Consider the following 72,089-nt stretch of genomic DNA (forward strand, 5'->3'; position numbering starts at 1 on the left):
GCATTGACAGCGAAGTGACAAAATCCTTCGGGGCTGTTTGAGCTGTCGGTGGATTGAGAGAGCGATGGAAAGGGTGTAGTATAACGTCAGCAATATGCATAGCTGAGACAATGCGCAGCGAGAGTAAGAGAGAGAGAGAGAGAGAGAGAGAGAGAGAGAGAGAGGGAGGAAGAGCAAGGGAGACAGGTAAAACGTAGCTGCACGTCCACTGCGTGTGTGTAGTGACGAGCATCGAGGCGTCACAAAGCTACATGTAAAAGCTGTACTTATTTTGTAGGTTTCTCCTAACATTACTGTAGACTTATTATGTTACTTGTCACCATATTATGCACCGACAGAAATAATGACTTTCATAAAACCAACATAGATATGATATTTATAAGAGTTGTTATTTTAGTGTGTGACAGCATTTGATGTGCTTTGTTTAACATGATATTATTTTATAGAAACTCAGGCCATTGCGAAACACACATCGAATATTGTTGCTCAATGCTTAACCATCGTTCAACATAAATATTTCTGAGAAATAATGAGTCATTTCAAAAAGTAAACACAGGGAGTGATCATCATTATTTACTTCATCCCCTTTCTCATTTGTTGCTTCACTTTCTGTTTCGTTTAGTAAACAACCTGTTCTTCAGCGTTTTATTGCTTACCTGTGATAGAGACTGGCACCGTTGATATGGCACTGGACTCTCATTGTGGAATATCCATCCAGGCTTAAGCTTTTCGTGAACACTGTACATCATTTTAAATAATTTCTCCGTACTCTCCCTGAAAAAGTCTTCGACACAATTCCTCCGTCTCCTTTTTTCATTGCGAGGTTATGCTATCACTCTGTTAGCACCATTCTTGAGGACTCGTTAAATCCCAGTATTTCTTGGTTCTCTATTTATCTATAGATTAGAGTTAACGTATTCAAGTGTAAGTGATCAAATAACAAGGACTCTAGAACTTAAACGATCCTAGGTCAATACTGAGGTAGAGATATTTAAGTCATTGTGCAAAAAAAGATAAAAAGTAGCGAAGTTCAGAGAGTAAAACGTCCCGCAAACAGCGCCGTCATGTAATGATGTTGTTGTCTTCAGTCCAGAGACTGGTTTGATGCAGCTCTCAATGCTACTCTAACCTGTGCAAGATTCTTCATCTCCCAATACCAACTGTAACCTACATCCTTCTGAATCTGCTTAGTGTATTCATCACCTTGTCTCCCTCTACGACTTTTACCCTCCACGCCACCCTGCAGTACCAAAATGGTGATCCTTTGATGGGTCAGAACATGTCCTACCAACCGATCGCTTTTTCCAGTCAAGTTTGTCAACAAATTTCTCTTCCCCCTATTCTAATCAATACCTCCTCATTAGTTATGTTGTCTACCATTCTAATCTTCAGCATGCTTCTGTAGCACCACATTTCGAAAGCTTCTTTTCTCTTCTTGTCTAAACTGCTTAACGTCCTTGTTGAACTTCCATACATGGCTACACTCCATACAAATACTTTTAGAAGCGACTTCCTGACATTTAAATCTATACTCTATATTAACAAATTACTCTTCTTCAGAAGCGCTTTCCTTGCCATTGCCTGTCTACATTTTATATCCTCTCTACCTCGAACATCATCAATTATTTTGCTCCCCAAATAGAAAATCTCATTTACTATTTTACGTGTCTCATTTCCTAATCTAATTCCCTCAGCAACACCCAATTTAATTCGACTACATGCCATTATCCTCGTTTCGCTTTCGTTGATGTTCATCTTATATCCTTCTTTCAATACAGTGTCCATTTATAACACTACCGTCTGCTACTGCTGCACCATAACCTTAAAGCAGGTTGTGAAATAAAACAATATTATTAAAGCAATTATGGTATAACGCAACAGAGCAGTGTTACCCTCTGGGAGGAATTTTGTTGTGTTGGCCGTGTTGTACCTAACGGAGGTGGCTTATCGGAAATGAAAGTCAGAATTACGGATATATTTGAACAGTAACAAACAAAATTTTGCCTATCTGCACTGCTTAACAGGTAAAGAAAACGGTCGCCAGTCTAACTAGGCAAGAGAATGATTAACATTCTCGTTGAAGAAAATAGCTATTAGTAGCTTGAATGGATAAACACAACCTATACTTTGTCACACGCGAGTGCAACGAACTCTTGACACATACATATGTGTACGATAAGATTGAAACTAACAGTTAAAACAGCACAAGCTATTTGCAAAATTATAACAGATACTTAACACGCTATTACTTTCAGGGCTAACACAAACTGAATGGTCTTTGTAACGTTATTATTACTATTAACTGCAGAATCATTAATTGGATATAGGTTAAGTCTCTCTCAGTTACATACGTTACTATTAAAAATGAAAGTTACTTTGAATCCACTTAAAGGTTGCTCCTCACTATTACACTCCTGGAAATGGAAAAAAGAACACATTGACAACGCTGTGTCAGACCCACCATACTTGCTCCGGACACTGCGAGAGGGCTGTACAGGCAATGATCACACGCACGGCACAGCGGACACACCAGGAACCGCGGTGTAGGCCGTCGAATGGCGCTAGCTGCGCAGCATTTGTGCACCGCCGCCGTCAGTGTCAGCCAGTTTGCCGTGGCATACGGAGCTCCATCGCAGTCTTTAACACTGGTAGCATGCCGCGACAGCGTGGACGTAAACCGTATGTGCAGTTGACGGACATTGAGCGAGGGCGTATAGTGGGCATGCGGGAGGCCGGGTGGACGTACCGCCGAATTGCTCAACACGTGGGGCGTGAGGTCTCCACAGTACATCGATGTGGTCTCCAGTGGTCGGCGGAAGGTGCACGTGCCCGTTGACCTGGGACCGGACCGCAGCGATGCACGGATGCACGCCAAGACCGTAGGATCCTACGCAATGCCGTAGGTGATCGCACCGCCACTTCCCAGCAAATTAGGGACACTGTTGCTCCTGGCGTATCGGCGAGGACCATTCGCAGCCGCCTCCATGAAGCTGGGCTACGGTCCCGCACACCGTTAGGCCGTCTTCCGCTCACGCCCCAACATAGTGCCGCCCGCCTCCAATGGTGTTGCGACAGGCGTGAATGGAGGGACGAATGGAGACGTGTCGTCTTCAGCGATGAGAGTCGCTTCTGCCTTGGTGCCAATGATGGTCGTATGCGTGTTTGGCGCCGTGCTGGTGAGCGCCACAATCAGGACTGCATACGAACGAGGCACACAGGGCCAACACCCGGCATCATGGTGTGGGGAGCGATCTCCTACACTGGCCATACACCTCTGGTGATCGTCGAGGGGACACTGAATAGTGCACGGTACATCCAAACCGTCATGAACCCATCGTTCTACCATTCCTAGACCGGCAAGGGAACTTGCTGTTCCAACAGGACAATGCACGTCCCCATGTATCCCGTGCCACCCAACGTGCTCTAGAAGGTGTAAGTCAACTACCCTGGCCAGCAAGATCTCCGGATCTGCCCCCCATTGAGCATGTTTGGGACTGGATGAAGCGTCGTATCACGCGGTCTGCACGTCCATCACGAACGCTGGTCCAACTGAGGCACCAGGTGGAAATGGCATGGCAAGCCGTTCCACAGGACTACATCCAGCATCTGTACGATCGTCTCCGTGGGAGAATAGCAGCCTGCATTGCTGCGAAAGGTGGATATACACTGTACTAGTGCCGACATTGTGCATGCTCTGTTGCCTGTGTCTATGTGCCTGTGGTTCTGTCAGTGTGACCATGTGATGTATCTGACCCCAGGAATGTGTCAATAAAGTTTCCCCTTCCTGGGACAATGAATTCACGGTGTTCTTATTTCAATTTCCAGGAGTGTATTTGACTAAAGAAATTAAGGTTTTCTTAATTAGTGGTCTTTCCGTTACTTGTTACCGAGCATTAACCCAATAGACAAACTGTGGATCCTATTATATTATTAATAAGCACTTCTAATACACAGGAGAGACAAACACTTAGCAAACTTGAGTATATAACATTCCACACTGCAGTTTTCCACTTTTACTACATTGAGACACAAAATTAACATATATGTAAGATACTGACTCACCTTCTGCGATTTACAACAGGCAGTAATGTGAAAATTTACTAAGGAAAACTTTATAAGCCTCAGTCTTCAGAACTTTTAATTTGAAGTTAGCAACAATACATTAATAAGCAGTTTTATTCGGAAAATTACTTTCATTAACTTTCTTTTTTTTTTGTTCAAGAGGCATTAATTAGCAAAAACACTGGGCTTTAATGGTTTTTCAGTAAGGACACGCGTAAATCACTTTAGTTCAAACGGAGAGGAACCTGAGAGGTGTTATGATAAGGAGAAAAATCAAGGTAGGTACATAAAATCAGTTATAAATTACCTTATATTTGAGCACACTAACACATCCATTAAGCTGATCCTTCACTGTACATTGCTACAGTGCTCCATTACAGTGATTGAACAATGTGGTGGCAATTGCATGTCGGTAGGTGGAATTGCAGGTAGAATTGCTGGACTCAGTCATTTCTTGGTGGCGATGATAGATACAAATTCCAGAATAGTTCCAGCTATTTATCCATCCATCCGAGGCATTGGAAAGTGGCAGAAAATTCCTCTCTCGGGACCAGCACAATATGCAACATTTACATGGCAGTGCACAGTTTGGTAGCTCGTCTCCGACTCGTGGCTCACCCCCGACTCTCAGTTCGTTAGCTCGTCACTGACTGGTGGCTCGCCCCCGACTGACTCTCAGTTCCACCTTTTCTACCTAGGCCAACCACAATTTGCGCGCGCTACACAGTTCCGTCCCCAAGGAGAACGACAAAACCTTTTACATACAAACTAAGAACCCTAAGTGAGGATCAGCAGTTTACATAACAGCAAACAAATACAATAAATAAAACAGAAAATTTGCACATATTGACATTTCTACCAAAAATTATTCACACAAAATTACAATTATATACAGTAAGTTTTGTTCCCTCCAAATGGAACAAGGAATTTAAATGACAGATACACTAATTTGCCTAGAACCAAACCATGACATCGAAGTTCTTACAAAGAAATGAATATACAATTTTATGTTATCGATTCAAACAAACACATTTACAGAAGCTCAGTGATGTAACATTAAATGAAACAAAAACCAAAATAAATCATTGGAGTATTAGAGCTATGGTGTTACACATTCCATTCAACTACTCTTCCAAATTCTTTGCTGTCTCTGACAGAATTTCAATGTCATCGGCGAATGTGAAAGATTTTATTTCTTCTTCGTGGATTTTATTTCCTACTCGGAATTTTTTTCCTTTACTGCTTACTCAATATACAGATTGAATAACATCAGGGATAGGTTACAAGCCTGTCGCACTCCCTTCCCAACTACTGCTTCCCTTTCATCTCGACTCTTATAGCTGCCATCTGGTTTTCGTACAAATTGTAAATAGCCTTTCGCTCCTTCTATTTTACCCCTGCCACCTTCAGAATTTGAAAGAGAGTATTCCATTCAACATTGTCAAAAGTTTTCTCTAAGTCCACAAATACTTGAACCGTAAGTTTGCCTTTCCTTAATCTATCTTCTAAGGTAAGTCGTAGGGTCAGTATTGCCTCACGTGTTCCAACATTTCTACGGAATCCAAACTGATCTTCCCCGAGGTCGGCTTCTACCAGTTTTTCCATTCGTCTGTAAATAATTAGTGTTAGTATTTCGCAGATGTGACTTATTAAACTGATATTTCGGTAATTTTCACATCTGTCAACACCTTCTTTCTTTGGGATTGGAATCATTATATTCTTCTTGAAGTCTGAGGGTATTTCGCCTGTCTCATACATCTTGTTCACCAGATGGTAGAGTTTTGTCAGGACTGGCTCTCCCAAGGTTATCAGTAGTTCTAATGGAGTGTTGTCTACTCCCAGGGCCTAGTTTTGACTTAGGTCTTTCAGTGCTCTGTGAAACCCGTCACATAGTATCATATCTCCAATTTCATCTTCATCTACATCCTCTTCCATTTCCGTAATATTTTCCGCAAGTTTATCGCCCTTATATAGATCCTCTATATACTCCCAACTTTCTGCTTAGAACTGGTTTTCCATCGGAGCTCTTGATATTCGTACAAGTGGTTCTCTTTTCTCCAAAGGTCTCTTTAATTTTCCTGTAGGCGGTATCTATCTTACCCCTAGTGATATATGGTTTCACATCCTTACATTTGTCCTCTAGCCATCCCTGTTTAGCCATTTTGCACTTCCTGACGATCTCATTTTTGAGAAGTTTGTATTCGCTTTTGCCTGCTTCATATATTGCATTTTTATATTTTCTTTCATCAATTAAATTGAATATTTCTTCTGTTACCCAATAATTGTTACTAGCCGTAGTCTTTTCACGAACTTGATCCTCTGCTGCCTTTACTATTTCATCTCTCAAAGCTACCCAGTCTTCATCTACATTCTTGTCAATCGTTCCCTAATGCTCTCCCTGTAACAGCCTCTGGTTCTGTCAGTTTATCTAGGTCCCATCTCCTTAAATCCCCACCTTTTTGGAGTCTCTTCAGTTTTAATCTACAATTCATAACTAATAGATTTTGGTCAGAGTCCACATCTGCCCCTGGTAATGTCTTACAATGTCTTCCAAATCTCATTTTTACCATTATATAATCTACCTGAAACCTTCAACTTATAAGGCAGGGAATAGACGATCAGACAGTGAAAAGATGGGTTAATAAATCAGTCGTGCTCTCTTAAAAGGAACCACGGCAGCATTTTCCTGGAGCGTGCTTAGGAAAATCACGGAAACTCTAAATCTGGGCTGCTAGGCGGGGATTTGAGCCGCCGTCTACGCAAATGTGAGACCAGTGTGCTGGCCACTGCGCTGCTTCACTCGGCAAGATGTCGCCCACGACTCTGTGTTTACAGCTGCTTTATGCCCAAACGCAGTGTTAAATGGATTTCCCGTGCAAATAAAGCGTTAGGACTTCGGTTCTTGGCGTTCCATAGCGAATATTTTATGTTGCGTATGTGATTTCCGTAACGACACAGATGTACTGCTGGCGGATTGCTCTGCTTGTAATTTTTGCTTTTCATTTTCTATGGAATACCTCTATTCTATATTTTATAAAAACGATGTTTAGATGGTGGCTGATAATAACTTTTTGTCAAATGGGCTCTACTTTTGACAGTATTGATCATCACATATCATTAAGTAAACTACAGAATTCTGGTATGTTTTAGGGGGCAAGAAAACATCCGTAAATGACAATGATTACTTGCTAGCAATGGTCTAAAGTCCTAGTGACAGTCATTCAGAAATTTTATACTCTGCTCAAAAGTTTTAGGAGAACATTGATTGGAGCCTCTACCACACTCCATCGAGCAATAAGTGAGTGTGTTACCAAATTATACGTTGATGTTTCAGAAATTATGTATATAACAAAACATCATTATATTCGGGTGAATTTAGACGAAAAGGACACATATCGAAAACAAAGTGCAGACAATCATTCGTCCCATCATCCTGGGTGATTTTATTCGACGTTAGAACTACGACAAAGTGCGTGCCCGCCGTGGGCGTTTATCACTGACTGTGGCATGTTCCGTATTAGTCTACGGAGGTCATCCTGTGATATCTATTCCTATTCTCCAATGAGAGTGCACGAGAATTCGTGGACAGTTTGTGGACGAGCACGAACATATCCGTCAAGCATGTCCCACATATGCACGAAGGGTTAAGGTCGGGACTCGCTGGCGGCCATTCCATTACTTCAACGTCTAGGCTTCGCAAGACATCCCTACCTGGCGGTGAGGCGATCCTGGACAATCGCTTGATCCGTATCGCAATCGACTGTGAAGCCTTCTGACGACATCACAGAACCTAGGATATCTCTCGATTTACTAGATAACATCTTTCAGGTACCTCTCTCCAGGGGTGTCCACACACGGATACGCCCATAACTGTGCATCGAAGAATATCTGCAATCGTCTATGAGCAACACATTTCGCCAGAGACGATGTTGCCAGTTGACATGGGGACGGCAGAACTGAAGGGGAGCTACAAGATGCTGTCGTAAAATACATCAATTGAAGGGGGATCACTGTTATCAGCTGCAGCGGGACATTAAACGGAATCAGCTGCGACAAGCGAAAAATGTAGTGACCGGGATACTAACTTGGGACCTCCTGTTTACTAGGCAGGTGCGGCAACCACTGCGCTGTCCGGGACACAGTATTAATACAAATGCACGGACTATCTCGGAACGCCTCACAGCCGATCCACACTCCCACCGAGCGCCACCTATTCGCAGTCCCTGTCCTTTATACTCATATTCGTTGATTAGAGGTTACCACAAGAGGTCAGACTGCATTCGCACAGAAGAAAAGGGATCCATTGCGCAGTCAGGCTTATCAAGGGACATTAAGCTCGCCGTTAGTCACTGCTGATTGCAGTGATCCCGATTCAATTTGCATAAAGTGTTTCAACAGCTTTGTGATCTGCATGGTGTCTGTTCTTTCAAAGGAACAGGCACCACGCATTCAAACAGCAGTCGTGAAGCCGGATATTGAAACGTCCCCTTAGAAAGATTTTAAAATGAGTGTGCTGGTAAACTAGTTTATTTGGTTTTCAAACAGCTGAGCAAAAAGTTATATTATGTTAACCGGGACCTAGAAACGCCGGAGAGGCTCCGTTTCCGCCGCAGCCACAGTGGACAGCAACCCCACGACGACTGCTGCAGACCACTTCACCCCTCCGCCGCCCCACATCGAACCCAGGGTTATTGTGCGGTTCGGCCCCCGGTGGACCTCCCAGGGAACGTCTCACACCATACGAGTGTAACCCCTATGTTTGCGTGGTAGAGTAATGGTGGTGTACGCGTACGTGGAGAACTTGTTTGCGCAGCAATCGCCGACGCAGTATAGCTGAGGCGGAATAAGGGGGACCAGCCCGCATTCGCCGAGGCAGATGGAAAACCGCCTAAAAACCGTCCACAGACTGGCCGGCACACCGGACTTTGACACAAATCCGCCGGGCGGATTCGTGCCGGGGACCGGCGCTCCTTCTCGCCCGGAAAGCAGTGCATTAGACCGCACGGACAAACGCGCGGGCAGACAAAACGTACTCAGACATTTCTCTCTTTACTTATTCTGAACATCACTAAATTGACACACAATATTTTTTTAGCGCAATACAACCTGACTTTTAATAATCCCTACACAAGAGTGGCCCTGACTAACAATAATGTATACCTTTCATTAACCACTTACCTCACAAAAATCTTAGTTTCTCGAACTACTGCAATACAGCGAGCGCCAATACTGCCAGCTAAATAAAAGATTCTAACTACTGAAGGCACTAACTACTGATAGGCATAGTTACAAATGAAACATTTTGTTAGAGAACAAACAATGTATTTATCTTAATAATGTTCAAAGTAGAAATTTACTTTTCCTGGATGACACACGTCCAGACCATCCGCTTATAGTGGCCTCTCAAAACTCTGGTACTTTTCTCCCCACATCCACCACTGCTGGCGGCTCACCTCCAACTGCACAACGCTACGCGTTGTTCACATACAACTGCCAAACACTACAATAGCGAATATTCCAACAATGTCCACCAGCTGCAGACTGCACACAGCACAGTCAGTGATTTTCATACAGAGCCCTACCTGGCGTTACCAACATAAAAACCTAAACACCCTACTTACAATATTCGGACAGCACGTTTGGGTCGCATGGATCCTTTTGGTAACCTGTTCATTACAGTCTAATCGGGCACAGCGGCTCCAGTGGCGCGTCTGAGATATTCTTGCAGTGGTCTGGTGATATGTGTCTGACGCTGTTGTGCAAAGATGACCCGACATTGGGCTTCACGTGGGGTTGTAATTCATCGGCTGCCTCGTCCAACTCGCCTTGTGTTCTGACCGTACTCGTACCGTGTACACAACCTATGGATGACAGATGCAGACATTGGCAGCTGCATCACCACGACGAAAAGTCCATCCTTTCTGGATCATCAGACAGCTTTTGCAACTTACATTACATTAAGAAGTCGCATTCCATGTGCTTGGTGGAAAACCACGTCCGCAAATAATAACTGCCATCTGCGTACCTCACCAGGAAACATGAGACCGTAGTGAGGGGTCATCTGACACTGAACTGATGGCACAGAGAATAGATGGTGAGTGATTTTTTAAGTGTTGCACTTACTGTAAGCGAAGACCTCAAGCCATGTCATAAGACCACAGATCCCGCATGTATCAACACAGATTTAACATACCTGATGCTGGCTCTCTTGAACAGTTGTAAGTAGGCTGTTTAGGTTTTTATCTTGGTAACGCCACTTAGCGCTCTGTATGAAAATCACTAGGTGTGCTGTGTGCAATCTGTGGCTGGTTTGCATTGTTGTTGGCTATTGTGGTTTTGGGCTGTTGGCTGTTAACAGCACGTAGCGTTGCACAGTTGGAGGTGAGCCGCCAGCAGTGGTGGATATGGGGAAGTGAGATGGCGGATTTTTGAGAATGGATAATCTGGAGCTGTGTCCATCACAAACAGTACTACAAATATTATCTGTATTGTTATGTTCTTTAATGATGTATTTTGTACCTATCTTATTGTATTCTCATGTTATAAAATTGTAATTGACACCAGTTCGTCAAATTAAGTAACTTGTAAGCATTCATTTCACTGCACATATTTCTGTTGGTCATAGTATATGCACAATATGTGAAAACAAAGAGGACGGTTAGTGCTCCCACGTGTGTTGATAATTCTCCAAGGGACTGGTTAACAGCATTGCTGGTTCTAAGGACATTTCAAACAAATTCTTTTTGAGTGGACAAGTGGTGGTTTATGGACTTGCTATATTCTCCGCAAGACTCTTCGATGGTGATTGTGCGCCTGCACAGTCGCGACAGATGGCTGCTGGCCGTCTCTACAAGAGCTACAGTGGGTCTGCACCTCTGGTGGCCCACCAATACCGTAATCTCTACCAGGACTACAGTGGGTGTACTCTGTGACGACCAACCTACCAATATTCTTCAAAACTTCGACTGACTCTGCTGTGGGTTTGCTCTGTTGTGGCCCATTACCTGTCTGCATGTCAAGAGCCAGCACTGTCTTTCCGTTCGAAGAACAACGCTACTTGTTCAAGACTGCATGGAAATCCACTACTTCCGTGTGCATTTTCTTTTACTGCTCAGAATTCTAAAAAGAAAGCACTGCAATTTTACTGTGATGTATGATCAGGACTGTCTTTATGGACTGTGAGAAAATTTTAGCTTTTCACCAACATTGTATCAATAAGTGCGTCCGTTTGATTTCTTTGTTATTGTAATTATGAAAAATGTTTTTTGAAATCTGTATGGGCCACTGCCCAAAATAATTTGTAAAATTTTTTTGTAGGGAGCATAGGGGCTATGTAAGTAGGCTGTTTAGGTTTTTAAATTGGTAACGCCACCTAGCGCTCTGTATGAAAATCACTGGCTGTGCTGATTGCAGACTGTGGGTGGTTTGCATTGTTGTTGGCTATTGTGGTGTTGGGCTGTTGGCTGTTAACAGCACGTAGCGTTGCACAGTTGGAGGTGAGCCGCCAGCAGTGGCGGATGTGGGGAAGTGAGATGGCGGATTTTTAAGAATGGATAATCTGGAGCTGTGTACATCAGAAACAGTACATTTGTAAGAATGGATGTCATGAACTGCTATATATATTATGACTATTAAGGTAAATACATCGTTTGTTCTCTATTAAAATCTTTTATTTCCTAACTATGCCTATCAGTAGTTAGTGCCTTCTGTAGTTTGAATCTTTTATTTAGCTGGCAGTAGTGGCGCTCGCTGTATTGCAGTAGTTCGAGTAACGAAGATTTTTGTGTGGTAAGTGATTTGTGAAACGTGTACATTAATTTAGTCAGGGCCATTCTCTTGTAGGGATTATTGAAAGTTAGATTGCGTTGCGCCAAAAATATTGTGTCTCAGTTTAAGCACAGTCTTGTAAAATTTTTCTAACGGGACGTTTCATATGTCGACCCATAGCCGAGGATACCTCACTGGAATCTTCTGATTTTTTTTCTTGTACTTTGTGTAATTAGTGTAGCTACTGTTTATTGCTAGCGCGTAGTTGTAGAGAGAATCTCCTGTGTAGTTGCAGTCTTTCATTGTTGTACAGTAAAACAGTTGTGGCATGCATGTAGATTTGCACCAAGTATTTCGCAGCTGCGCTCGCAATTAACTAGATATTATTTTCAGTGCTATGTTAATGTGTTATCTTAATTTTGGTCTTCAAATTGTGCTTTTCTGTGTTATCGTGTGAAAAACGTAACACTAGGCTCCAAAGTAAACTGAGAAATAATAGTGACGACCTTGCAAATACGGTACATTCAGGTTTTGCGTCCTCAGCGTTTTCTCAAATAAGTCAAGACACATTTTCTGCTCGTCAAAATGTGAATGTTGCCGATGCAAATGCACTGCCGAGAAGCATAGAGGAACAGATTCCAGACACTAATACATTATTATTGCAATTAATGCAGCAAATGAAACAAAACCAGAGACAAACACAGCAAAAGTTAGACACAATGGAACAAAATCTTCGGAAGTTAGACACCACGCTTGAACAAACGCGTGAAGATTTAACTAGTGAGTTACGTAAAATCGAAGCGAAATGTCAAAAGTCTCTAATGACGTAAAAACACTAATTTGTGAGAATTTTCAACCTATTTTTTCATCTCATGAAAATGCATTACAGAATCACGAAGCAGCCATAAAGGAACTTCAGACTATTGTTCATGAAAATCACGACACCTTGCAAGCTAAAATTGACTCAGTTGCATCTACCGATTCGGTTACGCAACTTGCAGAAACTCAGGAAAACTTAAAGGACACAGTAGTTACGCTGAAAATTGGTTCAGAAAGACAGATGGAGGAAATTAGTTCATTATCAGAGAAAGTAGTTGAACTTTCGGATCAGCTAAATAATTTATCTATGAAGGTAGATGATGATCTGAATGTCACAAAACCGGTAGTCTTTAGTGACACAGAAGAGTGCGAACAAACTAGGAAGTTCAAACAAAATCAGAATCAAATTAATACGCAACACCAAAGAGAAATCCTGGAAGTACAAGATCAGTTGACACAGGTAATACAACAATTACATAATTTAGAGGACACTCGCGTTCCAATACGGGAAGAAGGACATAGAAATTCGGAACAGCCACTAAATAATAACACAGGGCATTTCGGAGCTTACGAAAGAAATTGGCAAGGTGCAGCGAATTTTAAAGTGGAACCGCCGAAACGACGTAACAATGACCGACATGCGACTCGCCGAAACGATGATTTTGACTGTAAGCTGTTAGTTACTACACGCAGTTTCAAAACATTTAAGAATTCTGGCAACGACAAGCGTGGCTTCAACAGTTCTCTCATCGTCCCCCCCCCCCCCCCCAACTGGTCATTAGAGCACAGGGGGCGTTTCACAGTATATGAGACAGTGATTCTCGAGGCGGCGTCGTGTAAATTTTTTTCTTCCGAAGAATTTGCTGAGGGTTTGAAAATAAGTTGACTCCCAGCCCACGCGAATGAAAATACGTTTTATTTGCGTCGTAAGTCTGGATGTTACAGCAGTGTCAAACTACTTGCGGCGTGCGTCGCCGTCAGACGCCGCAGACTTCACGTATCCAGTCGCGCACGTCGGCCACGTTGACGTAGACGTCGGCCGGGCGCTGGAGCGTGTTCCAGGTGGCGGGCCACGCGCGCACGCCCAGCTGCACGCCGTCGGCCGCCACCAGCGCGCCGCCCGCCTCCGCCACGCACATCGGCGGGTGCCCGCGGTCAGCGGTGGCCACCGCGCACACCATTGTGGGCCTCAGCGCCAACCCGTACATCGCGTCACACTCGTCCCACGACAGCACCGTGCTGTTGGTGGCCACGGGACCATCTTTGCCGTCCGCCGTGTGGCAGAATTCGATCAGCATGCCTGTAGTTCCTGCGGTCACTTGATCGGTCGGTAGGGCGATGGGCTGTGGAAAAACAGACGTAAGTGCCGAACGTCAAGATCTCCATGTGGTGGAAATAAAAAAAAATGAAATACATATAAGGCGGCAACAGATGAAAACGAGACAATAGGAAAAAGTTGGTCAGGTGCTTTCACACTGTGGATTTTATGCGCACTCAATTATGTTCTACAGTTCTCGAGGATTTCTACCTGTCACAGACATTGATAATCGCAAGGTATTGGTCCCAGGGATTGCAACACTTTCGGGTATGTTTTAATTTCACGTTTGAACTCGGATAAAAATGAGAAAAATATTTTTTTACGTGATACAATTACAGAGTAAAAATTTTCCGATTTTTACCCTGTACTTGTACCGTGAAACCTAGCTTTTTACCGAATTTTATGATTCAACGTCAACGGAAAGTGCCTTGTAGGTTTTAGTTAGTGAATTTGCTAGTATCAAAGTACCTATATATGTCATAAACGGCCGTACTTTTTGACTGCACTTACTTGGAATCTTCAGCTTTTTACAACGCCACGAAAACGTACACCTTAATAAGTGCCATAAATTTCAAGTTCTTGCGCCTTCTTGCTCCTGAGAAAAAGAGTTTTTAACTGTTGGATACACAGACAGATGGACAATCAAGAGAACTTATAAGCGCTCCGTTTTTAAAGATTGAAGTACGGAACCTTAAAAAGTAAGTAAAATGTACATTGTTTCAAAAGTAATCGTCGCAGCTATTAGAACGTTAATTCCAATGTGATGCAAGACGGTCAATACCTTCTTCGAAAAATGTTTGTGGCTGCCTACGGAATTATGATTGTTTAATCGCGTGCACCACTTCGTCGGAAGCAAATCGACGGCCACGAATGTCAGGGCTTGGAAAATATGGAAACAGCATGGGAAAACATCTGGATGTGTAAGGGCTTCCCACTGAAATCGAAGCAGTGTAATCGAAATAGCATTGGCAATATGAGCCTGTTAAGCTGAGACGCCCTTACACATCCCCATGAGTCAATCATAGTTCCGTGGGCAACTACAAACATTTTTCCATAAACGCATCGCTCGTCTTCTTTTACAGTGGGATAGTAGTATTAACACTTTTGGCGGTTTCTTTTGCAATGGTAAACGGTTTACTTAGTTTCTAGCCATTCGACTAGTTTTTTATTTTCATTTGACTGCTCTTGTACATATCAGACGACGGGTGGTCGCCGTAATTACTTTATTTTTACAGAGGTATATATTGCAGGCAGTTCTGATATACAATGGAGTCCTTCCGCCAAAGGCCTGTAGCACGCAGATCGGTTTTATTACACAGCTGACATGTCACCAGGTAGCTGTGATAAGCATAAAATTTAAAAAAAGTAAATAATAGGGTCCTAGCCACTGTGGCCCAATGGTTCTAGGCGCTTCAGTCCGGAACCGCGCTGCTGCTACAGTCGCAGGTTCGAATCCTGCCTCGGGCATGGACGTGTGTGCTGTCCTTAGGTTATTCAGGTTTAAGTAATTCTAAGCTCTATGGGACTGATGACCTCAGATGCTAAGTCCCATAGTGCTAAGGGCCGTTTGAACCATTTTTGAGACAGGCAACAAATTCACTTTCGACCGTACTTTTACTCTTTGATTTCTTCCTTACCTTTTAACTGGCGATGGTTTTATGCACGTCTAAACGTATATTTCCTGAATCTCGATGTTTTTGTTTGCTACAGGGGATGCCGGTTAGCTGAATTCCGCTCGGTGCCCACCTAATATTACTGCTTTCACGATGACAGCTCCTCTAACTTCGAGGAGCAGAAACTTACCTTCACAGTGTCGGTGAATAAGAAGGGCTGGTAAACACGCATCACAGCGATGTCGTAGCGGCGACTGAAGGCGTCGTAGTCGCCGTGCAGTACGTAAGAGCTGACGAAGTGGACGGCGCTCAACCTGGCCCCCGCGCCGGCAGCCAGCAGCATGAGGAGCCACGGGCTGGTGTGCGCCACGCAGTGGGCCGCGGTCAGCGCCCAGTCGCTGCTGATGATGGAGCCGCTGCACGCCGTAAACGGCCGCAGCACGAACACGTGCCACGGGAAACCGACCGTGTCTCCAGCACCTTCGCGCCTCAAGAGTCCATTCAATGTCGAATGGCGTTTCCTCAGTAGGCACTCTGAGTGTACCATCCCACCTGAACGAAAATTAATGATGCGTCAATGTTCAGTTTACTGGGTACAGCTCGCTAGAGGTGTGTTTGACAATGGGCAATAACGTGTATTACTATTATTACTATTACTATTATTATAACACTAACTTTTCTCTACGTGTTACCAGCAGTTGAGCATTATTAAAAGTGCCGGCTTATGCACATATCTATTCCAGTGTCCTCCGTCTATTTCTCTGTATCTGTCTCCCCCTTTCCCACTCTCTGTCCATCCCCTTCACCCTCCAACCTCTATCCAATTCCTCCTTCATCCTCCTCCTCCTTTTTCCATTCCTTTCTCTGTCCATCTCCTCCCGTCCCCTCTCGATGCCAATCTCCAACTCGTCCCTTTTTTCTGTCAATTTCCCCCTATCTCTGTTCAGCTCCTCATCATCCCCTCTCTGTCCATCTCCTCTCTGTGTACATCTTCTCCCCCCCTGTCCCCATCTCATCCTCCCCACTTCTGTCTCCACATTATCACCCCTTCCCAATAGGATTCTGGTGCTTCTTACCATAACAGTATTTCTTTCCATATAGTGACTAATATGTGTACAAAATTTTGTTGAGATCAAGATGAACTTTTTACCTGTGGGTTTCTCCACGCACACACATCTCAAACATAATTCACGTGTATCAGCACGCATGTTTCAGCTGATTCTCTAGCGAATTTCGCCCCGCAGTTTCATTTTCAAGTGCTTCATTGTTTATGACTTCATATCTCCTGAACTAATTTGCTGGGACCTTCAGTGGAATCTGTGAGTACTGTCTCCAAAATGAATAGCGAACACAGCTAGTAGAAAAGAAGTAATAAATTTAAACGTCATCCTTGATATGGCACATGGCTAGTGTTGTTGTTGTTGTTGTCTTCAGTCCTGAGACTGGTTTGATGCAGCTCTCCATGCTACTCTATCCTGTGCAAGCTGCTTCATCTCCCAGTACCTACTGCAACCTACATCCTTCTGAATCTGCTTAGTGTACTCATCTCTCTGTCTCCCTCTACGATTTTTACCCTCCACGCTGCCCTCCAATGCTAAATTTGTGATCCCTTGATGCCTCAAAACATGTCCTACCAACCGATCCCTTCTTCTAGTCAAGTTGTGCCACAAACTTCTCTTCTCCCCAATCCTATTCAATACCTCCTCATTAGTTACGTGATCTATCCACCTTATCTTCAGTATTCTTCTGTAGCACCACATTTCGAAAGCTTCTATTCTCTTCTTGTCCAAACTAGTTATCGTTCATGTTTCACTTCCATACATGGCTACACTCCAAACAAATACTTTCAGAAACGACTTCCTGATACATAAATCTATATTCGATGTTAACAAATTTCTCTTCTTCAGAAACGCTTTCCTTGCCATTGCCAGTCTACATTTTATATCCTCTCTACTTCGACCATCATCAGTTATTTTACTTCCTAAATAGCAAAACTCCTTTACTACTTTAAGTGTCTCATTTCCTAATCTAATTCCCTCAGCATCACCCGATTTAATTTGACTACATTCCATTATCCTCGTTTTGCTTTTGTTAATGTTCATCTTATATCCTCCTTTCAAGACACTGTCCATTCCGTTCAACTGCTCTTCCAAGTCCTTTGCCGTCTCTGACAGAATTACAATGTCATCGGCGAACCTCAAAGTTTTTACTTCGTCTCCATGAATTTTAAAACCTACTCCAAATTTTTCTTTTGTTTCCTTTACTGCTTGCTCAATATACAGATTGAATAACATCGGAGAGAGGCTACAACCCTGTCTCACTCCTTTCCCAACCACTGCTTCCCTTTCATGCCCCTCGACTTTTATGACTGCCATCTGGTTTCTGTACAAATTATAAATAGCCTTTCGCTCCCTGTATTTTACCCCTGCCACCTTTAGAATTTGAAAAAGAGTATTCCAGTCAACATTGTCAAAAGCTTTCTCTAAGTCTACAAATGCTAGAAACGTAGGTTTGCCTTTTCTTAATCTTTCTTCTAAGATAAGTCGTAAGGTCAGTATTGCCTCACGTGTTCCAACATTTCTACGGAATCCAAACTGATCCTCCCCGAGGTCTGCATCTACCAGTTTTTCCATTCGTCTGTAAAGAATTCGCGTTAGTATTTTGCAGCTGTGACTTATTAAACTGATAGTTCGGTAATTTTCACATCTGTCAGCACCTGCTTTCTTTGGGATTGGAATTATTATATTCTTCTTGAAGTCTGAGGGTATTTCGCCTGTCTCATACATCCTGCTCACCAGCTGGTAGAGTTTTGTCATGACTGGCTCTCCCAAGGCCGTCAGTAGTTCTAATGGAATGTTGTCTACTCCGAGGGCCTTGTTTCGACTCAGGTCTTTCAGTGCTCTGTCAAACTCTTCACGCAGTATCATATCTCCCATTTCGTCTTCATCTACATCCTCTTCTATTTCCATAATATTGTCCTCAAGTACATCGCCCTTGTATAAACCTTCTATATACTCCTTCCACCTTTCTGCCTTCCCTTCTTTGCTTAGAACTGGGCTGCCATCTGAGCTCTTGATATTCATACACGTGGTTCTCTTCTCTCCAAAGGTCTCTTTAATTTTCCTGTAGGCAGTATCAATCTTACCCCTAGTGAGATAAGCTTCTACATCCTTACATTTGTCCTCTAGCCATCCCTGTTCAGCCATTTTGCACTTCCTGTCGATCTCATTTTTGAGACGTTTGTATTCCTTTTTGCCTGCTTCATTTACTGCATTTTTATATTTTCTCCTTTCATCAATTAAATTCAATATTTCTTCTGTTACCCAAGGATTTCTAGCAGCCCCCGTCTTTGTACCTACTTTATCCTCTGCTGCCTTCACTACTACATCCCTCAGAGCTACCCATTCTCCTTCTACTGTATTTCTTTCCCCTATTCCTGTCAATTGTTCCCTTATGCTCTCTCTGAAACTCTGTACAACCTCTGGTTCTTTCAGTTTATCCAGGTCCCATCTCCTTAATTTCCCACATTTTTGCAGTTTCTTCAGTTTTAATCTACAGGTCATAACCAATAGATTGTGGTCAGAGTCCACATCTGCCCCTGGAAATGTCTTACAACTTAAAACCTGGTTCCTAAATCTCTGTTTTACCATTATATAATCTATCTGATACCTTTTAGTATCTCCAGGGTTCTTCCACGTATACAACCTTCTTTCATGATTCTTAAACCAAGTGTTAGCTATGATTAAGTTGTGCTCTGTGCAAAATTCTACTAGGCGGCTTCCTCTTTCATTTCTTAGCCCCAATCCATATTCACCTACTATGTTTCCTTCTCTCCCTTTTCCTACACTCGAATTCCAGCCACCCATTACTATTAAATTTTCGTCTCCCTTCACTATCTGAATAATTTCTTTTATTTCATCGTACATTTCTTCAATTTCTTCATCATCTGCAGAGCTAGTTGGCATATAAACTTGTACTACTGTAGTAGGTGTGGGCTTCGTATCTATCTTGGCCACAATAATGCGTTCACTATGCTGTTTGTAGTAGCTTACCCGCATTCCTATTTTCCTATTCATTATTAAACCTACTCCTGCATTGCCCCTATATGATTTTGTGTTTATAACCCTGTAGTCACCTGACCAGAAGTCTTGTTCCTCCTGCCACCGAACTTCACTAATTCCCACTATATCTAACTTTAACCTATCCATTTCCCTTTTTAAATTTTCTAACCTACCTGCCCGATTAAGGGATCTGACATTCCACGCTCCGATCCGAAGAACGCCAGTTTTCTTTCTCCTGATAACGACATCCTCCTGAGTAGTCCCCGCCCGGAGATCCGAATGGGGGACTATTTTACCTCCGGAATATTTTACCCAAGAGGATGCCATCATCATTTAATCATACAGTAAAGCTGCATGTCCTCGGGAAAAATTACGGCTGTAGTTTCCCCTTGCTTTCAGCCGTTCGCAGTACCAGCACAGCAAGGCCGTTTTGGTTAATGTTGCAAGGCCAGATCAGTCAATCATCCAGACTGTTGCCCCTGCAACTACTGAAAAGGCTGCTGCCCCTCTTCAGGAACCACACGTTTGTCTGGCCTCTCAACAGATACCCCTCCGTTGTGGTTGCACCTACGGTACGGCCATCTGTATCGCTGAGGCACGCAAGCCTCCCCACCAACGGCAAGGTCCATGGTTCATGGGGGGGACATGGCTAGTATGAATAGTGAAAATGCAGTACGCGAAAAGCCTTTTGCGTTTCATTGCTTTGTGGGGCATGTCAGCTAGGAAAAGATTAGCGAAGGTTCGAAAGTATGCACAAAATTTGATGCAAGTCACTAAGTGCTTTCAACCACAAATATAGGTGTTGTGGTCTCCAATACTAAATTAGGTATCCCTTGACGCCTCAGAACGTGTCCTACCAACCGATCGCTTATTTTAGTCAAATTGTGCTACCAAATCCTCTTCTCCCAAATTCTGTTCAGTACCTCCTCATTAGTTACGTGATCTACCCATCTAATCTTCAGCATTCTTCTGTAGCATGACATTTTAAGAGCTGTTGCTCTCTTCTTGTCTAAACTATTTATCGTCCATGTTTCACTTCCATACATATCTACACTCCATACAAACGTTTTCAGAAAGGACTTCCTGACATTAAAATCTATATTCGATGATAACAAATCCCTCTTCTTCATAAACGCTTTCCTTGCCATTGCCAGTCTACATTTTATATCCTCTCTACTACGACCATCATCGGTTATTTTGCTCCCCATATAGCAAAACTCATCTACTACTTCCAGTGTCTTATTTCCCAATCTAGCTCCATCAACAACGCCTGATTTAATTCGACTCCATTCCATTATCCACGTTTTGTTATTATTGATGTTCCGTATATCCTCCTTTCAAGACAATGTCCATTCTACTCAACTACTCTTCCAACTCCTTTGCTGTCTCTGACAGAATTACAATATCATCGACGAATCTCAAAGTTTTGACTCTTCTTCTTCTTCATGTATTTTAATCCCTACTCCAAATTGTCTTGTTTTCTTTACTGCTTGCTCAATATACAAATTGAATAACATCGGGGAGACGCTACAAACCTGACACACTCCATTCTCAACCACTTCTTCCCTTCCATAATCCTCGACACTTTTAGCTGCCGTCTGGTTTCTGCAAAAATTGTAAATAGCCTTTCGCTCCCTGTAGTTTACCCCTGCCACCTTCTGAGTTTGAAAGAGAGTATTCCAGTCAACATTATCAAAAGCTTTCTCTAATTCTACAAATGCTAGAGTCGTAGGTTTGCCTTCCCTTAATCTATCTTCTAAGATAAGTCGTAGGGTCAGTAATACCTCACGTGTTTCAACATTTCTATGGAATCCAAACTGATCTTTCCTGAGGCCAGCTTCTAGCAGTTTTTCCATTCGTCTGTAAAGAATTCGTGTTCGTATTTTGCAGCCATGGCTTATTAAACTGATAGTTTGATAATTCTCACACCTGTCAACACCTGCTTTCCTTGGGATTGGAATTAGTATATTGTTCTTGAAGTCTGAGGCAACATCGATTGTCTCATGCATCTTGCTCACCAGATGGTAGAATTTTTTCATGGTTAGCTCTGCCAATGCTATCAGTAATTCTAATGCAGTGTTGTCTACTCCAAGGGCCCTGTTTCCACTTAGGTCTTTCAGTGCTCTGTCAAATTCTTAGCGCAGTATCATATCTACCAAGTCATCTTCATCTACGCCCTCTTCCATTTCCATAATATTACTCTCAAGTACAACACCCTTGTATAGACCCTCTATATACTGCTTCCATCTTTCTGCTTTCCCTTCTTTGCTTAGAACTGGTATTCCATCTGAGCTCTTGATATTCATACAATTGGTTCTCTTTTCTCAAAAGGTCTCTTTAATTTTCCTGTAGGCAGCATCTATCTTACCCGTGGTAATATATGCCTCTACATCATTTCAAATGGTTCAAAAGGCTTTGAGCACTATGGGACTTAACTGGTGAGGTCATCAGTCCCTTAGGACTTAAAACTACTTAAATCTAGCTAACCCAAGGAAATCATACATATCCATGCAGAAGGCAGGATTTGAACCTGCCACTGTAGCGGTCTCACGGTTCCAGGTTGAAGCGCCCAGAACCGCTAGGCCACACTGGCCGGCGCCATTCTTGTCAGTCGCTCCCAAATGCTCTCTCTGTAACTCTCTGTAACCTCTGGTATTTTCAGTTTATCCCGGTCCCATCTCCTTTAATTCCCACGTCTTTTTGCAGTTTCTTCAGTCTTAGTTTACTTTTCATAACCAATAAGATGAGGTCAGAGTCCACATCTGCCCCTGGAAATGTCTTCCAGTGTCACCAGGCCTCTTACACGTACACAGCCTTCTTTCACGATTCTTAAAACAAGTGACAGTTATCATTAATTTAGGTTCTGTACAAAATTCTGCCAGGCGGCTTCCTCTTTCATTCCTTACCCCCATTCTTTGTTCACCTACCACTTTACGTTCTCTTCTTTTTCCTACTATCGAATTTTAGTCCCTCCATGACTACTAAATTTTCGTCTTCCTTCACTATCTGAATAATTTCTTTTATCCTATCGTACATTTCTTCAATCTCTTCATATCTGCGTAGCTGGCTGCCAAATAAACTTGTTCTACTGTGGTAGGCATGGGTTCCGTGTCTATCTATCTTGGCTACAATGATGTGTTCACTGTGCTGTTCGAAGTAGCTTACCCGCACTCCTTTTTTTTTATTCATTATTAAACCTGCTCCTGCATCACCCCTATTTCATTATGTATTTATAACCCTGCATTTACCTGACCAGAAGTCTTATTTCTCCTGCCACCGACCTTCACTAATTCCCACTACATCTAACTATACCTATCCATTTCTCTTTTTCAGTTTTCTAACCTATCTGTCAGTGTAAGGGATTTCATACTCCACATTCCGAGCCGTAGGACTCCAGTTTTCGTTCTCATGATAACGCCGTCCTCCTGAGCAGTTTCTCACTGGAGAACCGAGTAGGGGACTGTTTTACCCCCGGAAAATTTTACCCAAAAGGACCCCATCTTCATTTAATCATACAGTAAAGCTGTATGCCCTTGGGAAGAATTAGGGCTGGCTGTAGTTTCCCCTTGCTTTCAGCCGTTCGCAATACCAGCACAGCAAGGACGTTTTTGTTAATGTTACAGGGGCAGACCAGTCAATCATCCATACTGTTGGACCTGCAAGTACAGAAAAGGCCGCTGTCCCTCTTCAGGAAGCACACGTTTGTCTGGCCTCTGAACTGATACCACTCTGTTGTAGTTGCACATACGGTACGGTTATCTGTATCGCTGAGGCACGCAAACCTCCCCACCAACGGCAAGAGCCATGGTTCATAGTGGATGAACAAAGTATTCGTGCATCGTGGACTGCAGTTCTTCTTCATACCCACCCAAACACATTTGACAATTAGGTAGCTTATGTGTTAGTGGAGAATAAAAGCTATCTCCATTATAAATTTCATCCAAATCCGTCCAACCGTTTCTGCATAAAGAAGTAACAAACACACATAAGCTCACAAACTTCCGCATTATGTATCTCAGAACATGAGTTCACTATGTTGGATTTCGTATTTTATTAGTAGCTAGACACTTCCCAAGCGTCTAGGATTGAGTGATGGAGTATAATTCGTGTAGATCCAAGTGAAGTGTCTTTATGTCGCCGACAATGGATATTTTATTAATGCCAATGGTTTTCAAGTGCCCTGTGTTTTGGCAGGGCTCTTACTGTGTCGAGAACCACTAGAGCCACTTTCCTTGCTTTAAGCCAGCTTTATCGTAGTCCTCGTATCCATCACGTTTTTCAAGTTGCTTCCCATTGCATCTGCTGTCCTTGAAGTTTATGGGTGCTCTCAATTGTGAGGTTATCAGCACTTCTGTCACCTGAGATTACAGAGTTATGACGCATACTTTCTTTATCTCCATAGTTGTCATGTCTGGTGTACTGTGCTCCAATATTCCATGAGTCGAAAGTCCAACAGTAATTTGGTAAGTTCGTTTTCGACAACTTTTCTGGTTTGTGGCCTCACCCTACCTTGCCACATCATTGTGCCTCTGCTTGTAATCATTCTGAGTGATATTTTTGCTATAGTTCAACATATATCATCCATTGTTTCCTCCCTTTCTTTGCATTGTCTGTATGTTAGGTCTTGTGTTGATTTTTCGATTCTGGCTTTCATGGCTTTGCTTCTGATGACTTACACCTTTGCAGCAAAAATCAGTCATCCAGTTTCCCCTTGAAGGTTCCGATGGCGTTTATTTAACCTTTTTTCCTTTCAGGTTTGTCCCAGGACCGCCAATGCAGTGTATTATTGCGCAGGTTGTCAAGTCGGTGTTGGAGGACAACATTCGCTACAGAATCTTGGTTTGATGTACTTTGAGATTTCTGTTGTTGACTTCAATCAGATATGATTATTCACTCTCTTTGACGTTGTCTGGCAATGCACGCTGTAGTTCTTCCAAAGTGTGCCTGGCTCGCAGGAGTCCTCTACAGCAAGACGGGCCGCGTGCGAGCCAAGGCCTGTCTTGTCATTCGGCTTTGCCTGGTCCTTCTCGGGAGCACCCAAAACAGAGCAACGTTTCATTTACCATGGCGATGTGGGATTTTGTGGTCGACACAACTCTCTGAGTTCGGCAGAATCGTGGTATCAGCTCTGTGTACCCTTCGCTTTTTGTTTTAGGTTTGAAGGACGTTCACAGGTCTAGTGGCTGTTTGTACAAAAGGTGGCTGTCCTGGAATCCATTGTCACAACCCTTCAAAATGAGTGGGAATGACAGAAGAGAGGGATGAGAGTTCTGAGTTCGCATAAGCGACAGGTATGCATATTTGCTACCAAACGACATTATAGTACCTTAGAGGGTGAATTTAAACTTTTAGATTATAATGAAAGAGCAAATAGTTAAGAGTACAACAATCCATAGACGGGATTCCGTGTTCTGTACGTCAAGAAATCCTTTGTGCTTAATTCACAGGCATGGAGCACTTGAAGAAATCGGCGATCGTACTCATTATTACATTTTCAGTTGCAACGGTTTTCAAAGGAAACTAACGAAGAGTATGGCGATTTCATGTATTACTGCAAAGTGGGTCGGTTATGTGAAGGGGCATTCCTGGAACGATTTTTCGATTTAAATCTTGCTAACGTTGAATTTATGAAGGAAAAGGAAGTGCATGAACGAAAAATTAGAACATCTGGAACGGATTGCAGTGTTCGCATTTTAAGTGGACCTGACCGCCCACAGTAAGACACTGCGAGGTAACGTCTTTCTGATTTGATGGGAATGCATTTCAGAAGAAAATCGCGTTGTATGTGGGACACATACTGACAAAGACAATGGAAGTTCCCTAAGCTCACTGGCGTTAAAGAAAGTGCGAGGTTTAAAGAATTCATTGCGGCTTTGGAAAACTTACAACGATAGTTTTATAAAGGTGTTGAGGACACTGTCAATCTTACTTCTGATTTCGAGACCATTTGCCTTTTCAGTTGAAAGCGCCCCTGTCCTTGCACAGATATAACTGATTGACCTGAAAGGTAATTCCAGGTTTCATTGAAAATCCTTTTACATAAATGTGTCCAGGACGTCTACATTGCTTTCCACAGGTAGATTTTCCATGTCTCCGTAATAAGGTTGCGAAAGTGCTACAATATTTCGAACGACACATTTATGTAAAAGAACTTTTTTCGTTTAAGAAACTGTAAAAGACACAATTACGATGCAATTTGACTTTGAAATTTTGTGAAATTGTCTACATATGCCCGTAAGCTAATAGTTTGTACCAATAAAAATTGTGCTATGTCTTCAGCGGGCCAAAAGTAATTAATTAATACTGGAAACTTCTTCTACTAGTGAGCTATTTTGTTGGAAAACGTGAAATATAAAACGAAATCATATACAGTACGACTGTACAGCTTTTTAAATGTGGCACGTTTGCACCTTGGTGCTTGGGCCTGGGCAAGTCCCGTGAGCAGAAATCTTGAAAGCTCTTGCTCTACAACCATCTTCTGTACAAGTAATGGGTGGGTGGAGTCGTAAGTATTTGTTTTCCTACTTACTTTGTCTGGCTCTACTTGTGTCCAGTTCTCAAAGCCTGCAGTACCTGTTGACAGGTAGGCACCAGATACGATTGGCTTGTTGTTATTGTTTCCAATCATAAAGCTTTTTTTTTAAGTTTTGAAAGTGGTTGATGCTATCGTAGCTCAAAGCATGTGAGGAGCCCATAGTGGCTTGCCTTTGATGTATTCAATTTTACAAATATCGTCACTAAAGCTTGATCGCTTATTTTTTAGTTAAATAAGTGGCAACTTTCCATAATATTGTTACACTCTATCCTATCAATTTAATAGTTAGATCCATTCATAAAATGTCTGATGGAAAAGGAGTCGTTGTCAATTACTAACTAACTTGAATTTATTTTTTAAACTATTGTCAGTATTAGTATTGTACCTTTACTTTTATAATGGGCGTTATGAATTATTCTTGTGGCTCTATACTTCACCTCAATACCAAACATTATCCAATAGTAATAATGATTAGGGCCTTGTTTCTACTTAGGCCTTTCAGTGCTCTGTCAAATTCTTAGCGCAGTATCATATCTCCCATTTCATCTTCATCTACGCGCTCTTCCATTTCCATAATATTGTCCTCAAGTACATCGCCCTTGTATAGACCCTCTATATACACCTTCCACCTTTATGCTTTCCGTTCTTTGCTTAGAACTGGTTTTCCATCTGAGCTCTTCATATACATACAAGTGGTTCTCTTTTCTCCACAGGTCTCTTTAATTTTCCTGTAGGCAATATCTATCTTAACTCTACATCCTTTCAGTTGTCCCCTAGCCATCCCTAATTACGCATTTTGCGCTTTCTGTTGATCTCTTTTTCTATACATTTGTATTCCTTTTCGCCTACTTCATTTCCTGCGTTCTTATATTTTCCCATTTCATCAGTTAAATTCAGTATTTCTTCTGTTACCCAAGAGTTTCTACCAGCCCTTGTCTTTTTACTTACTTGATCCTCTGCTGCCTTCACTATTTATCTCTCTCAAGCTACCCATTCTTCTTCTACTGTATTTCTCTCCCCCATTCTTGTCAAATGGCTCTGAGCACTATGGGACTTAACATCTGAGGTCATCAGTCCCCTAGAACGTAGAACTACTTAAACCTAACTAACCTGCCCGAGGCAGGATTCGAACCTGTGACCGTAGCGGTCGCGCGGTTCGAGACTGAAGCGCCTAGAACCGCTCGGCCACCCCGGCCGGCTCCTAGTTTTAAACTAGACGTCAAAGACATTACGACGTATATCAAAAAGGTAACAGTTCTGGAGCGGGTTTAAACTTCAAAGAATATCAATTCTAACATCAGACGATGACATTGATATTCTGAGTGAAGGAGAACCGTTGACCCGTTGAATGAAATGAGCAACCTAACAAGCACAGAATATACATTAAGAGTAAACTAAAGAACGTTGAAAGCAGCAGAACAGGCGATTAGCTATAAACTTCACATGAGAATTGAGTACAACGAGGCAGATAAAGGGATTCTCCTATCTTGGAAGCTAAATTACGCATAACGGACGAAGCGAACATGATTCAAGAAGCAGACAGCACAGGCTACGACGGTATTCCTTCCTTTAAAAAATCCACATGTGTTGATCATAGGCTTGATCTGAAGTCGAATATTCTGAGAATATTCGCTTCTAACACAGCTCTTTTTGCGCCGCTGAATCTTGAATGTCTGACCAGCCGCTTGGCTTCCGAAATTGATGCGAGATGGAAAGTGGCTTTGACGAAAATCTTGAAAAGTGGATGACTGAAGGACAGGGCACAGACAGTAGTGCAGTAGTAATTGTATCCTTCTGTGAGTCACATCGACAGTTAGAGCATCGAAATTATTAGCCACATTGCTGCCCGGAATGGGTCAGCGAAATCAGCACGTACTCTTTGTCAGGAGTCTTCATGGAGTGGCCAAGGGTTGAAAAGCTGCGTTCGAGCAAAATCGTTCTTGGTGCAGGACTGGCTTTTCAAGATGATACACTTAGTGGCGGCGTCAATATACATGACACCACGCTATTGCTTTCGTTTTGCACATTCCCAATCGCGCACTCTGGATGCGCTTCGGTATGTGGAGGTGGAGCGTGGAAAGAATTACCGCCCAGCATTCAGAATCAGCTGTAGCTAACAGCGTAACCCCCTCTGTGATTTTGAGCCTCTGCTGTAAGGGAAAATAGCTGCGCCATTCCAGGTCGATGTCCTTCACCGAAACATGCTATACAGCAGACGAAACCCTTCGGAGGAGGGGATCACAGCCTGGTTCTGCTGCTACTTCAAGCGCCATAATCGTCATTTCGTCACGTGTGTAGCTGGTTTGCGACCAGGGGAAAACACAGAGCTTCATGCTTGTGAGAGTCTGCATCTTTGTCGCGTGGCAAGCGGGAAATTGTGTCAGCATGGCAGTGCTGAGTGGTGAGCCGATAACGAGTCTCATTGGTACAGCTACTCACCAACAACGCCCACCGTCGCAGCCGCTACACCGTCTCATCAGGAAGTTTCGAAGGGCGACCAAATGTCGAAATACGGGGCTTATGGGCGGCGATCAGGTAAAACTCAGTAGCACAGAAATACACTTGCAACCTCTGGACATCATACATAATCGCCAACGCTTCTTTCTCAATTTAAGAATAATTCCTCTATGCCGCATTTAATTTTCTAGATAGAAATGCAATACAGCACTTCATCGACGCCACCATTACCACAGTCCGATGCTTCAGTGGCCAGAATTAAACGTTTGGTACCATGGAACGTTACTGCTAGGGGAACTACCTAAAGTACTTTTTAAACTACTCGTAAGCCTAATGACACAGCTCTGATCACACAGTTGATTGAGTGGATAGGAAATGCGAGTAGTAATGTGAATGAACTTGGCGTAATGCTTTTATTCGCCAAAGGTTCTCAGGAGCCGATAAGTTCATCATCGAATCCACATGACACTGTGAGGATATGAGCCAAACTTTACTTACTCTAAGTCCCAAGTGCTTTGCACATGGTTCAAAGGAACTACATTTGTCGAGGCGACAACGCAAACCATGATCTTGGAGCCACTCAAATAACATCTGTAAGCAGCGCAAGTGCTTCTCCAGCTTGGCTCTAGCGCGCCGCAAGTCATAGTCAGCGCAGTTGGGGACACATGGATAAACTGCTGAAGTTATCTCTGAAATATCGTGGGAGCTCTTGCAGCCTCCGAATGCAAACGTATTAAAACAATACATACTTAACGCCACATTAATCACAAAAAATGTTTCGTCTGATCATCTATAGGCAGTTGAAAGTAGGCGTCAGATTACAAAAAAAAAGTCCTCCGCGGCCACTTCAACCAACTATTTCTCCAGCCTTTCGTCCTAAAAGAGGATACAAATTGCATCTTGAGCATTAACTGCGGACTTAAAATCACTAGAAATTTGAAGTGAACCGTCAAATATATTATGGGCATAGCCCGTTGGTTAGACACCCTGAGTATATAACACCCGCTCTTTGCAATCTATCTCGTTCTGCGTTAAATTACTCACGCATGACGAAAGGCACTTACGCGCTATAGAAAACTTAGGCACTGCCGATTGCTTTAAAAATACGTAGGCTTGGAACCCTGTAGCACAGTCTAACGTAGGTTCAAACAGCTGCAATCCCGCGTCCGGCCATACTGATTTAGGTTTTCCGTGATTTCCCTAGATCACTTCAGGCAAATGCCGGGATGGTTCCTTCGAAAGGGCACGGCCGACATCCTTCCCCCTCCTTCCATAATCCGAGCTTGTGCTCCGTCTCTAATGACCTCGTTGTCGACGGGACGTTAAACACTAATCTCCTCCTCCTCAAACAGCTGCGTAAAACTTGCACGCAACCTATCAAGTTTCGTGTGTTGGACTGAAGTTGAAGCTAGATTTACGTGATCCTGAATTTGAAAACCAAACAGCGCAGAAGCGTCTAAACCAAAACAGCTGGTTGTCGTCCAAGAGTTGACTGATAACAAGCTGAGTGGCCGAGCGACATTTTTACACTTTATACTCCACACGATCTAGGCCCGCAGTGGATCGACTGGCCATTGTGCATCACCACTTTCTGCTATGGGGAACCAATCCGCCGGTATGTGTATCCTCATTAGTCAGACACACAGATGCTCCTGTATCCAACTGTAAATCCACCTTCACCCCACTAATGGCGAATTGTGACATGACACGTTGCATCCCGCCTGATGCTGCCACGGGCACCAGCACGATAGCATGTAGCATGCTGACAGTCGATGTTGTTGACGCACACGGCCGAAAGAGACACTTGGCCCGGTTTCCGGGATGCAAAACAAGTGACGTCACAGTAATGGCTGTGACGCCACTGCTGCTGCAGACCGCAACCGTGGCTTGTAGCGCCTCGTGTACCCACACGCTGAGGCTGTCGTATGTGACCCAAGGAGGTTTCTTAAACACACCCATGTAGCTCGAGTGACATTAAGGAGGTTTATCTCCGACGTTGTCTCCCTATCGATACTCGAGCTAGACAGAGAATTCGAATCACGTAGGATACTAAAATACTGATTTTGCATAGAAGAGCATGCTTCATACCCATATTTTGCGGCATCCTACCAATATTATGAGGCATACGGCGATCTGTATTGATGTTATGTTGAGAGATGCGGGAAAATGTGACACAGGAAACGTAGCTTCTCCTCAGACTGTCGCTGGAGCAGGGCAGTAGAAAGCTGGTTGGACGGGCTGCACCCTATTGGCTGTACTCTATTGGCACTATAGTCAGCCAACCAACAAGCAAACATAGCTCTCCCTAACTGGAGCTACAGTCGGGTGTACTCAGCACTGCGATTGCTCACAGCTCTGATGTGTCCCTCAAAATGTCGTTCCAAACACCAGTTAAATAAGTCACAGCGAATATTCGTGCCTTCTGAGAACTTTCCTGTTGTGCGGCGCTTAAATCATTTACGTCATATGAAATTGTTGATATTTAATTGCCTAGCGGTATTCTCTGGATTTTAGTTCTAATAAATGTCGTGTTTATAAACAGAATTCCCACTACTATAGAAAAGTCGTCCGGCCATAGATACTTAGCCACAGATAATCAGAGTTATCCACACAGCGCTGAGTGGGATGCTAATTGCTCTATAATTTTCACAGTTGTTTCTCTGACTATATTTAAAAATTTGTATCACCTCTGAAATTTTCCAGTAGTTCGCTGTTTTACCCTATGTTAGTAGTGGCTTTTCATAAACTCCTAAGCTCTTGATATTCATACAGCTGTTGCTTCTTTTCCTTGAAAGCTTTCTTTGATTTCCGTTTGGAAAACCCATGTATATACATGGGTGATTCCACTACCCCTACCTCCAGCTTTTTTTGCAAAGTGCAATGCCTTCGAAAACCAAGCATGAGATTTTTATATTATCTCACTTTCTAAACTACTAATCCTACGGAAAAAACGATCAGAATCTTCTTGTAGGAAATTTAATGTTCAAAAATAGTAGGAAATGCTTTCCCTGAAGGCCTCGGTTTTCAAGTTATTCAAGAAAACGCGTTTGAAGATTCCTTCCGCTAGTTTTTCTCGAATTACTCGAAAACTAGGTCCCTAGAGGAACATATCCTAGTACAAAACTTAACTTCATTAAATTTCCCACAGAAGGGTCCAGATCACTTTCTCCGCAGGACTAATAATTTGTGTGTAGAGAGAGAGAGAGAGAGAGAGAGAATATGAAAGTATTGTGAGTGGTATTTGACGCGGCGTGCGGCGTAAAACCCATAGGCAGGGACACCTGAATCAGGGCGTAGCCGCGCAGACTGAGACGCCTTGCAACGGGTCGCGCGGCTTCCCCACGGCGGAGGTTCGAGTCCTCCCTCGGGCATGGGTGTGTGTGCTGTCCTTAGCGTAAGTTAGTTTAAGTTAAATTAAGTATTGTGTGAACCTATGGACCGATGACCTCAGCAGGTTGGTCTCATAGCAACTTACTACAAATTTACTGAAAATAAGGATGTATGGGGTGTTGGCGCAGACGCTTTTATGTGTGTTACCTTAACATGTCCACACATCAGCGATGACGATGTTTAGTTTGTGGGGAGCTCAGGTGCGCAGTCATCGGCTCCCGTACAAAGTCACAATTTTTAGACAGTCCTATATACGCACTGTCAAGGATGATGATGAGGAAGTGATGAGGACAACACAAACACCCAATCCCCGGGCAGAGAAAATCCCCCACCCGGCCAGCAATCGAACCCGGGACCCCGTGATCGAGAGGCAGCTACGCTAGCCACAAGACCACGAGCCACGGACACACGTCAGCGAGTTGGTTGTTTTTCTCTGCCCTGAATATTCTTTCGACGAACATGTCAAAGGCTTCACAACTTGATGCTTCATGCACGTTCATACTGCACCTATGTTGATTATGCTTGTCAGTACCGTATAGGCTAAACATTTTGTGACCAGTCATCCGTGACCTGCTGTCCAGGGGAAAATAAACCTGTGTGGCTTGCCTCTACCACATGTGCTTGGATGTACTAACCAACCTAAAAATGTAGACTCCTACACTCCAAATGTAGACTCTTACACGCAAATGTTGTAAATACTTACGTAACGTTGTTAGTACACGGTCCTGAGTCGCAAGTATAAATATCTGCAATTATACCTGTACGCTCTGTAAAATGGTTGTTCGGAGATTCGGGTTACAAACTTCTAGCACTTGTAGAGAGAAATGAGTACACGACATTTTGGATAGGAATCCGTTTCCAAAACATTCCTTTATCAACTAAGTGTATTCGTTTGTAGTAACAATTAAATATTACCTGTTTACATTATTTCAAAACAGAAAATAACCCTACTTACTGTACGCACAGAACAATAGTTATGCATTACAATAGCCTGAATAGCGGCTCGATGTGGCTACCATCAAAGTTACTACAGACATTGTATCTACGAACATGTTCCGATACACACTACCCACCCTACCTGGTGCCTCTTCACTTTCTAATGCGGCGGCCAGAACTGGTGCCAGAACATCTTCCTCTGTCTTTGCAGGAGTTTCGTTTGCATACTACCCCATAAGAAGTAGTCCAAAGGAGTCGAATCCGGTGGCAGCCACACAGTTGGACCACCTCGGCCTATCCACCTTTCACCATATCGCGTGTCGAAGATGTCTCCGAAACGCATATGAGAAGTGAGGCGTGGCACCATCATGCTGAAACCCCATTTCCTGTCGGACATTCAGTGACACAGCTTCCAAGAACGAGTCGAATACGTTTTGTAGGGAGAAGAAGTATGCAGGACTATTTAGTTTGAATGGAAGAAGATATGGACCAATCACATGTCCCTCCAGATCTCACAACAAGGCAGACGTCAAGTGAAATCAGGTGACCGTCTGACGTAGTACACGTCATTCTGTCTACCCCACTGTATACCAGAACAAGCAACTCTGAGACTTTTCTCCTTCTCTCAGCAGGCGTGGACGCGTTACACATCTGAAATGAAATCGTTGTAGGGATATGGGTTCCTATTTATATATTGTGTATTCACTTCTCTCTATAAGTCGAAGAAGTTTTTAAGGGATATTTCCGAACACTGTAGGGATCCAAAATTTCATCAAAATGAAATATTTGTTGATGCAGGTAAATCAATTAAAGAGTTATTAATAATTTCAATTAAAGGATGTCTTAATCGTAAGGGTTTATTCATTAGTGAATAATCTTATTTTACGAATAGCCTGTATACCCTATTATGCACACTTCTACATCCTTGTGTTTCTGATCTAGCAACTCTTGCTTTGCCACTTCTACCAATGGTACGTTTTAGATGTTCCCTTTTTCTTGTTTAATTGCTAAATTTCGCCAACAGGGTTAAAATTAGATTTATTAAGGAATACAGTATATTAACATGACGATGGCACAACTGAAATATATAATGAATATCAGTGGAACAGCGTTGAGTATCTACATATCTGGTGAGGTAACAAGAAGTAACAGAAATAATAGTTCAGACGCTTCAACCACATTGTATTAGATTTTATCAGTAAGTAGTTTATCTAAAGGTCAGTCCCCTAGAATTGATAGAAACGACAAATGACAGCTGAAGTACAATAATGCAATAATGGAGAGCCGTGGAGCTGCGTTCTGAAGACTTCCATAATTTTTAACATTTTGGATATTAATTTCATTTCTGCCCTGAAGGGAATGCACTATTATGAATTAACAAGAGAAATTCAGGATGATTGCAGAAATAATTTCAGCAAAGCAATCGCGAAGGAACAGGTAGGAAAACTTAAGACCTGTGATTTGATTGTCTGATGATAATTAAAGCAATACCTTGAAACAAGCTTCAACATCAAATGTCATCTTATGTGTAAATCATGTGGCACATGGATAATACGATCAGATCTAATTACCTGAAGAGAAAACGCTAAGATAATTTAGTGAATTCAAAAAATAATCGTTAAGAAAGAAACGTTGATGGAAATTATTGTAACAATACCTGTGTATTCATTAATGATACTCTCTTAGATAGTGGAAGCAAAGATAGTGCAATTTAAGCATGTTAAAGACACCGATAAATGAAACGATATTTGACAGAAAAGATATACGTGTGGTTTCATAGGAGCGCTGTATAAGAGGATAAGTGAAGAATAATACCATAATTGCAAATAATGTGGGAGAATATCTTAAGGCATTGAAAGAGATACAAATTGCCATTAAGTGGTCTACAGTAACACTACATCTTAAAAATATCTGTTTTTTCTCTGAATTTGATATTTTTCTGAGGAATTGTACAGAATCTGATACTTCTCAAGTAAATATATTGAAACACCCCCAACACCAAAACACATGAAGTAATTTATAGCCATTCTCCTTCTAATTGGTTTCTCTGGATGTTTTGTAAATGATCGATGTTGGAACAGTCCATCATATTAATGCCACCGCATGAAGGTGTAACAGTGTCTCCTGAAAAGTATGAGGATCTGGTGAGAGATTTCGCCTGAAGCTATGCAGCCCACATAACATACATGTCTTGCATTTCTTCCTTCCAGACAATTTTCAGCCACATTGTGCAGGGGCAATGAGGACGCCCCTGCACCGTTTTCGATGGGAAGTGTTTGACCACCACAACACTGCCTTTAATTGGCTGCCTACGTGGTTCATCTCTACTCACATGAACCGCTGGCTATGAAGACAAAATTCTGACACGAACAACGAAAGGCAGACCAGCGTAGAGAATTGGTAGAAAGCATACATGGCTGCTCTCTGTGACGAGGAAAGTTTGTTCAACGTCACAACAAATGTCTAAGTCGGAGCAGCAACTATTTAGACAGGTAGCTGCAAGGTGTGGCTAATTGCTTCAAATTAAAAAAAATTGATTTTCACAGTGGTTGTCATTTTGCGACCGATCGAACTTTACTTTCCGAACAGTCCTTGTACCATTGTGGCAATCTGAGTGTAGGCTAAAAGCGAGTACGCACCCTCAGTCATATTATTTGACTAGTGAATTAGTTATGTACACGTGTACATCACACATTTTAAACTTACCAAGTGTTCACGAAACTCGCACGTGTACTGCATTCTTGACAGTTTTGTACGAGGTGTAAGAATATCATCGAGACAAAAATGTTTCCACTATAAAACATGAGTGACTTTTGCTTGATATAATTCCAAGGACAAAGAGAGAGCTAGAACAGATTTACAAGGACTAATACTATGAACAATGAAAACAAGCTAACAGAGTTTGCCACACACAATTAATTAAGAATAATAAAGTCATTTATTAACCATCATGACTTCCAACAATTTTCATGGGCACCTCGAGGTACAGCTTCAATATCAGACTACAATCTTGCAAATAAAAGTCATGTTTAAGAACAAAAGGCACAAGAGTCTACAGAAGCTTGTGTCTATCCTCAGATCACTAGTTAGTAAGAAGTGATAATATGCTTTTAAAGAGATGGAAGAGTTCACACATAAACAGCCAGTTGGATATAAGAACTTGTAACTTCAAACTACTCCAAGAATATTGACTCCAACTGTTATATCTAAACAGATTAAATAAGAAGTGTTCAATCAAAACAGTTAGTAATAATATAAATGAAATATGGAATGTTATTGAAGGAAGTACATGCAAGCAGCTACTGAACCATTAAAAACGAAGAAAAAGAAAAATTGTAAAAGAAAGCTAACGAAATCAAATGAACATGGTAACAAACTAAAAAAAGAAAAAAACGAAACGCTATCTAAAAATTTTGTCATTACCTAAAGTAAGAATTACAGAAAGGATTGTAAAAGAAAAATCAGCTTTAGTAAAAAGAGAAATTCGAAAAATGAAACGAGAAAGTTCGGATCGATATGTAGGTGGAGTTGAGCGTGATATTCATGGAAGACAAAACAAAACATACAGAATTATGAAGCACTTGAATATACATGAGCGAGGTACTTAACAACTAAATATATATGCGAAAAGGAATGGCTACGTATTGAAATGTTTTTGGACTCGCAGAAATAAACACCAATACCAGTGACTAGGTAAGTCTTACAATAATGGGAAAACTCCAAAAAGTGATTCCAGAAACAAATGTTGCCGCGTGGAGATTGACTGCGCTTGTGATCAACTATATCGTAGACTTAAATTTTATAAAAGTTTGCTGACTGAGTAAATATGTGGCACACGAATGAAATGAAGCTTAGATATGCCGTATTTCCAAGAAAGGAGACAAATCAAAACTCCTAAACTACTGAGAAATAAGTGTGCTAAATTCATGTTACAAAGCAAACACTATAATTATAAACAAAAGATTAGTCAATAGTGCAGACACGAATCTTAGACGTAGAATATGATTTTAGAAAGTTTATGTCATGCTCTGATTGTATTTTCACAGTCACACATGTACATGAGAATAAAAGGTATTTCAAATTAAACACTGTATTATGTTTTCGACTTTTATGAAAAGGCGTTTTACAAGGTAAAATGGAAAATGCTATGGAAATCATTAAAGGAAATGAGAGCGCCAACGCATCTGATTAAACAATTTCAGTCCATATACAAAAATAATAAAACAACGATCTCTACACTAAGGAATGGGACAGAACCTGCCTTTACTAATTAAGTAGTAAGAGAGGGCAGGCAGTATTTTTATACTGACGGTATTATTCATAAATAGTGGATTATATTGAATATCACATTAAGAAGTGATAACTTTAATATCATGATGCCGCTATTTGCGGATGATCAGCTTAAAACAGAAGAATCTGAAGAAAAGGTTCAAATTGCAGTACATAAGTAGAGTCAAATCCCAGATAATACAGAATGGGAGTATCGACAGAGAGAACAAATGTGATGGCGTTTAAAGCCTTGGAACTCACAAGAACCAAGATTGTTATAGCTGGACAAGTAAGAGAGTTTACACGTCTAGGGTGCAACTTTAAATATCCTTCAGTATTGTGTAAAGCTATAAATATCCAGACCCCCTTTGGGTGAAATGTTTCAATTACTGATCTATTTCACAAAGCTGTTTTGATTATTAATCACACTGCTCAGGTTAACGATAGCTGTAACAATAAGTCATGTGCTAGCCTTTTATTACCTAGGCCAACATTACAATGTGTACAGAAAATAAAAAACGCACTGATAAAGGTGAATCCTAGTCGAAAAGATTATCTATAATTTTTTATGCAAAGGAATATATACGGGGCTACTGGTACTTCTCTACAGCTGGGAAATGAAAGTTTCGAGGCACAGCAAATTTAGTAATATACACACCACTCACAGCATGTGAGGAACTAAGAAATACCTAGAACCTGTACTCGACCACCAGTATTCTACAACGGATTCCAAGAGACGTACTTACAACGCTGATCCAGATTCCAACTGTCAGATCAGACCATCAGGTCGCAGTCTTCAAACAGGGACTGTGGTTCTGCTGCGTCTAGTAAGCACAGTGTGTCACTCCCACACAGAACTGTGTTCCTCTAAGTAAGTGACTACTACTACAAGATCGGACCAACAGGGGGAGCTCTAGGTGAACTACAGAACTGATCGACGCCAGCATCAATTCCATCTGCCACCGGCTCAGCTCTTCCATTGAAAGACAATATAACAAACAGTCCGCCTCTCTCATCGCAAGAAGAAGCTTGGCAGGGACAAGCACTTGGTACCGTCCTGTGTCGTAATGGTTGCACAATAACTTTCCACAACAGATACGGAAGACGCGCGTACTCTATAGGTGGTTGCAGGTTTCTAATGGAAGAATTGGGTGCATTTGAGGACATGACCCTGACATGACATTCTATATGAAAGGAGGGATACCGGTGGAGATCAAAACAGAACGAAGAAATTATAAAATTATAGCTAAACTTTGGTCTCAATTTAGCAAGGGGCTGTAGCCGCAGCTGTCTCTGTCGTAACGTTGAACAATTGCAATACTTGGTTGTGGGCCTTCTTCTTGCTGTGCCAACGATAGCTGTTGCTGAAGCTAGCACCGATCTGTGCTGTATGTCGCCCAGAGTCTATTGTAACGTTGCAAAAACTTACTGTCACAAAGAGCTAATATAATGTAATGGTTTTCAAAACGGATACTGCAAAAACTGATATTTCCAGCAAAACTGACCACTGACTAGCCACTCTTCGTGTTTGTTCTCAAATAATTAGTACGAGTTCAAGAAATTCCCCTTTTGCGAAAACCGCTCTCGCTTTTTTCCACACGTTATCTTCTGCATCCACACTAACCCTCTTCAAGGCATCGTTTGGTGCGCAGCAGAAGATATCTGTTACTACTAGTAGTCTTTTCCTCTTCTGTTCCAGCTCACAAATAGAGCGAGTAAAAAACAGCCAACTATAACCCTCCGTACGAGCCATAATTTCTCTTATCTTATCTTTGTGATCCTTACGCGTAATGTACGTTGAAGGCAGCAATAACGTTTCACGAAAGGAACGTCGTCCTTCGTCGTCCTTCGTCGTCCTTCGTCGTCCTTCGTCGTCCTTCGTCGTCCTTCGTCGTCCTTCGTCGTCCTTCGTCGTCCTTCGTCTAGGGATACCGACGAGTTCACGAAACATATCCGAAACACTCGGGAGTTGATCGAACGTACAGGAAACTGGTCTATCAGCCCGGCTCTAAACTGCTTCTATGTCTTCCTTTAATCCGATGTGGTTGGAATCTCAAAGACTTGAACAGTACTCAGGAATGGGCAGTACTGCAGCTCTATTAGCGCTCTCTTTTGAACATTTTCCTAAAACTGTCCTAATAAACCGAAGTCGACCATTCGCCTTTCCTACTGCTGTCCTTTTAACCCGGAGAGGATGTGGTACGGTCAATTTCACCCTGCTCATTTTGTTGCGCAGCTGCACTCTGTCGAAGTTCTCAGTAGTTGTAATTTTTGTACTCCCCTTCCTAATGCTTGCACGCACTCTGTCGGCTGCCGTCCGTGAAGGAGATAAACGAGTGCAATAAGAGGTGTAAGTTCACAAACATCCTGTCGACCCCTGTTCACGAGTCTGGGTATTTTGACATTGGTCTCTCAGTATATGTATATTCCTTACTGTCATTTCTTGTCAACAATATTAGCTTATTCCCAAGAATAAGCAACTTTTACTCGGTTAATACCCGGCATAAATCAAACTTGCATTTGGATCAGACTTCCTTGTGCAAAAAGGTGTGCAATACACTGCTGCATCCATTTTCAATATGCTACCAGTCGAATTAAAAAATCTTTGCAATATCCATGCGCTTTCAAATCGAAACTGAGTCACTCCTTCTATTCTGTCGAGGAGTTCATAAACAGTTATTTTTATCTGTTATTACTTTTATGTTGTAATTTTATGGCCGGCCAGTCTGGCCGAGCGGTTCTAGGCCCTTCAGTCTGTCGCAGGTTCGAATCCTACCTCTGGCATGAATGTATGACCTTAGATGTTAAGTACCAGAGTGCTCAGAGCCATTTGAAGCATTTTTTTTTTTTTTTTTTTTTTTTGTAATCTCATATACTGACGAGTTTCATGACCTTGGAGATTTGCTCCTCAATTTCGTCCTACGGTACGTGATGTGTAAATAAATAAATAAATATTTTTGCCCTTTCCACAACCGCGAAATAGTATTTCTGTGCCAGTATTTCTGAGCATATATGTCGTTGGTTGGTGGAATTGTCAGACAGTGAAAACGACTTTACGATAGATGGCAGTGAAATTGAAGACTGTGTAAGTGAGCGCAGTGGCAGTATTGATGATATACCACTAATGAGCTATAAATACTGCTCACAAAACTACGTTACCAGAATTAATCGAGCGATCGGAGAAACAGGTACGCAGTTCATTTTATTTTGGTAATGATGGATCCAAGTGGTGCAAAAATCCACCTCGACAACAAGTTCGGACTCGTTCAGGAAATATCATCACGCACGTACCTGGCATGAATTTAATGGCAAGATTAACAAAGGCAGAGCTTGAATGCTACAGGCTATTATGCAATGAAAATATGCTTAGTATTATCTTGAAATACACAAACTTGCAAATTGCAGAAAGGAAAGGAGCTTGATAGTAGTCGTTGCAAATCACAATTTTATGAAGGAAATTACCATGAGCAAGCCGAAGGCTTAAATAGGCTTGTTGTACGGTGCTGGATTTTACCAATCTGATGACACAACACCGTTGACCTTTGGACTTCATACGGAACAGGCGTTGAAATATTTCGGCTGCAATGACGGGGCAACGTTTTCATTTCCTTCAAAGTTGCCTTCGTGTTGACGATAAATCCATACGTGAAGAAAGAAAACAGCTGGACAACTTAGCATCAATAAGTCAGATATTTTAAATATCCGTTGAAAGCTTCATAAAAGCCTATGTGCTCGGAGAATATACAACCATAGATGAAATTATGCTTGCATTCAGAGGCAGATGCAAATTTAGACACTATTTTACATCAAAACCTGTCGATGATGGCATAAAAATATTTGCCTTGGTTGACGGAAAGAATTTCTATATCTTCAACCTCGAAATATATGCTGGAAAGCAGCAGAGGGACCGTTTTCACTGAGTAATAAACCATTTGATGTGGTGAACTGGCAGGTGCAACCAATTTAAAAAACGAGCCGTAATGCGACTTTTGATAACTGGTTTACGAGCTATGAACTAGTGTGACACCAGCTGAAAGAATACAGACTAACTTCTGTGGCATCAGTGCGCAAGAACAAGAGGCAAGTCCCTCCTGAATTTTGGAAAACTGGCGGTAGAGAAATCTACTCTTACACTTGTTTCTCATGTACTAAAGAAAAACAAGGTTGTTTTGCTCATGCCTAGTCTTCACTACAATGCTGAAATTGATGAATCGGCAGGAGATAATAAGAAACCAGAGATAAACACATTTTATAGTTATACGAAAGCTGGAGCTGACGTTGAAGATGAACTGTCAGAGATTTATGATGTAGGCCGCAACTCAAAGAAATGGCTTCAGACTCTCTTCTGCGCAGTACTGAATATGGACAGCATAAATGTTGCTATTTTTTAACGCTGAAATAACAAGAAAAACCAAAAGCGTGATAATTTCATAAAAACACTAGGCCGTATGCTCGTCAGTGAACACTTGAGTGCACGACAAGATATACCTCAATTTCCATGCACTTTGCGTAAGACAATAAGATAATTTAGTAGAGAATCTTTACAAGAATCGACTGCCAGATTCCAAGGTGTAAGAAAAAGTTGTCAGGAGTGTCCCTACACTAGACGTAGTAAGACACTTCACGTTTGTGAAGGTTGTCATAAGTACATTTGTCAAGAACACATTGTTCCATTCTGCCAACAATGTGCTATGGCAAGACATGATTAGCGCATTATGTAAGAAATTTATTGTTCATTTTGTGTTCGAAGAAGATTTATCTCGTAGATACGTAGCATGGTAATGTATGGTTTTGTAGATTTTAAGAAATATGTAATGTTAAGAGCTGTTAAAAAGATTATTATTTAGACTTTATGTAAAAATTGCGTAATATAGCATTTGAGCGCTTTCTATCAAAATCTTTTAACTAGTAAATCGTTCATGAATTTACTTCCCATCTTTTGTTAAAAAGTGCCAATAAATACTTGAAAAATGTGAATGAAACCATCCAGGTTAAACGCTGGCCCTAAATATTTAATGACGTGACTATGTCGGTAACTTACTGCTGCAGCTATTTGTGAACATAGGCCTAGTAGTAGGTGCAGATGAACGGACTCCGCCATCCTACGTATTCGAAGGGCATTCGATGGTGCACACCACTGTCGACTACTAGCGAGGATACGATCGTACGGAGTATCTTCACTGGTGCGTGACTTTCTCACAGATATTGGGGGGAATAGATTCCATAGTCTTACACTGGGCAGCGATAGTGTCACAGAAACTAATATCAGTGGTGTCCCAAGCAATCTTGATGATAGTAGTCAGTAATATTACGTCTAAGGAAGTCTCTTTGTTGGACGTTGGAACAGAATTTCCACTTCACTTAATGAATCGCAACGCTCTTAAAATGAAGATAAATGTACGATGACGAACTTAACGAAGAGACGCAATGGCATCCGATAACAAGATTTGTGGCAAGTTTCTGTAGCCTATACGATTTGTTTGGATCAAGAAATTAATATTACGGAAGGCGAATGGAAAACTAGGATATGTGAAGAGGTTTCTGAGAATGTGTAATGTATGAGCTAACGAGAGAGCATACATGACAAGCGCGCCTAATTAAATACCACAGCTATGGCGTCTGTTTACTTTATCCTGTAGAATTCACAGGAAATAATGTTTGACTTCAGAGATGCTATAATACGATACAACAAGACATGTTAATGAGAGTATCTGGAGGTATTGCCCTCGTGCTCCCTTGTTGAGTAAATTTAAAGAAAAGTTACTCTAAAGACGACTGGGAAACAGCTCTGCTACCTCCATCGCATATTCCGCTTATGAATCAAGACACTGTGACTGGAATTTGCCACAAAAAATAGATTAAGCTAATGGACTTATATCCGTCATGAATACCATATACAAAAGTAACCGAAACGCAGATTTTATAATTAGCGCTGTCAAATACCCGGTAATGTTTGCGGAAAATGACTGCGGTAGTGGAGGACGACTCTCGCACATCCCTATCTTCTAATTTCATCGCTACACTACTAAATGTTGACTGTGGCAACACATACTTGTCATCTAACCTAGGAAAACTGCAGACCTTAATTTCTATGTAATCCATTCTCTTTTTCATTTGCCTGTAACTTATCCGCAATCACTAATCTGTTCCTCTTATTTTCACGTCTTTTCTTCAGAATAAATTGGGTCGGCACTAATGAGGCACAATGGACACATCGCCACACATTTACAGATTTATTACTTACAGTCAAATCAATTCAGGAAATATGTAGCATTAGTAATATAAGCTCGAGTCCTGACAAGCTCATGTGTTCTTCTATAGGTACATAACTGAGAGATATTCGCTACTTTATCATGGAATTCACGGTATTTCATATTTGCAGAGGATATCACAAGAGAAAAATTTCTTCATAAGCGCAACTCACCAACAGCGATGATGAGAAGTATGCCGTAGATACGAGCCATTGTAGCTTGGAGCTCCAGCGTTCGTTCTCCCTTCTGCTGCAGGTTGGACGTGCTGTATTTATTGCAGAAGAGGTGCTGCGTACACCTGTCCTATACATATCCAGAGAACCTCACGATCTGTTTCGAAAGTGTACTAAAATGTTTCTAGAGACGGACTGTCACTTCATGTCGTGCCGTTTTTATCGTTTGCTCAGTTTTTCCTTGTTCAGTGCGTGTAACATTTCTCGTATTCGCATTGTAGCAATTCTTTTTTTTCGTCCTTTTGGTTCATCATAGTCTATAGACTGGTGCAGTAACTAAGCAGCGCTTTAAAAAAGAAGCCGTTAATTATGTACACACGTTATTTTGGATACATTAGTAAACATTACTCCAAGATAACGTCTTTCCTAAGGATCTGAACATGACGAACCTGTTGTTTCTCAATTTCTGTAGCATATCTATCTTAGGAGTTTAACATGCGTCACGACATGCGAGAGAGATATTTGCTTTAGGCGTAGCAACATTGTCATGAATGCATCGGCGCTAATAACAGTTCACGGGATGTAAATAACATGATGTTTCACAAATAACGAAGATTCATATAATTTCAGGAAAAGCGGCCATTTGCAACAAGAAGCGTAATATTTCCATTGGAATAGTAAATGAAGTCGAAGGGAAACTGAGCTGGAATAGCGGTAGCAGTTGGTACATAATTCGGAATGCAAACACAGTGTCATACATAAAATCTCATCTTCCTCGGTGCCCAAAGATTAAATCCGCAACTGTAGTTCTTCCTAGGGAATGCACCCACCTTCTGTTCTTCGTCCTACAAGAAAGAACTAAGCATAACATAGGCATCTCACCACATGTCAAGTTTGTAGATGCTCAAAGAACAGCTTGCAGCTCTTATCTTGTATCCATACTAAATTATCGCGAACAGAGATTTCTCCCATTGCACAGCACTAAATGTTCGTAGAGACACCTGCAGGCTAGTTAATACTGCTCATTAGTTACTACTGTGTATAACATCTGCACATGTTATGAACATCAGTTTCTTTTCCTGATTCGACACTTCCATCGTAGATGTAAAAGAAAAAAAAAAAAAAAACACTGAAGCAGCATTTCGTTGACATCTGTAGTCAGGTAATCTCGTCGGACACAGGATTTCCGATTCTTGAATTTTTCGTTAGTCGCTTTGACTAAACGCCGAAATAGTCCATGAAAGTGATCAGTCCACCCGTTTGAGCCTCTGGACTATCAGCGTAATTCGAAACGAAGACATCCACATTAATACTAACCACTGCCAGCCAACTATTCATAAAATATATTAGCGACGAAGCAGAGGACATGCACTACGAGTAAGTCAAGGAAAAAAATTTGTTTGCCTCAGCGGTTTCCCTTCATCATGAAGTTACCAGCTACCACGATGCTCCAAAACATTCTGTTTGATTACGTGCACACATTTGCACGTCGTATCCACTATCAGGTCCAAGTCCAAAAGGGAGATCGTCAATGAAATACAAAACTTAGAGCTGAAAGCGCGTTTATTACGGACACCATCGTACTGAGGGAACACAACAAACTTCCGGACGGAGAATATTGCTGTTTATACAAACATCGAATAAACCAGTGTATAGAAACATTAAAAATATAACCAATATCGAGAACCTTATAGAAATAATAAATACTGAACACTGGTAACAGGATTTAAACTGAAGTTCCCCAGCATACCCGCCAGCGACACTAGCCGCTACACCACAATGCAGTGAATGTAAATCGCTACAAAATAATGTAAACGTAAACGACGCTATAAGTTTTTCATTGAACAGCTTTGTCCATCCGCATGAACTACATGAAAAAAAGTTATTGTAGTCAAGTGGTTTGGCAAGCTATTTCAGTTTTCATGAGATTCACCTATTTTATGAAGATCAGTGTAGTCGAATATCGAGACAGCATGTGGACAGTGTAAAATTACTGAAGTGAGCGGTTTAGAATTTGAGGTACGCTAAGCATGACTGTTAAGAATTTCAGAAAATATAAAAACTACACCGCGAGAGGGTGCGACAATTCAGCCTTAGATATCTCATTTGCAAGGAGAAAGATTCAATTTAGATTTAAAGGCGGCCGCAGTGGCCGAGCGGTTCTAGGTGCTTCAATCTGGAACCCCCGCGACCGCTACGATCGCAAGTTCGAATCCTGCCTCGGCCATGGATGTGTGTGGTATCCTTAGGCTAGTTAGGTTTAAGTAGTTCTAAGTTCTAGAGGAGTGATGAGCTCGGATTTTAAGTGTCATAGTGGTCAGAGCCATTTGAACCATTTAGATTTAAAATATTCCTTCTCTCCTTAAATCACAAGACGGGAATGCCGAGAGAATTCCTCCGAAAATGTCACTGTCAATGATTTCATCCACAACGGGTATGAGATCTTGGTTATAAGAATCAATGTAAAAATGCTGACTCACCTAACTATTTAGAGTGTAAAAACGATAGAATTTTAGCGTAACGAATGTCAGACCTTCAGAATAAATGTACAAGAAACTTCTAAGAGTGACTAATATAAAATAAAAGAAGGATAATTAAAATAATAAAACAACGTGGCTACTTCCCTTGCAGCCGTGTCTTCTTGACGGTGATGTGGATGAACATCTTAAACCGTATATTACCCTTGGGACGCATGTGTCCAACGATATGTTATCAGAGAACTGCTGAATGTTATTTCCATGTACCAATGTCCCACTGGTAAAGGGGAGGCTACTAATGGTGTGCAGAATTCTTACAGTTACAAATTGTACCTGTAGGTTGTGCTGTTGTCAAGTTTCATTATTAATCGTCATCTCCTAATTGTCATAGTGAATCAGTTCAAATCTGCAGATATGCAACCCAATTTCCAGATTCACTAAGTTGGCTGCCTTCGAGCCTTCACAGAAACATCGCGCCAACGACTTGCACCTACGAATTGACAAGTGCCACATCACCAAGTAAGCACATATTGAGTGCCTGATTTACGAACTTGGAGACATGCTTTGTTCACTGATTGTCTGTTTTCAGTGTGTCTTGTGGATTTTACACTGTCGTTTCCTGAATCCCTAGAGATACGTATGAATACCCTTGTTTGTGCTACCATGCGCTCCCCCACCCTTCCCCCCTTGGAAAACGGAATGGTGGAAAACATTCCTTTCATATAGTTACTTCTGACTAAGACCTGAATGAAAATAAACATATATTGATGTGTTTGAAATAGAATTGGTAGTCAAAGACTTAATGTACTTGCCAGTGAACCGCTGAAAAGCAGTAATAATTTTCATAAAGTTTATGAGGGTCTAACTACATAATGTGAACTCTGAATACAAAGAAATTTTAGGACAATGAATGTGTTTCGAGGATGAAGATTTTAGTGTAAGAATAATCAGAATAGTCTCGATAAAAACTTTATTATATACATATTTATGTCGGCCAGTAAATTAAAATTTTTTCTGCCAGTCTACGTTTGAAGTAAATATACTTATTAACTACTTTTCCTAGATGCTTAAAACTTTGTGCACACATTTATGACACTGTTATATAAAAAGTAGACTACAACCAGATGATTTCAAACAATAGTTCTTATTCTATAAATAAATAAATTATACAATCAAAATTAAGTTAATTCTTTTATAAATAATAAGGGTATATTTTTCCTCCTGGTGATAGTAAGCTGGTGTTCGTAGTCTACTTTTCTCCAAATGGTAGCCTGGATGCTTTTAGCAGGATACTCGATTCAGCTACGTCCCATAATCTCTCAATGAAAGACTAAACCCGGTTACGCGAAAGTAAGAAGAAATAATAGACTAGCAAGTGTTTCATTCACTATCGGCGGAACGTACAGGCAGTCTGGTGAAGTGAATCTGAACTCTTTCTCCAGGACCTTCTTCCATCAACTACGTCGACATCCCACACGAAGCAGAAATAATTGAGAAAACACAGTTTTCATCTGGCAATAGCTGTTCCTTATTATTTCATACTGATTAGTTTCGGACAATGTTGCTCATCTACAGATCATTTCTAGTAATTGCATAATATAGCCCCTCGTAGTGTAATGTTATACAACACGCTTTGTAACGTTAAAAAAGATTCTGGCATACGTAACACACTGCCAGACAAAAAGAATGACGCATCGAGTGAAGGGGCGGGGGGGGGGGGGGGAGGTCAACCGAGATCAAACTTCATGGAAAATGGGCGTATTTGATGTTATTCCAGTTATAACAAAATCGACTCATATTTACAAAGAAATAGGCATTACTAGCTCACACCCCTCTAAATTGGATGCATGCACTGATTTGGCTGGGAAGAGACTCACAAAGTCGTTGTGTCCTATTCTGGCCGAAAAATGTTGTAACTCAAAAATGCTGTAACTGGTCTTTGATCTCATTTATACTGGCAATATGACCGCACATTCTATCGGGATTTGGGGAAGTTGCTAGCCGCGGAAGTAGCTCAACATCGAGCAAACAGTTCATAGAGTCATGTGCCACTTGTGGCCGAGTATTGTCCTGTAAAAATTGTTGCTCGCAGCAATACCGTCGCGTAAGTGTTGAAACGTGTTGTCCATGACAAGCTGTTATACCGAGTAATTTCTCTCAGTCACTACCACCCGTGCGGTGAAGTCATCCCTGATATCGATTATTACCGCCGTTTCCAAAAACAGCGGATAAATGGAACATCTCCCCAGATCACCTCCATACTTGTCGATGATTACCGCCGTTTCCAAAAACAGCGGATAAATGGAACATCTCCCCAGATCACCTCCATACTTGTTGACGGTTGTCATCTGTGGCAGTGTAAAATCGTTGAACACAATGTGGCACCATGCATCAATTGTCCATACTTCGCAGTCTCTCTAAGCGCAGACGTTTGGGTTGTTGTGTCAATGGCAGCCTCCGTATGGGTCGGTAATTCCCATTTCCGACTGCAACCACACTCCGACCAGTGGTGTTGGATGGCATAGAATGTTGGAGGGAATAATCCATAACTTGTTTCCGGATTGCAGGTGCAGATGTGAAGGAGCTATGACGAGCTTGTTTCACAGTACGGTGATCCTCTGCTTTTGTCAGATGTGGTCGACCAGTACCTAGACGACAGTTATGCCAACCCTCACTTTCCCATGCAGTCCACCATCGTACCACTTCACAGCCGAACGCCCAGATAATCTGGATGTTACAAGATTCGTCCAGCTGGCCAGATGGATAACCACACTGAAGCCCTCTTGAAACTTTGCCAGATACTGATAACACTATCTCACACGAGTATGCAGCATCTCTGTATCCTTCACAGTGGTTACTCAACGTCTGTTGCTGTTCTCAGATGTTGTGCACCCTACCTGGCTTGGTAATAACAATGACCATGAACAGCACTTATGAACTCTCTTGGCCGTTCTATCTTTTCCAGAGAATTGCAAGTCCAGTCATTTACACACTCATTGATGATGTGTACATATAGGAAGTTTCATTGACATCCCACCAAGTGTTCTATGTCTTACACTTGTTTGGTCAGGCAGCATATTTTCTCAAATACTTGAAGAGCTCGAAGATATTTCTTATAATGGAACCAACTACTTCGACCAGGACAGGAGTACCCCAAGTAAGACTATAAATTTTTATCCCAATGCAGTCTATAAATTATTATGTGTGGTGCATCCACAACTGCTCTGCAACGTGTTCCTGAACCGGATTTGTTTATTACGCCAGTGAAGTGTGACAGGACCGCTCCTGTTTTCCACGCACATTGAAAATCCTTCTGATAGCGCGTCTAGCAGTTTCAGTCTGGTCGTTGATGATTTGACTACATACCGCAAAGTGTCGTCGTTGAGTGACTGAAAGAGGATTCAAGACGACCTGCACAGAATTTCTAATTAGTGCAATGAATATCACCTTCTATTTAATATAATTAATTTAAATTGCTGCGAATGGGTAGGAGTAACGTATTTGAATGATGTATTAACCACATGCTGCCTGACACAGTCTCGTCGATTAAATGTGTAAAATTACCGCTGCGAAACGACGTGAAATGGAAGGAGCAAATGAGGTCAGTTTCAGTTTTAGGGCAGGCGTATGGCCTACGACGGATTATTCTGTGAATTCTGGGAAAATGTGGCGCATCTATAGAGGAGAATGCTTATCTGACAAATTTAGTTTAGTTTAGTTTAGTTATGTCATGTTCCGTAGATTACTTTCACGATTATTTTATCGATATGATGTGGAATAAGTCAGGTTACAAGCTATATATACACACATGAATAGCGCTAATATTAATATTACAGAAATTTTTAGTTCCACACAGGCAACTACATTTAGAGGTACGTCATTGGGAAAATGATCAAAGATTTTTTTCCTAATAATGTACTTCTTTTTGAGCAACTGACAGCTTCAGTAGTGGATAGAAAAGGTCATTTTTTCCTCTAGTGTTGTAGGTATGAACATCACTGTTCTTCACGAATTGAGATGGATTTTTTATAACGAATCTCATCAGCAAATATATGTACTCTGATGGTGCAGTTCAAATACTTAACTCCTTGAATGACGTCCTTGGGCGAACACCACTAATTATACTCACTGCTGTCTTTTGTGCAATCAATACTTTATGTCTAAGCAGTGAGTTACCACAGAAAACTATTCCATAAGACATTATTGAGTAGAAATATGCAAGATTTTTCTGTTTAGCAAGAGTGACAAAAAGCAGATTACAGGGTACCTGACGGCTCAACACAAAAGTTTTCTCTCAAGTACAGACAGTGTTGAGGATCAGTGGACCAAGTTCAAAACCACCGTACAATATGCGTTAGATGAGTATGTGCCAAGCAAGATCGTAAGAGACAGAAAAGAGCCACCGTGGTACAACAACCGAGTTAGAAAACTGCTGCGGAAACAAAGGAAACTGCACAGCAAGCATAAACATAGCCAAAGCCTTGCAGACAAACAAAAATTACGCGAAGCGAAATGTAGTGTGAGGAGGGCTGTGCAAGAGTCGTTCAATGAATTCGAAAGTAAAGTTCTATGTGCTGACTTGGCAGAAAATCATAAGAAATTTTGGTCTTATGTCAAAGTGGTAGGTGGATCAAAACAAAATGTCCAGACACTCTGTGACCAAAATGGTACTGAAACAGAGGATTACAGCCTAAAGGTGGAAATACTAAATTTCATTCTCCAAAGCTGTTTCACAGAGGAAGACTGCACTGTAGTTCCTTCTCGAAATTGTCGTACAGATGACAAAATGGTAGATATCGAAATAGACGACAGAGGGATAGAGAAACAATTAAAATCGCTCAAAAGAGAAAAGACCGCTGGACCTCACGGGATACCAGTTCGATATTACACAGAGTACGCGAAGGAACTTGCCCCCCTTCTTGCAGCGGTGTATCGTAGGTCTCTAGAAGAGCATAGCGTTCCAAAGGATTGGAAATGGGCACAGGTCACCCCTGTTTTCAAGAACGGACGTCGAACAGATGTGCAGAACTATAGACCTATATCTCTAACGTCGATCAGTTGTAGAATTTTGGAACACGTGTTATGTTCGAGTATAATGACTTTTCTGGGGACTAGAAATCTACTCTGTAGGAATCAGCATGGGTTTCGAAAAGACGGTCGCGTGAAACCCAGTTCGCGCTATCCGTCCACGAGACTCAGAGGGCCATAAACACGGTTTTACAGGTAGATGCCATGTTTCTTGACATCCGCCAGGCGTTCGATACAGTTCCCCACAGTCGTTTAATGAACAACGTAAGAGCATATTGACTATCAGACCAATTGTGTGATTGGATTGAGGAGTTCCTAGATAACAGAATGCAGCATGTCATTCTCAATGGAGAGAAGTGATCCAAAGTAAGAGTGATTTCAGGCGTGCCGCAGGGGAGTGTCATAGGACCGTTGCTATTCACAATATACATAAATGACCTGGTGGATGACATCGGAAGTTCACTGAGGCTTTTTACAGATGATGCTGTGGTGTATCGAGAGGTTGTAACAATGGAAAATTGTACTGAAATGCAGGAGGATCTGCAACGAATTGACGCATGGTGCACGGAATGGCAATTGAATCTCAATGTAGACAAGTGTAATGTGCTGTGAATGCGTAGAAAGATAGATCCCTTATCATTTAGCTACAAAATAGCACGTCAGCAACTGGATGCAATTAATTCCATAAATTATCTGGGAGTACGCATTCGGAGTGATTTAAAATGGAATGATCATATTAAGTTGACCGTCGGTAAAGCAGATGCCAGACTGAGATTCATTGGAAGATTCCTAAGGAAATGCAATCCGAAAACAAAGGAAGTGGGTTACAGTACGCTTGTTCGCCCACTGCTTGAATACTGCTCAGCAGTGTGGGATCCGTACCAGATAGGGTTGATAGAAGAGATATAGAAGATCCAACGGAGAGCAGCGCGCTTCGCTACAGGATCATTTAGTAATCACTAAAGCGTTACGGAGATATAGATAAACTCCAGTGGAAGACTCTGCAGGAGACACGCTCAGTAGCTCGGTACGGGCTTTTGTTAAAGTTTCGAGAACATACCTTCACCGAAGAGTCAAGCAGTATATTTCTCCCTCCTACGTATACCTCGCGAAGAGACCATGAGGATAAAATCAGAAAGATTAGAGCCCACACAGAAGCATACCAACAATCCTTCTTTCCACGAACAATACAAGACTGGAATAGAAGGAGGAACCGGTAGAGGTACTCAGGGTACCCTCCGCCACACACCATCAGGTGGCTTGCGGAATATGGATGTAGACGTAGAAAGTGCGTTAGGAGCAGATCTGTTTATTACCATGGCTAGCGATTATATGAAGACCGACAGAAGCTGAACTTAATTGTTTGAGAAGCTCAGTAATACGCTTCTTGCAGTTCAAGTTGTCATCAATGTGAACACCCATAAATTTGGAGAAATCTATCCTGTTAACTGAGCCCTGTTCATATTCTACACTACTGGCCATTAAAATTGCTACACCACGAAGATGACGTGCTAAAGACGCTAAATTTAACCGACAGGAAGACGATGCTGTCATATGCAAATGATTTGCTTTTCAGAGCATTCACACAAGGCTGGCACCGGCGGCGACACCTAAAACTCGCTGGCATGAGGAAAGTTTCCAACCGATTTCTGATACGCAAACAGTAGTTGACCGGCGTTGCCTGGTGAAACGTTGTTGTGGTGCCTTCTGTAAGGGGGAGAAATGCGTACCATCACGTTTCCGACTTTGATAAAGGTCGGATTATAGCCTATCGCGATTGCGGTTTATCGTATCGTGACATTGTTACTCGTGTTGGTCGAGATCCAATGACTGTTAGCAGAATATGGAATCCGTGAGTTCAGGAGGGCAATACGGAACGCCGTGCTTGATCCCAACGGCCTTCTATCACTAGCAGTCGAGATGACAGGCATCTTATCTGCATGGCTGTAACGAATCGTGCAGCCACGTCTCGATCCCTGAGTCAACAGACGGGGACGTTTGCAAAGCAACAACCATCTGCAGCAGCATGGACTATCAGCTCGGAGACCATGGCTGCGGTTACCCTTACGGTGCATCACAGACAGTAGCGCCTGCGATGGTGTACTCAACGACGAATCTGGGTGCAAGAATAGCAAAACGTCATTTTTAGGATGAATCCAGGTTCTGTTTACAGCATCATGGTGGTCGCATCTGTGTTTGGCGATATCACGGTGAACGCACATTGGAAGCGTGTATTCGTCGTCACCATACTGGCGTATCACCCGCCGTGATGGTATGGGGTGCCATTGGCGTGTCGTCTCGGTCACCTCTTGTTCACATTGACGGCACTTTGAACAGTCGACGTTACATTTCAGGTGTGTTACGACCTGTGGCTCTACCCTTCATTCGATCCCTGCGAAATCCTACATTTCAGCAGGATAATGCACATTTCAGCAGGATAATGCACGACCGCATGTTACAGGTCCTGTACGGACCTTTCTGGTTACAGAAAATGTTCGGCTGCTGCCCTTGCAAGCACATTCTCCAGATCTCTCACCAATTGAAAAGTCTGGTCAATGGTGGCCGAGCAACTGGCTGGTCACAATACGCCAGTCAATACGCTTGATGAGCTGTGGTATCGTATTGAAGCTGCATAGGCAGCTGTAGCTGTACACGCCATCCAAGCTCTGATTTAATGCCCATTCGTATCAAGGTCGTTATTACGGCCAGGGGTAGTTGTCCTGGGTACTGATTTCTAAGGATCTATGCACCCAAATTGCGTGAAAATGTAATCACATGTCAGGTCTAGTATAATATATTTGTCCAATGAATACCCGTTTATCATTTACATTGCGTCTTGGTGTAGCAACTTTAATGTCCAGTAGTGTACATCAGTTAACGGTATAGCTCTATTCGGTGTTCAGAACTGGTTACACTGAGTTTTTTCAAAATTAAGGGAGGGTCCATTTTTTGAGACACTTAATAATTCGTTGAAAGACATCATTAACAATATCTTCAGCTACTTTTTCTTGAATGAGATTTATTATAACACTCGTGTCATCTGCAAAAAGTACTAGTTCTGCTTGCTGAACGTTAAGTGAGAGGTCATTCACATGAATGTGGAACAGCAGAGGACCTAAAATTGAACACTAAGGGACTCCCTTTGTGGTAACTCCCCATTTACTAGTACTTACCACCCACCCAACATTATTTGTGTTATTCAGCACACCTTTCTTGCTTTCTGTTCGTTAAATATGATTCAAACCAGCTGTTTGTATAGCCTTCAATTCCATAAAATCAGATTTTTTCTAAGAGTGTGACATGATCCACACAGACAAATGTCTTAGAAAGATCACAAAAAGTATGAACTGGCGATAGTTTGTTATTTAGGGCTTGTACTATTTGATGGACAAATGTGTAAATAGCATTCTCAGTCTACTCGACTTCCGGAATCCGAACTGTGACATGCTGAGTAAATTATTTTCGCTTAAATCTGAAACTACTCTTGAATACATAACTTTTTCGAATATTTTAGAAAATGAAGTCAGCAATGAGACTGGTCCACAATTATTTAAGTCACTCTGGTCCCTTTCTTATGAAGAGGTTTCACAATTGCTTATTTCAATCTGTTTGGAAAAATTCCCTGCCAGCGAAGCATTACGTACATCACTAAGGACTCCACTTACTAAATTAGAACAACACTTCAAAATTCTGTTAGAGACTCCATCAACACCATATGAGATCTTGTTTTTCAGTATATTTATAATTCCCTTAATTTCAGTGGAGGATGCTGGTGCTATTTCTAAAGGCCTAAATTCCTGTGGAATGATATTTTTAACATTTGTTTTTCTTCAATGAACCCTTTAACCCTACTTTTGCTGCTACATCCAGAAAGTGATTGTTAAAAATACTTGCAATTTGTGAATTATCACTCAAAGCATTATCATTTAGCTTTATTGCTATGGTACGCTTTGCACTGTCAGTCTGCCCCGTCTCCCGTTTGACAATTGTTGAGTTCTGTCCGAGTGTTTGTGATTCCATTACGTCAGATTTAAGGCAGATATCTAAACAACACGGGGACGTGCTGTTAGATTCGTTATCGGCTAGTTTACTTGATATGAGAATGCTCCTAAAATACGCGGTGGTCTTAGACAGGAATCTTTACAGAGTAGAACACTTTCTTTTAGCGAAAGAAAGAGAACCAGCAATTGAGACAGATTGCAGAACGGTTCTACTGCTTTGAACGTTTATTTTGCCTAATAAACATGGAGTTTATGGCTCATAAAGCTGTTACAGGCCAATTATTTTTCTCCCAGTGTATTTATTACTGAAACAGGAAACTGAACGACCGGCAGTGCTTTAAAGTACCCTCTGCCACAGTGCCTTGTGGGTTAACTACATAAATTTTGATGTAAATATAGTATTTCCGATGAAGATGTTACATGCTTTGTCAAAAAATAACTAACCGAAACTAATAGAAAGCCTAGCAGCCGCTCTTTCATATACGTCTTACAATACCGTATTTTGAAAATGTGTAAAACTCATTGGCCAGTAGTTACAGATTCATGATTATATATTTCGAAAGAACAATTACTTATTCCGTAGAAGCAGAGCTATGTCTGTGTGCGAAGTGGAAAGCAGTAAAATATGTTCAGTGTTGTTTCCTGCTTGCTTATGAGGAACTCTGTTCTCCTGTCAGCTTATTCGACGCATAAAATTTATGGTCGTAACGTCAGTCTATAGATAAGCGACTAACATGCTTAAATAACATACCATTCCATTTTAACTGCCTGTTCGTGAAGAACATTAAAGTACCGTGAAAGACAAGTGTCGTTCCACGCATTTTATGTCACGAAATAATTTTTCTTTGTCGGACGCTTCGTGAGGTGCATAAACTTGTATTTCACAGCAACACAGTGTTGCGTAAGTACCAAAAGGGAAAGATTGTCAAAACGTTTGCTCTATGACCGTGTTCCCTGTTAGTTCCATGGTGGACTCCGATGCGATCTTTTGAAACGCCGACTGAAATTCTGAAGACAATGTGCGACAGTTAGGAGCCAAACATAACGAGGAAGACGCTACATTTGGCTTGGTTTAACATATGCAGATAGCTTGTAAGTAATTAAATGTTATTAACTGGTCTTCACTGTTTAACTCTGCTGATGCGTTTGGCATAAAAGAAGGCAATATTCCTTCACACATAAAATATGCGAACGTGTAGTATTATAAACTGTCTTCTTTACCGATGATTACTTTTTCTTTGTATATGACCAGTGTAGTAAGTGGACTATTGTACAGAGAGTGCCTTCATGTGCGGACTTACAAGACTGTAAAAGTGAATACGAGTGAGGCAGCCCTATTCCGTTAACAGCTACTGACAGATGGTCCTCATGGTGGGAAATGCATAACTGTTAAATTAAGAAAGCATCAAATATAAGAGTTCGTTAAAGGAAAATACAAGATGATCCCTGACGTTGACAGAAAATTTCAGGAATGATGGAGAAGGGTAAATGTTTTAATTTGAGGTAAGGAACTCAGGTCCTGAAACGATCGAGTCGAAAGTTATAAGCGAAATCGTTCTGATACCTTTGACAATATAATACATGTTGTTTCTAAGACTTCAGAGTAGGCAACTTTTCAGAGGTGGCAATATGGACAACAACAAAAAATGTATAGCAAACGTGAGCTCTGAAACGCATATGTTAAGACATACGAGTACTTGTTCACCATACTATGAACCACATCTCTCCTACTGCAACCTCTTTGGTTTCCATGTATTTCTTGGAAGCAGTACGGACCAAAACAAGAAAGTAAATGTCCGGTAAATATAGGCTCTAAAACGTATATCTTAAGAGCTATGTGCACTTGTTCAGTACAAGAGCTGTTTCGCAATAGCGAATATGAGCAAGTAGTCATAGTTCTAAGGGATGTGTTTTAGAGTCGATATTTACTAGACTTTTTTCCTTATTTCGACTGCTACTACCTCCTCCAAAAATACTGAAACCAAAGAACGGAAGTGTTTCACCATATATAAGATTAACAAGCACTCGTATCTCTTAAGGTATTTTAGAGTCAAAGTTTACTTTTTTTGTTTTGGACCATACTACCACCTCTTAAAAGTTGCAACCATGAAGTCCGAGCAACAACAATACCGATGTAAGTATTCCACTGTCAAAAGTGTCAGAATGGTTCACGTTTATAGCTTCAGACTCGTCGTTTCTGTACTAGGATCCCTTACCCCAGACTGATACATTTACAGTTCCCCACCATATTACAACTTTTGCAACATCTTTGCGGAATCACGCTGTATATGTCATTGTAATTTGTAGGTTTCTTTCACGCTTATTGACCATCTTTAACTTAGTTTCCAATTCATCCGTATTTTTAGAAGCATGTGTTTGAAACACCTCCGTTACTTTCTTTCTCGTTTGAAGTTCACCCGATTTAGCATTTTTGGTAATAATCAAAACAAAGCATACCGATTTACATCGAGAGAAAATAACTGCCCAAACTCTAACCAACAAAGTACCACGAACCAACTGCTTGTTCCAGAAAGTGAAAGATTAAGAGTGATGTGTCACTTAATTAAATCGTGGACCTACCTGTAGGTCCTGCATCTTCGAAGCTCATCCTCACATCCTCGACCTACGAAACGTACCTGCCCTTAGCTGCAGTGGAGCTGCTAGTGCGTTGTGCGCCAACATATGAGATCTGACGTTAGATTACCCTAAGACAACAACACTGTGGGGGAAGAAGATACACATACAAGGGAACAGTGAGCAGATCTGATGAAATCTAAATTTATTGTTGAGGCCAAGTGTCCAGTTTTGTAAATGTACATTCGTTACAACAATAGCACAATGTTACAAGTGTGTTTATCAGAGTTCACGGAGCTCTCGCCGCCGTAACTACTTCCAACCCGCATGACGCTACTGATATAAGAGATAAAGGTACTAACTTATGAATTTCCAGTTATAAGCTGCCCCAACACTTCTGGGACGCAGGAAAAGCATAGAGATTAATTTAAGCAGAAAACGTGTATGAGTGCCCTACTTGGTCAGTCGTTACCATTCTCAAACCAACATTAATAATAATTCTATCATAAGCCAACTAACAGTTGCCAAGATTCTTGCCAAATTCATACAAATAGTTAAGGTTTTTTAAATTAATATCACAATGCACAAGGAATTTAGCATTATACATAATATTACAGATGGTACTCGAAGAACATGTCAACTGTACAATACAATGATGACCCAATTGCAAACATTTAATTGATTAAATAATCCTGCGGCGGCACTCTGTCTGCACGACTAGCATCATAACTGTGGGCTAAGAAGTTCAACAGATGTTAAATAAAAGACATTAACATGCACGCTCCCCAATGCTACAGTTAGGCCTGCTTCAAAGCAAGGAATTAGACATAAGTACATATAATATTGGTATCCAAAGTCTATTAGCCGCCTCGCCACTAGGAGCTAAACAATCACGTAAAATTTTCCTGTTGTTAACAATACTAGGGAGCGTAAGGCATACGACGACATTTTGGTGGTATAAAACAAAAACCGAAGCAAACGGTAATACTTCACCGATTAACCAGAAGACTAATACACACAAATTAAGTTTAGTATTTAAATAAACTTTTGGGCGTCTAAAACACTATTAAAATGATAATGGCCATTAAACCCTTACTTTTTTTAATAGAAATCAAGAACCTTAGTGGTCAGTTTGGCGAAGGTCTTTCATCACACGCCCACAAGGACCTGACAATAATAGAAATACTAACTTACTTCTTCCCACGCCCGGGTTCCCGGGTTCGATTCCCGGCGGGGTCAGGGATGACTGCCTCGTGATGACTGGGTATTGTGTGATGTCCTTAGGTTAGTCAGGTTTAAGTAGTTCTAAGTTCTAGGGGCTGATGAACAGTGCTCAGAGCCATTTGAACCATTTTTTTGAACTAACGTACTTTCTCAAAATAACTAAAGCAAAGTTCTTATCCGGTGACCTGTGAACACCTTAGCCTCATGCGATTGCGGGTAAGTCGCCTAAGCAGAAGGAAAACGCGTCCCCGCCCCCGAACTAATAGAACAGTAAGGCGTCAACCGTTGCCGACACAAGGCTGAGAACACATACCAAACATACACAGCAATCAATACTTACATGAGCAACTGAAGATTAATTTCAAGAAAACCAACTATCAAAACGTCATCAAAGGAGCGGCCAGTTAAAAAAAATTGCAATTTATGCTTGCTGCCAATAAAAAGAAACAATGTATAAAGTCACTAAAGGAATAATCATGTAAGAATCAAACAAGATTAAATAAGTCAAGATATACGTTTACACGGGCCTTTTAGGGACTAACATACACTGTGATTTGGATACGCACCAAATGGCAGGTGATCGGTTAAAGAGTGCACCTGTAGTCCGAAGGGCTCCTCAAGACGGAGTGAGAGAATGCGCAAACACAAGCACGCAGACACACATCACCGACACATGCTTACCTTTTAGGTGAGTGTACAGACTTTAGTAACAGACCAAATCGGATAACTCGCCCCAGGAAAGGCCGTTATATCTACAACAGCAGAAATTACAATGAGTAGTATAAAATACTCAATGACAACGAACAACGATTTCCAGTACCAGATTAAAATTGCAGAATAGTAGCTTGGTGCTTACAGAAACCTCCATATTGAGGCACACGGCCAGAAAAAGGGTCACTGAAAAACATAAAGGAACCGTAGTCCTGACCAGTTCACGCTGTGCAGATTTAACAAACTTTAAGTACAGTGCTTACTGAACTGCCTTCATACATGATTTCAAGTAACTACAAAAGGCCAACAGCTTCAGCACTCCAAGTAGTCACCAAACTGTACTACCTTCCTGTTGAAGTAATCGGTCTAACAAGTTGTTGAATACATCTCAGCTTATTTAGCACACTACAGTTGACTGATGCAGTTTCTAACCAGGTTTCACGCGACGAAAGCCGATTCTTTCCCTCTAAACTCGCCGGTAGGAATGATTAATGAGCCCCCCAACCCCAAATGTCAACGGTTTCAAATCACCGCAATCGGCAAGACGCAGAGTATTCAGGCATACCCGTCCAGCAATGGTCAGCAATTAGGATTGCGCGCGTGCTCTCACAGAAGCCACGGCTCATCTTCAGTGCTGTACAGAATATGTTTTATGCTCTCTGCCACATGGGACTTAAAAGCACACTTTCAGGATAATTTTTGGGACTTAAAAGCATGCTCTCAGGATAATTTAAGATTTGCTGTTAATTAGTAAGTCGATATTCTCCAATACACAAAAATAATTTAAGCCCAGAGGCACGTCCAAGTGGTCATCAGCGACAATATATTCAAAACACTTATACAGTAGACACTGGGATATTTATAGCATTTTATTTACAGTGTTGGAGTGATGAACTATTGCATGGCACTAGCTTTGCTCATTATCTACCACCGTTTAAGTTTGTGTGGCCTGTCACAAATCAAAACATACTTTATCAACACCGATCAAGTTCACTGTCCACGCGACTGTACTTGATTAAATTTTCTTAGCTCGACATAAGGAAAATAATGATTATCATGCCGCAGAAGTGGAGCTGACATTCGCCACACGTCCAACCTCTTTCAACACTGAACAATGACTTGCCATCTCTAATGCTACCCTTTCTACGCTGCAGTGATGTCAGACCATTCACACTGGCAATACAAATATTCCCCATATTATAGTGGCATAATTTCCCCTATCTCCTAAATCCGGTAATCCGTAATGCTATGAGGGGCTATTTTTTGTTTCCCTTTCTGACTTCCGTGGACTGTTCACAAGTCCTAACTGAGGGTTGCTACGCCCTGTAAAGTACGCCGTATAGTTATTTTGGTCTTTGTTAGTATTGTTTTGACGTCTAGATGCCGTGGTCTGAATTAGAGCACGTCAAAACGCTGCTCAGTCTCGCTCGCTCCTCGGTGAGTACGCGGCTCATTATCGCTGGCACAGGCGCTGAGGTGGGGATGACTGACGTCACGCCACGCTACGAGACTGAGCTGAGACGAGGATTGTCGAACAGGACACGTGCTGGCCCGAGACTGCGAGAGCGCGAGCTGCCCGAGAGACTCGCATTATCGTAACGTGGCGGCAGGCAGTAGACTGTCACGGGACTAAACTCAGCATGAGTGGTTGCGGAACCAGGACCAGTGCAATGACTACCATCACAAAAGATGTTGTCTTGAAGAAACTTACTGATGGGACGTACATTCTGATAAATAAAGTGGGAGCAAGGAATGGCAGTTCCAGTTGGGAAAAATTTAAGGTAAGCCCTTCAATTATTACTAAATAATTACAGAATAGAGCTTCCGAATGCGATACGTGATAGTATTTGATTAATCGAATCGCTTCGTTTGTCTAGCATTTTTAATGAATTGACACGTTTGTTGTGTCCGTAAACGAAAAGAAAAATTGTCTTCGTGAAACATACAAGAAGGTGTTTATTACGACTGTTTCAGGTGGTTGTTGAAAGAGATACACATCTTCCAGTTGGTTACGTCCAGTGCCAAAATGGAAATTGTGGAGCACTGCTTGCTTACAAAGGAAGGCACAACTGAAATGAACGGACATAAATGTATGGATAATCGACACCTGTCAAGCGTTGCAGCTGCCAGTGCTGATAAAATACCTATTAGGGACAAATGTGTTTTAATGTGTGCAACAGACCTCCGGCCATTTAATATGGTAAGTGGAGAAGGATTCATAAGCTTAGCTCAAGGACTGATAAATACAGGAGTAAAATATGAACAAATCACCGCCCGAGACATGCTACCTTCCCCAAGGACTGTAGCACGACATATTAAGGAATTGGCTGATGAAGTCAGGAGTGAACTTATTCCAGTAGTGAAAGACGCAATTGGTAAAAGCCAGTGTTCAATGACGTGCGATCTGTTGACAGACAGTTATCGTAAGACCCGTTACCTGACTGTCACATCCAGCTATATTGATGAGTCGAAGGACAAATGGATACTAAAAAACAGTGTACTCTTCACTACAAGGTTTTCAGATGTTGCCAAGACTGGTGAACATATCATTACGGAAATGTATGAACAAATGGCAGAGTTGCAGATAACGTCCTCGGAACTAAGACAGGTTACTTTCGTTACAGATCAAGGAGCTAACATAAAGAAAGCACTAGAAGCACACAAACGACTCCCATGTGCGATGCACTGTATTACTACAGCACTGCAGCACACATTCAATGAAGGTTTGTTAATGGATGAGATTCCTGCAGTGTATGACTCTATCCTGACTGTACGTAAACTAGTAGGCTTTATGAAGCGATCTGCCTTAGTCGCGAGATTAGATAAAACCTTACACCATTATGTAGAAAACAGGTGGAACAGTGTGTACATGATGTTAAACTCATTCCATTCACAGAGAGACCAAATAGAGACCGTTTTGCGTGATTCAAACAAACACGAGATGATGACGTCGTATCAGAATGCGACTGTGGAAAGCGTTATTCAATTTCTGAAGGTTTTCAAAGAGGCCACGGACGATTTGGAAGGAGACAATGAGCCAACACTACCATTTGCAGTGCCGTGGATTTTGCAACTGATAGGTCTCTGCGAAACTGGAACCGATGATATTCTCATCATCCATAACTAAAAGAGAACCAAAAACCTAAATTTGAATCACAGAAGCAAAGGCAACTGACAACTGGTCATCTGAGACGTGTACGTAATCAAATATAATACTGAGAAGTGATAAGTAATGACGGTACAATTACGCAGTGAATATTACACACTTCAAATTAATTAAAGTAAATTTTTGTGTAACTATGGTACAGCAGGAGAATAGACTCAACTGCAGTGCAATATCTTCAGAAATGAGACCGCTGAATTAAGGTTTCAGATTAATTTGCGCAACTATATTATACATTATTCGTTTTGAATATGTACACTTCCTTTTAATTAAATGAATTTATTATTGTGTACTAGGCTCGTTTACATCGCTTGAGTAGAAGAAAATAGGTTGTGTATAAGACGCTATTTCCTCACTAAATAACAGATTTATTCCAACGTACTGTTTACCAGGTGGATCGGTTCCTCAGCTGCTGCTGTAAATCGTTTTTCTTGCGGGTGCTATTGTATGACTGCCGGAACAACATTTTTTGGTTGGTCAGTTAGTTAAATTTTCGATAGATCATTTGAATGATTGTTTTATGGAAATGATGTGGAGAGAGCGTCTTTTTTTTCTGTGGCTACCACGTTTTCAATAGACATTCTTCAATGGAACAGAAGGAGTTGTCCAGGAGAAGTGAGTTTTTAGTTCGATTTAAAACTCACTTTGCTACCTGCCAGACATTTTAATTTTTAAGTTAGATTTGAACTTAATATTCTACCTGCCAGACATTTTATGTTATTGGTCAAGTAATCAGGGATATTTGTTGTTGCATATTGAACTCCTTTCTGAGCCACTGACAGCTTTAGCAATGGGTAAGATCTTTTTCCCTCTAGTGTTCTCCCTATGGACAACACTGTTCTTCTCAAACTGTGATGGGCTGTCTATAACGAATGTCATTAGCAAATATATGTATTTTGACGGTGCAGTTAAAATGCCAACCTCCTTGAAGATTTTTCTGCCTACATGACTTTCGTGAGTGAACATCGCATATTATTTTTACTGTTATCTATTGTGCAAACACTATTTTCTTTCTAGGTGATGAGTTACCTCAGAACATCATACCGTAACGCGTTTCTCTTTGTTTTGTTCAAGCATCATAATCTTAAGGTTCATTCAGCTATAGCAACAGGTGGATCCGGCTTTTTGTAGTTTTTCTTATGCCTGTTGCTGTGGTTTGTATATTTTCAGTCAGCTTTGGCAGCTTTCCTTTTGTAATTACGTGGACTGGATTGTTCGAATGTTTCAGTTTTGATTCGTTCGACCGAAATGTGTCCTAAATCTCCCAAAATGCATTTACACACACCAGAAAAACTGTGACCTGTCAGACGTGTATGTTCTTTACTAGTACACTTGTAACTGGGATAGCCGCACACAGTACGATCCGAGTTCGGAACGGCCCCAGCGACCGGGGCCGCTGCAGGTGGCCAGGCGAGAGTGTCGGGTCGCCTCCTTATCGAGACCGCGCTCTCGGAACACGGTAATCTCACAGGCAGCATTCTCGCTGCTCAGTCTCGCTTACGAGAACGAGCGGGAATACGGCGGCAGTTGACGGCCTCCAGTCTGAATTCCCGCCAAGCTGAATTGGGTTTTTTATGAAAGCTTACTCTTTCCCGTAAGAGAACGGATGCTCGCAGCCGCCACTGGCTACTGTGAATTCCGGTCATTAGTTTCAGTTCAAATTTAAATATCTCGTGAATCTTAGCTCGAATACGGTTTCAGCCAGTTCGACATTAATAAAATTTCGCGTCTATCTACATATGATTGCTTCTCCCTGATATTTCAGTCTATTGGCTTATTAACTCTGAAAGGAACCTGTGTAGCTAGATGACATGCCCACCGAGCGAGGTGGCGCAGTGGTTAGCACACTGGACTCGCATTCGGGAGGACGACGGTTCAATCCCGTCTCCAGCCATCCTGATTTAGGTTTTCCGTGATTTCCCTAAATCGTTTCAGGCAAATGCCGGGATGGTTCCTTTGAAAGGGCACGGCCGATTTCCTTCCCCATCCTTCCCTAACCCGAGCTTGCGCTCCGTCTCTAATGACCTCGTTGTCGACGGGACGTTAAACACTAACCACCACCACCTAGATGACATGCCAGTGGCACATCACATACTCATCTGCATCAGTGCTGGGCTTCAGGCCGGATACAAGAAACCCACTTCAATCTTCTCTTAATACCTCGTTCATTTCATATGAATCAACAGCTTGTTCCATAATTTTCGTGTAAATTTCTGTAGCACTGTATTGTCCAAGACAAGCAATCAGATCTGTCAGGTATAATTAACAGTACGAGTTACGAGAGCTGATGAACCTGTAGTTTGATTCCTTTACTCTTCAACCCAACCAACCTAAGTTGCGAAATCTTCTAGACGAAACAAAAAGGAATTCCAAAAAATGTTCAGATGTGTGTGAATTCCTAAGGAACAAAACTGCTGAGGTCATCGGTCCCTCGCGGTTCTAGGCACGCAGTCCGGAACCGTGCGACTGCTACGGTCGCAGGTTCGAATCCTGCCTCGGGCATGGATGTGTGTGATGTTCTTAGGTTAGTTAGGTTTAAGTAGTTCTAAGTTCTAGGGGACTAATGACCACAACAGTTGAGTCCAATAGTGCTCAGAGCCATTTGAACCATTTTTTTCATCGGTCCCTAGACTTACACACTACTTAAACTAACTTATGCTAAGAACAACACACACACACACAGACACACACACACACACCCGTGACATGGCGCCTCAGACAGCTCGGCCACACTGCGTGGCAGGGAATTTCAGTTGTATTTGTTTAGAACCTTGCTTAATGTCTTCCGCCCCGCCTTCGTTGTTTCCAACAGTCGATTTCACTAGGTTGCTTTCTGATGTTTCAATTTTTGGTGACTCATGCTGAGTGATCCGTGTGGCTCTCTTCCGCTGCGCGTTAGGCCTGTGCAGCAGCGTCGCCTGCTGGCCATTTTCGCGCAGTTGGGAGGTGTGACACCGAGCCGCTGGCAATTACGACCGTACGTCGATTAATACCTGACGTGTTCTGCCTACTACGACGTCTGGACTGGCTTCACCACAAGGTGGCAGCGCGTCAAAGGGGTGGGGGGGGGGGGTGCTCTTGCGGAGCCGTGTTGCTGCAACTCAGCTGTGGACGCGCAGCGTGGCCTGCCCGCGTCTTTCCTGGGAAGTGGCTAGTGAATTCCGCCGTATGGTATTTTCTTACCTCGACAGTTGCTAATGACTGTTTCTTTTTTCAAGAAACCGTGGTAACAGTATAATGAGGCATGTGCTACGTATTTCTGGTTCATTCTCACCTTGTAAGCTATTGCGCGTGGAACATCTAATGAGACCACGTGCCGCAGCTTATGTTGTTCCTTATTTAAACTGAACTCTTAGTGCTAACTACAGTGTGAGCTGCCTATCGCCATTGTGTTAATTTGTTGAATTAATTGTCACTCTCGATTGGCCTCGTTATTGCTTTGCATTCCTACCAATGAATTAAAAATTTCTAGCATCTATAAAGGCATCAGGGTAGTGAACAAGAGTCACGATATGTGAGCCGTGCACGGCTCGTGTTTATGCCATTTATTGTTAGTCATCTTCTATTATTGTACTGCCACTTCCATTTCTAATTTCATTTACTGGCGTCACTAACTTCATGCATTAGTTGCCCATAAGCGGCAGCAGCAGCGCGTATTGATAAGCGCACTGTCGTACCATCAATGGAACGATCAATAGTATTTCCGGGTCGTCGAGTATCTGACTAGTCAGTTGAAGACAGACTAGCACTGCAGTCAGGACGCAACAGCAGTGAAGTCATGGAGGGAGCGCCGGTGAGGCGCCGACAGGCAGTGCTCGCCGACCGCTGGCGACACATGTGAACAGTCAAACGGAGGGAGATTGGAGTGGGACGACCGTTGGTTGGTCGTTCGGATGGTCCTCTTATCGGCCTACATATATTTGGTCTTTTCACCATTTCCGGGCTTGGCAGTTGGTCGGTGGGCGTGGAATAGCGAGGAAATCTCCGCGGCGCGTTGTTTGGCCGGGGCCGCTGGCAGCATCTACGCGCGGTCTGAGTGTGTGGTGGTGTTCCCATTGCTACGAGGCCCGTGGCTCACCGATCCTGGACTCGAAAGTTGAGTTTCGACTTAATCTACCAGCAGGTCACGACTGTCCACATTGTGTCTGTGGTGTCACCGCCAGACACCACACTTGCTAGGTGGTAGCTTTTAAATCGGCCGCGGTCCGGTAGTGTACGTCGGACCAGCGTGTCGCCATTATCAGTGATTGCAGACCGAGCGCCGCCACACGGCAGGTCTAGAGAGACTTCCTAGCACTCGCCCCAGTTGTACAGACGACTTTGCTAGCGATGGTTCACTGACTTCTACGCTCTCATTTGCCGAGACGATAGTTAGCATAGCCTTCAGCTACGTTATTTGCTACGACCTAGCAAGGCGCCATTATCAGTAACTATTGATACTGTGAATCATGTAATGTCAAGAGCGACGTTCGTCAGTAATGGATTAAAGTTAAGTATTCCACCAGCTACGTCCGTTGTTTCTAAATTCTAAATTCCTTGACCTGTTCCAGACCTCACCCCAGCCTGCGTGAGCTAAAACGCGTGCCTTTCGGCCTCCTCTAGTAACACAGTGTTGGCTCTCCTGCCAACCACAACATTGGCGACGAGGCAAAACTGCGTTCTTATCGATATTGCCCTGATTTACTTGTGTATCGGCTTCGCCACAATCTCCAGATGTACTGTCCGAATTTTATCGCTTACAGAATCAGTAGATGCAGGCATTACTGGATGCCCTTGGACAGCTCGTCCAGGGTCAACGTGCTATGCAAAACGATGCAGCAGCCGCCGCTCCACCGCTAACGCAGCCACAACACGCTGTTGCACCAACTTTTCGACCTTTTGATGCTGCACTGGAAAGCTGGACGGAGTGGTCACGCCAATTTGGATTCAATCTCGCCGCCTACAGAATTCAAGGTAACGAGCGGCAGCCTTTTCTCCTTTCCTCCGTCGGCGTGAGTACGTACCGTGTGATAGACAAATTATTTCCTAGCCGTGACATAGCAACTCTCTCCTACGAAGAAATGATGTCTGCATTAGATGCATATTTCAAAGAATCAGTCAATGTAGTTGCCAGACGGTATACCTTCTTTCGTACAAAACGTACGGCAGGTCAGACTAATCGGGAGTGGGTTGCAACCTTGCAAGGCCTTACTAGGGATTGTGCTTATGAGTGTCAATGTGGACTCCCTTATTCAGATACTATGGTACGTGATGGCAATTGCACAGAACGTTTCTGATGTTCGTATAAGGGAACAGATTTTGAAACTAGTAAATCCCTCCCTTCAACAAGTGATGGACATATTGGATCGGCAGGACACACTTGACGTTGCTCAGGAATCATTTGAAACTTAGCCAGCAGTGTGTCAGGTTAACCGGCCCGTCGGGCGAGCTGCACGGAGAAGTAAACAGCCCGCGCGTCCGGCTGCGCCGCTGCCGCCAGGCTCTCAGCCACGTGTGCCGGGCAGGCAAGCAAATGCAGTGAGCAAATCATGCCCGCGGTGTGCTACTAAACATTCGCGTGAGAATTGCCCGTCACGCCAAGCTGTTTGCTTTTATTGTAATAAAAAAGGACATGTTCAGAGTGTTTGCCAGAAAAAGTTCAGATCGGAAGCTCAAAACCGTCCCAGGCCCTTTGCTTCGCACCGGAATCGGAATCGAACCAAGGATACTCAGGCTCGCGAAACTTCGCCCATGGAAATTCATGTAGTTCATTCCACTCCACTCTGTGCCACTATCTCTAACAGTGACTGTGTTCGTCCCAAAAATAGTGTGCGTCGACATCCCCGGAACTCCCGTCAAGCCGCACGTGATTATGTAACAATGTCAGTTCACTTTGCACGAGACAGTCGCTCTTGTCGTCAGCAGGACAATAAACTTTTTGTAGGCTTGGACATTAACGGCAAAGTGATACCATTCCAGCTCGATACAGAAGCTGCAGTTTCACTGATTAATCAAGACACTTACGAACTGCTGGGCTCACCTCCGTTGCGTGCCGCAAACGTTACGTTAAGTAGTTATCCCGGTCAAGCGATCCCTGTGTTAGGACAGTGCAGCCTTCTTGCAACATACAAAGGACAAACAAAACTTGTGTTATTTTACGTCCTTCGTTCTTCTTCTGCAGTGAACTTGTTTGGTTTCGATTTATTTCAGTTGTTTAACTTGTCTATAGTAAATAAGGTCCTATCAACGAACCAGAATGTGCCTTCAGTGTTTCTCGTCTATGTGCAGAATGAGCAGACATTTTTGCACCGGACCTCGGTTGCGCTAAGAACTATAATGCACATTTGGAACTGAAAGTAAACGCGCAACCGAAATTTTTCAGAGCGTGCAATATTCCCCACGCATTGCGTGATGTGGTCGCAAAAACATCACACGATTTGGAATCACAAGGTATAATTGAACGTGTGCAGGCTTCTCTCTGGGCATCACCCTTAGTAATTTTGCTAAAACCTTCCGGAAAGTTGAGACTTCGTGTGGACTTCAAGGCAGCAGTGAATCCACAGCTAGTGATGGCAACTTTTCCTTTACCCCGCCCGGAAGATCTTTTTGACAAACTGTGCCCGGGTAAATATTTTTCGAAGTTGGACCTAGCAGATGCTTACTTGCAAATACCGGTGGACGAAGAATCCCAGCGCGTTTTGGTGGCTAACACGCATCTTGGTTTGTATCGATTGAAACGGCTGCCATTCGGGTGTGCATCCGCCCCTGCATTGTTTCAGCAATATCTCCAAACTGTTTCTGCGTCGGTCCCTACTGCAGCAAATTATCTGGACGATATTGTGACCTCCGGAAAGACGGAAGAAGAAAGTTTGGCCAATCTCAGAACATTATTTCAGGTCTTGCGACAAAATGGTCTTCACTTGCGGAAGGACAGATGTGTGTTTTTTGCTCGGGACTTGCCATATTTTGGACATGTACTTAATGCCCTTTGGCATACATCCCAGTCCAACGCACCTCCGTGCCATACAAGACTTGCCACCGCCGCAGAATTTGAAGCAGCTACAGAGTGTGCTGGGAAAAATAAATTATTACCGTCGCTATGTGCCACATGCCTCTTCCATTTCAGCTTCGCTTCATCGCTTACGCCGTAAAGGTGTTCCGTTCGTCTGGACGACGGAATGCGAATGCGCCTTTCGCCAGTTGAAATCGGCGTTGCTTTCCAATACTTGCCTTACGCCATTCTATCCCCAGAAGCCCATTTTCTTGATGGTGGATGCATCGGATTTTGGGATCGGTGATGTGCTTGCGCACAAAGATGGATCGCACGATCGCCCTATTGCCTTTGCGTCCAAATTCCTCTCGACAGCGCAAAGAAATTATTCACAGATCGAGAAAGAAGCGTTGGCTCTCGTATTTGGTGTTACAAAGTTTCATGATTTTTTGTATAGTCGTCACTTCACCATAATCACAGATCACAAACCATTGGCATCGCTTTTTCATCCAACCAAGCCTGTACCTCCACGTACAGCGCAGAAATTCATTCGCTGGCCTATTTTCCTCTCGCAGCACCGCTACGATATCTTCTATCCGTCCACTTCTAAGCACGGAAACGACGATGCGCTGTCCCGCTTGCCTGTTGCTGAGGATAGGGCATTCGATTCCTCCGAACTTGCTTGCATGTTCATTGATGCTTAAACCGATGACGTGGTCGAATCGTTTCCGATTGATTTTCGACGTGTAGCTACAGCTACAGCTGCCGACCCTGTCCTTGCTCCCGTTATGCGTTTTGTTGCTACGCAATGGCTCTTGTCAAAGTCACGGATCGGGGACCCGTTGGTTCGCCAATTTTTTGCTCACAAGGAGAGACTTTTTGTACGACGTGGTGTTTTGCTGTTGCGTTCTGATAATGATCAGTCCAGGGTCGTGGTACCACGTTCGTTACAGTCATCTGTCTTACAGCTTCTCCACAAAGGACATTGCGGTATAGTGAGAACGAAACACCTTGCTCTTCAGCACTGTACTTGGTTCGGAATCGATGCCGCGATTACGAATATGTGCTCTTCTTGCATGGTGTGTGCCGAACAACAATCAGCATCACCGCGGAAATTCTTTGCATGGCCAAAAGCCACTTCCCCTCGGCAACGCTTACACATACGATTTTGCTGGTCCATTCTGGAATGCTCGATGGTTGGTAGTGGTAGATTCATTCAGCAATTTTCCTTTTGTTGTCCTGATGTCTTCCACGACGTCATCTGCCACCATCCAAGCGTTATCCGCTATCTTTTGTATTGAAGGTCTTCCACAGACTATTGTTTCCGACAGTGGCCCACAATTCATGTCCGCAGAATTTCAGTCATTCTGCAAGGCCAATGGCATTCAACATCTGACGTCCGCGCCGTTTTTCCCACAGTCAAACGGTGCCGCTGAACGATTAGTCAGGACTTTCGAGTCGCAGATGTTGAAGTTAAAAGAGTCTCATTCTCGGGAGGACGCGTCATTGCTCTTTTTGTCCTCGTATCGCTCTCAGCCCCGACATGGTCGCTCGTCGGCTGAGTTGCTCCACGGTCGCCCTCATCGAACCTTGCTGTCGTTGCTACATCCGCCGCATCAGGTCCCTGTGCAGCGGCAGACACCTGCTTTTGCTCCAGGCGACGTTGTCTACTATCGCCACTGTCGAGGTTCACGGCGTTGGCTCGAAGGGCGCATACTTCGCTGTCTCGGCCTCGCTATGTATCTGGTTTTGGGGGCCTCTCGTGAGGTGCGTCGGCATCTCAATCAGCTGCGCCTCTGTCGTCGCACGGGATCTGCCGCTCGCCGTCTGCTTTCAGCGACGCTGCCGTCCGGTCAGCGGCCCGGGGACCCATCTACTGGCTCGCTTCAGCCCCAGGTGTTACCGATGCTGCCTTCCATTTTGCCCCATGGCGACGCGCCGCCGTCACCGCCGCCGCCGCCGCCGCAGCCACCGCCTGTTCTCCCGCCGGCGACGCCCGCAGTGGACGCGCCGCTGCAACCGCCGGGTGCCTCCCTGGGTCACGCGCCGCCGATCGCTTCCCGTGACCAGTTGTTCTCCGACGTGGAACTCTTGCCCGCTCCGGACCATATGTCGTCTTCGCCCGTCGGGTGCCCCGGCTCGATGGAGATCGACCCTTCGGCCCCTCCTGTCTCTCTACAGGCGCATACACCGCATGTTGGCGTGCACCCTGGAGCACGATTCAGGTGTTTCCTAGCTCCCAGCGGTCCGAATGGCAGGGTGCGGGTGGCACAGCCTGGCCTGTTTTAGG

The 72,089-nt window shown here is 42.5% G+C and overlaps 1 protein-coding gene across 1 annotated transcript; it reads right to left on the reverse strand.

Moving 5' to 3' along the window:
• Positions 1 to 13,625: 13,625 nt before the first annotated feature.
• LOC126277971 (trypsin-4-like) lies at positions 13,626 to 43,711 on the reverse strand. The gene is made up of 3 exons (XM_049977665.1): positions 43,652 to 43,711; positions 15,770 to 16,131; positions 13,626 to 13,991 (listed from the first exon to the last, which is right to left on the reverse strand). The coding sequence occupies exons 1-3, from the start codon at positions 43,689 to 43,691 to the stop codon at positions 13,626 to 13,628; spliced, it is 768 nt and encodes a 255-aa protein (XP_049833622.1). The 5' UTR covers positions 43,692 to 43,711.
• Positions 43,712 to 72,089: the final 28,378 nt, after the last annotated feature.

Source organism: Schistocerca gregaria, chromosome 1, assembly GCF_023897955.1.
Source record: "Schistocerca gregaria isolate iqSchGreg1 chromosome 1, iqSchGreg1.2, whole genome shotgun sequence".
Classification (NCBI taxonomy): Eukaryota; Metazoa; Arthropoda; class Insecta; order Orthoptera; family Acrididae; genus Schistocerca; species Schistocerca gregaria.

Excerpts from the sequence above, each read along its gene's own strand:
- LOC126277971 (XM_049977665.1), bottom strand. The coding sequence starts at position 43,691 with ATGGCTCGTATCTACGGCATACTTCTCATCATCGCTGTTG. Across the intron at positions 16,132-43,651 it reads ACTTCTCATCATCGCTGTTG|GTGGGATGGTACACTCAGAG; the intron begins GTGAGTTGCGCT and ends ATTTTCGTTCAG. Across the intron at positions 13,992-15,769 it reads TATTCACCGACACTGTGAAG|CCCATCGCCCTACCGACCGA; the intron begins GTAAGTTTCTGC and ends GTTTTTCCACAG.